The 72,089-nt window shown below is 40.2% G+C and overlaps 2 protein-coding genes across 2 annotated transcripts; both read right to left on the minus strand.

Moving 5' to 3' along the window:
- Positions 1–21,590: 21,590 nt before the first annotated feature.
- LOC141343119 (glutamine amidotransferase-like class 1 domain-containing protein 3, mitochondrial) lies at positions 21,591–24,643 on the minus strand. Its single transcript, XM_073847725.1, has 4 exons — positions 24,533–24,643; positions 23,154–23,325; positions 22,872–23,070; positions 21,591–21,786 (listed from the first exon to the last, which is right to left on the minus strand). The coding sequence occupies exons 1-4, from the start codon at positions 24,638–24,640 to the stop codon at positions 21,591–21,593; spliced, it is 675 nt and encodes a 224-aa protein (XP_073703826.1). The 5' UTR covers positions 24,641–24,643.
- Positions 24,644–50,861: 26,218 nt separating this feature from the next.
- LOC141343129 (glutamine amidotransferase-like class 1 domain-containing protein 3, mitochondrial) lies at positions 50,862–57,819 on the minus strand. The gene is made up of 4 exons (XM_073847736.1): positions 57,811–57,819; positions 52,385–52,550; positions 52,103–52,301; positions 50,862–51,057 (listed from the first exon to the last, which is right to left on the minus strand). The coding sequence occupies exons 2-4, from the start codon at positions 52,524–52,526 to the stop codon at positions 50,862–50,864; spliced, it is 537 nt and encodes a 178-aa protein (XP_073703837.1). The 5' UTR covers positions 52,527–52,550; positions 57,811–57,819.
- Positions 57,820–72,089: the final 14,270 nt, after the last annotated feature.

Genomic DNA, 72,089 nt, shown 5'->3' on the forward strand with positions numbered 1-72,089 from the left:
ACGTCGCTGGTACGTTATTTGAAACGTCGCTGCGACCAATGTGGTTCTTTATAGTCACGTCCTCACGACGTGCCAGTTTGGTCATGGAGACGTACTCACCACGTTCCAGGGACGTACAAAATAATGTCGCTACGACGAATATGGGATTCACAAAGTTACGTCGCTGGAACGTTATTTGGTACGTCGCTGCGACGAATATGTTCCGGTCCAGTAACGTCGTCACGACGTAATTGTGTTAGCTGGGTTGTAGTTCTAGTGGAACGGTGGTTCTATTTGTTTGGTGTCCCATGACAGTTACATTCTGACCAGGGCAGGTGCTTCGAGAGTCGCTTAATTCAAGAACTCTGTGAAATTTATGGCATTGCAAAGACTCGCACTACACTATATCGGCCACAGGGGAATGGTCAGTGTGAACGGTTCAATAGAACAATGCACGATCTATTGCGTACACTCCCGGTTGAGAAAAAAAGAGATTGGCCATCTTATTTGTCACAGGTGGTTTTTGCATATAATACCACCAGTCTACAGGTTATTGTCCATATGTTCTGATGTTTGGACAGGACCCACACTTACCAATAGATTTAATGTTAGGATTGGATGATTGTGGTTCAACGAATGTGGACTGGATGGTTGATCATCAAGATAATTTGGAAATAATTTTTAATAATGCCCGTACTCGTCTTCAAAAGGCAGCAGCTCAGCGTGCCCGTATAAATGATGATAAGGTGTCTCAGATGTCCTTAAGGGAAGGTCAGCTTGTATGTCAGAGAGCACATGATCACAAAGGCAGAAAGAAAATCCAGGATGCCTGGAGTCCAATCGTTTACCGAATTGTCCGATGTCCTGATGGTCAAGGGTCTGTATATTCTATTGCTCCTGCTGACGGTGGAAAAGTGCGACAAGTACACCGTTGTGAGTTACGTCCAGTCTATGTTTCAGCAGGTGGTCAAATAGAAAGCCCTGGACTATTTTCTTTGAGTGATGATTCGGAGGAGCTTAAGGTCAAGGTCAAGTTTATTTATATAGCACCTTAAAAGCAATGAGTGCTGACCAAGGTGCTGCACAACCAAAAATCAACTAACAAAGCATTAAGACAAATAGAATATAAAATCATTGAAAAATAAATAAGAAATGCAAACATCACAAGACAATAGAGATACAACATAATATGTTCAAATTAAACAAAAGCCTGAGAAAAAAGATAGGTTTTAAGAGACGATTTAAAATAAGATAATGTAGGGGATGATCTGATAGATAAGGGCAAAGAATTCCAGAGCATAGGACCATGAACCGAAAAAGCCCTGTTCCCTTTAGATTTTAACCGAGATTTTGGGACAGTCAATAACAACTGGGAGGAAGATCTAAGTGTTCTAACAGGGGAATAGCAATGGAGGAGATCTGAAATGTAAGTGGGGGCAAGACCATGAAGTGCTTTAAAAACAAAAACTAAAACTTTAAAATCAATTCAGCTTAGGGACGAGAGAATAGTTATGGTTTCTGGTGAATCTAGTGGACCTGCAGAGGATGATTTTTGTATGCATTTTCCTGTCAGAGAAAGTAATCCTCATAATAAGTTAACCTTATCACATCAACAACAGGAAGAGCCTTTGCAGCGACCGGTGGAGTTAGTGAGACGAACAACACGTTCCACAGCAGGAAAGCATACAAATCCATATCATCTTCCTCAGTCAGTAATGTGTAAAGAAGTCCAGGTAGATGTTCAAATCTCTCTCCCGATGACCAGGCTCTCCAATAATACAACTACCTTGTTCTTTCGACCATGGTTGTAGAAATGGGATCGACGGGACGTCGATTTAAATTTAGGGGGGTATATTGTAATATGGTAGAGGTAGTGATAGTAGGTTTGAGGACTACAAATAAGTTGGACTACAAATCCCAGGAGTCTGTGTAATATAAAAAGGAAATCAAATATTTGGCCTTCCTCTTTGTGGTAACATGCTAACACCATGTGCCAAACATAAGAAGTCTCTGTGATATGTTTGTATGCATTGCTTTGTGAGGAGATGTATAGTAAATTGGGGAGGTAAGGTTTGTGACTACTTTGATTTTAGTTGGTGTGCTTAGTGGTAATGTGTTTTATGTTTTTTTTTTTATTGTTTTTAGTGTGCTTAATGGAGACATACTGATGGGTGCCTCAGAGAATTGAATAGATTTATTCAATAACACAGGTATTTTATTTAACTGAATTACTGAAATTTTACATTTATATTTGTAAAGTTTTATGATCATTTGTGTGTTGTCTTATGGAATTAAGTGTTTTTATTTTGATGTTTTAAAAGGGAAATTGTGAAATATTTCTTTTGTTTTTACAGATGATGCATGGTTGCCGTTTACTTTTATTGAACACATTGGTGGCTTAACAATGGGTTTTAATAGATGACTTTACATGTTATATTGTGACAAAGTGGCTTGAAGTCAGTGTGAGGTTTTCGGCTATTTGTTTGATTTCTTTCTTTTTTTGCTTTGTTTTGTGTTGTTTGTTTTCTTTGTTTGCACCAAGGAACAGTGTTGTTTCCATTGTTGTATGTACGGTTAACTCTGTTTAGGTGAAGGGAAGCAATTTGTATTAGTTTGTGTGTAGTGAGTATTGAGTTTCTTTTTCTTTACACTGGTAGTGATATTTGCTTTTTTGCTGTGATGGAGTGTATACTTTGTACAGAGTGATTACCATTGTATCCAATTGGGAAACCCTGTGTTCTTTGGTGCTTTTGATTGTGTTTGTGGTTTCTTTGTCACTTATATAGTGTGCCTAATAAATGTTATATCTGCAATGAAACAAACTGTAGTTGTGGCCCATACTACAGCTCATCCATTATTGGTTGGGTTACAGATAGATGTAGCGTTATAGTTTTTAAAATATCAATAAACAGCAAAGCAATCCAGCTTTGCAAAATTACCGAAAAAGACCAAAATAATAATAAATAATAATTCATATACAACGCCACCACTCCCATCACGGGCAGTGCTGAAGGGGCACCAAAATTAGCCTAATGAAAAATCAATAATCATAGTCAATAATTATAATGCCGATATTATTTCAATATATAGTATTAGGCACCTTTCAGGCAAAGAGTATTTAATTGCTCTAGAGACGGTGCCCCCAGTGGTCCGTTGGATTGCGCAATTTGCGCAGCACCTGACGAAATGTGACTTTGACAGTAGGAGGTATATAAAAGACTGGCAAACTGCCTTTTGTTTAAAATCATAAAGGAATTATGGTTAGGGCACCAAACTGGCAGCATTCAATAACGTGACTACCCAGCAAACACAACAACGTTGTAAAAACGTTTTTTTTTTCACGTTGTGAAAAGGTTGTGATAAAGTTTTTTTCCGACGTATTTAATACGACAAATGTCGGGTTTTTTAAACATTATAAATACGTTTTTTCACAACGTTGTAAAAACGTTTTTATAACGTTTTTATCACGTCTGTATGTCTCCTTCGAACGTTTTAAAAACGTACTTACCACGTCCAAACTGGTACTTAAAATGTCAAATTAAATCTGAATATTGATCTTAATACCAGCACTTTTTTACATTTCATCTTACTTGTACCGTTGCTGACATCGTCGATTTTATAAGATATGTAGGCCTAATAACTGATACTACACACAAATGTCACTCATCATATTTATTCACAAAATATAAAGATATGACACCTAAACAAGACAAATGCATAAACATATAATAAAATGGTTTCAAATAAAGTACAACATATGAAAATTATGTAATGCCTGGCAAATTTGAATATGAGCACATTAACAAAGTTCAAGAAATTTCAGGGCATATTTTCAACAGAAAAAAAGCAGAATTGTTTTTGCAAAATGTAAAGCATTTCAACTAGTTACAAATTATTTTATAGCAGTTATAATAATCAGTCATATTGCAATCTTATTACTCGTTTGCACTAAAACTATTGCTTATTTTTAGGGTATGTTTTAATAATAATAATAATAATAATACATTTTATTTATAAAGCACTTTACATTTTCGAAAAAATCTCAAAGTGCTACAGAAGAGTCATAATAGATGATACAATATAAAAGTAAGAATAAAACAGCTCCAGTAAAACACAATAAAACTTAACCTAAAAACTTTTTAAAAAGGTGTGTTTTTAGTCCCTTTTTAAAGACATCAATTGCTTGTGGAGCTCTCAAGTGATCAGGCAGTGCATTCCATAAGCTAGGTGCAGCTGTACAAAATGCTCTATCCCCCATTGTGCGCATCTTAGTCCTAGGTAGTAGGAGCCGGTGAGTATTTGTGGAACGGAGAGAGCGTACTGAAGTATGAGAAATAAGGAGTTCTTTAAGGTACATAGGGGCCTCGCCATGGATGCACTGATGTGTAAGAAGGGAAACTTTGTACTCTATCCGAGCCGAAATGGGAAGCCAGTGAAGAGACTGGAGAATTGGAGTAATATGCTCATATTTACGTACTCTCATTAGGATCCTGGCTGCACAGTTCTGTATATGTTGAAGTTTCTGAATGCTCTTATTAGGAATCCCAATGAGAAGCGCATTACAGTAATCAAGTCTAGATGAAACAAAGGCATGAACAAGTTTCTCAGCATCACGTAGGGTGAGTGTAGGGCGAAGTCTAGCTATGTTCCTGAGATGATGAAAGGATGTTTTGCAAAGATGCTTAATATGAGCCTCAAAGGTTAAATGCGGATCGAATCTAACACCAAGATTGGTGACCACTGATGATAAAGGAATATCCCGACCAGAAAATGTAATACAATTTATGGTAGATGTTCTAATTTGATGGGGAGAGCCAATGAGAATGGCCTCTGTTTTTGAACTGTTCAAGTGGAGAAAGTTATTATTCATCCACGCCCGTATCTCCTCCATGCACACAGTAAGTGCAGATAATGAGTACCAGTTTTCATATATAACTGTATATCATCAGCATAACGGTGAAAAGACATTCCCAAGCGTCTGATGATTTTGCCAAGGGGTAACATGTAAATAATAAACAGAATAGGTCCCAGAACTGATCCTTGTGGAACACCACATCCAACAGCGTGCGAGCGTGACCTTGAACTTCCCATGGCCACAAATTCTAACCTTCCTGTTAGGTATGACTCAAACCAACACAGGACATCATTGTTAAGTCCAATAGAGTGATAAAGCCGGTTCAAAAGTATACCATGATCAACAGTATCGAATGCAGCAGAGAGGTCCAAAAAGACAAGGAGTGATGATGATCCAGTCATCAGTAGGTCATTTGTAACTCTCACTAATGCTGTTTCCGTGCTATGTCCAGGGCGGAAGCCAGACTGGAACTTTTCAAAAATGTTGTTATGTTGAAGATGATCATAGAGATGTCTAGCAACCACTTTCTCCAAGACTTTAGAAAGAAAAGGCACATTAGATATGGGCCGATAGTTAGCAAAAGTCTTAGGATCAAGGGAAGGTTTCTTAAGGTGTGGCCTGATTATAGCGATTTTTAAAGCAGCTGGAACATGACCAGACTGTAGTGATTGGTTTACTATCCTCGAAATGATAGGACTGATAGCAGAAACATTTGCTTTCAGAAGTGCTGTAGGGAAAGGGTCTAGGGCACAGGAAGTTGATTTCATCCGCTTAATAATATCCTCAACCTCAGGAAGAGTAACTTCAGGAAAGGTGCAGAACAGTCCAGAAATACCAACCTGCAGGTCAGCAGGAGGAACAGCTGAGGTGGAAGGCCTGGGGAGGGAGGAGCGAATTTGAGCAATTTTGGTTCTAAAGAAAGCCATGAAGTCATTGCATTGTTCTTCTGTGGCTCCTATGAATGGTGCACTTTGAGGCTTAAGCAGAGGATTTATAGTGGAAAACAGCTGTTTAGAGTTCCCAGGAGTATTTTGAATAATATTTGAGTAGAACTGTGTCTGTGCCTCTTTGATGGACCTCAGATTGGCTTTTTGATGGTCCCGATATGCCAATTTGTGAACAGTAAGTCCAGTCATTGTATACCTACGCTCAAGGGCACGTCCAGCTGCTTTCATTTTCCGCAGGTCTCTTGTGAACCAGGGAGCTGAGCGGGAGAATGTAACTGTTCTGGTTTTGATAGGTGCATGTAGATCCAAGATGTCTGTCAATGTCTTATTATAAAACTCCACAGATTCAGTAGCTGATAGCACATTTTCAGATTGGATGTTTTGTAGGCTTACAGTCAAGGCATCTGTGTTTATATTCTTTAAGTTTCTAAAGCTTATTTCACGTTTAGGTTTAGCATAAGGGGACTGGCAGAACAGCTCAAGAGAGATGACTTTATGAGCAGATACAGCCAAATCATAAACAGAGGGAGTACTTAAAGAAGCAAAGTCAGTAATGACCAAATCAAGCGTATTTCCCTTACAGTGTGTAGGGACATCAACATGTTGCTTCAGGTTTAAGCAGTCCAATAACTGCAGAAATTCTGTAGCAAAAGGACAGGAAATGTTGTTCACATGAATATTAAAATCACCAAGGATTATTATATTCGAAGAAGCTGCACATAAAGTTAAAATAAGATCATATAGTTCAGAGATAAAGCCTGAGTTTGTTCTGGGAGGCCGGTAAATTAGCAATACTGTGACTGCGAGTGGAGATTTACAATTAAATGCCAGACATTCAAAAGAAGACAGTTCAGGGAGGGCTAGGAGAGACAAATCCAAATGGCTGCGGTAGATAACAGCCAAGCCACCACCACGGCCAGTTTTACGGGCTTTTTGAAGGTAGGAATAGCCAGATGGGCAAGTCTCATTTAAAACAGAGAAAACATCTGGTTGAAGCCAGGTTTCTGTGAGGCACATTATGTCCAATCCTTTGTCCTGAATATGGTCAAGTATAAAACCAGATTTATTTGTTAGAGATTGTGTATTGAACAATTCAACTTTAAAGTTATATGAATCAACACATCTATGTACTGGCCGGAGAAGGCTGAAATCCACTCCACGTTTTCCAGCGAACTCCATGTGGGGCGCTGTAGCAGTGTCTCCAGTAGTAGTAGTCCACAGAGCATCAGTGCTCTGATGACGCGGAAGAGATGCGACCGAGCGCCCAGCTGTCCAGACGGAAGAAACAGTATCACCAGGTCGAGAGTAGACAAGCTTTCGTCGAGAGCCTCTATGGATGTAGCGACGCCGACGTAAGAGTCCAAGTTCTTTAATAACAGTTTTACAGTTTGGAGTATTGTAATTATTATATTCCATTAGTTGGGCAGCTGAGTACTTCATTATGTTAGCCACACGGGCACCGCATTTGTTTTTAGCCGCTAGCCACCAAGGCAGTATACAGAGGAGAAGCAGAACTTGGTAAAGAACTTGAGAAAGCATCCGTATCGTGTGCAGAGAACCAAAGCCAGGAAGGCAGAAAGTGATATCGCGCTGAGTACAGCGTGCTGAGGGTGCTGGAAGACCGTGGTTGTTTAACTACACGGCAACTGCGAGCACTCGCTACTAGGGGTGGGAAAAAAAAATCGATATTGCAATATATTGTTGTGCTCTCTGTCGCAATAAATAATCGATACACTAACGGCCAATATCGATATTTTATTACAACACAAAATTATTAATTTACCCGTTGTCAGTGTCACTGTCACTACCCAATATCTACCATTCTGTTTGCGGGGGCGCTGTTCGAGTAAATAGGGGTAAAGTGGCGGAAGCAGCGGCCAGTGAAGAACTAACAACAACAGAGAAGAAGCGCAGAAAAAAGAGAAGCGAGAAGAATGGCAGAAAATAATGAAAAACAAATCAAAGACCCACCCGCTAGTTGAGCATGCTGATCAGTTAGTGTTCCTCAAGAAGAATATGCCTTGTTGTGACCACTGTCCAGGTTAACATAAAGCACTTTACAGTAACTTACTACTGACGTTTCAGTATCATGGTTTACACGTTAATTAATGTTCATGTTGTTTTTTAATGTTCATGCACTTTTATCTGTCTAGCTATACAGTGTTTACATTTAAGACCAGGAGGCAGTAAGTTATGCAAATGCATAATATTTCCTTATTATGTTTTTTTTTTTATTTTTCAGTCACATATATCGTGATATCGTTTATGGAATTTCTTCCAATATATTGAATATCGTAGATATCGCGAATCGTGATATTATGATTATCGTGGGCCACATATCGCCACAGAATTGAATCGTGAGTTACCTCTATCGTCCCACCCCTACTCGCTACCATCCACTATCAGCCAGACTGTCAATAAAAAACAATAAATCTTAAAAATCCAACGCCTTTTTGTTCCGTATCCATAAGCGTATGTCCAAGGCATCTAGTATTTAGAGTGGAGAAGCGGCGAACATTCAACGCCAGCGTCCTCTCCCTCACAGCCCTCAGTTTTAACACAAATTACAGGTATATGACATCCAATTTAGAACGTGTTTAATGTTTTACAATGGTTATTATTTTTCAATAAATAATATTCAATTATACTGACATACCTGATTTAGAAAAATGTATGTTAGCGATTTTTCAGTGCTTACATTGCAGGTTACGTTGTTGTGCCAGTAGGTGGTAGCAAGAGACTGTCTTAATGAGTTAGTTAGAAAAACATTCAGTGCTGATTCATTCAGTTGCTGAATTCTGTGACCCACCAAATTATATGACTCTGGTACAAAGGGGAAGGTTACGAACATGAAAAAAATATATGGTTATTATAGCAATTCTATGATAACCACAAATTAACAATGGTTTTGCTACAAAAACATAGTTTTAACTATGGTTACACAAATGGTAATCAAAACGGCAAAAAAAAAAAAAGGTTTTAGGGTTCGGGTTTAGTAGTAGGTAAATAAAAAAAAAAAAAAAAAAAAATTAACATTCATATCCTAAATAAGGCACATTCCGTATTCTTGCAATATTTGTGTTCATGTTCCTGAGTAATATCTGCATGCACCAAATACTGAGAAGAAATAGTAGAGAGCAATCCATATGAAAAGTCTGGAGTGGAAGGTGGATCTGGAATTTATGTCCAGATTGACACAGCATCTCTTGTTAATCTGTCTTCACAAACTGCCCCGAAACACAATTTAAACATCAACAATGATTGTTATGAATATAACACAAGTCTCTTATATTCACAGTGCTCAGTACTTTTTTTATATATCAACTTGTTTTCTCATTACATACACATACCAGGTAAAAAAAATATTTGATATTTAGATGATATATTTTTTTTTAACCTCTTAAACTCTGCTGATCCGGCGGGTCCAAAAAGTGTTTCAAAATGTTGCTGCTTCATTTACATGACCTTCCTCATATAGTATCAGCCCATATATGGTCTCATTTGAAATCTTAGAGTCTCCTCTTTACTAGGAATACCATAACTTTTAGTTTTATGATTCATAAAGTAGTAAAATTGTGCTTAGAATTTATGTTGTTCCACACACAAATTTCCGCCTAACAATTGTGAAGAATTATTACAAAGAATGTGTATTTCTTATATTTTTCTCAAAACAGACAAATCATATATCACAAGAAAGTGCTCATTCTCAAGAATCTGACCATATAAATCATTTTATTGTGTGACAAACACAGATCAAATAATCTTCAATTGAATCGCGATGTCAGAATATACTTGAAGAATATGATGATATATTATATTACTTTCCTCCACATACTACTGCTTCAGTTAGCCGCAAATAGCCACAAACTCCATTTTATCTTTTAGATTAGGATCTCTTCTTTCAAACAAGACCATTTTCACGTTTCTGCGTTGCACCATTGCTGAGAAACCGTTGTTTTGCCAGATGCGCTCGGGCGCGGCTTTCCAAACGCGCTCTGAACCGCTCAAGCAGGTGTGTGTGTGTCTGCGGCTGCACTTAGAGCGTGTCAGTAGATCAGATTACACCCTCCGACCGCATGCCGTGCTGCTCCGAGGTGTGAACGATGACAGCTCTGTCTCTCCAGACGCGAAGAAGAAGCAGAGCCATGGAGAGGTTCCGGGTCACAAAAGATGCTTCGACGGTGCCGGGCATTGTGGGATATGTAGTTTTTGGACTCTTACACCGGAGATATGCGTCTGTTGGCGTCTCAGAGGAATATAGCGGTCTCAATTATCCAAAATAGACGCTAAATGAATAAATAACGGGCCGTTTCCATGGAGAGCAGAGGATCCGCGGCTCATAAGCGCGTCTATAAGTATAACATTAGGTTACTTGCGTAACCCCGGTTCTCTGAGAACAGAGCGAGGTATCTCACTATGGGAAACGCCCCCAGGCGTGATAGACTATGGAAGCACCAATTACACCACGTCTGTCCAGAGGATAGACCAATCACAGCTCATACAAGGAGCCCACCCCTCTCCCTATATATACAGCTGTGATCCCCAAAAACGGCATTCTAAGCACGCTCTTCCCCCGTGTTATGCGAGAAGGGAAGCCTGGTGAGATACCTCGCTCTGTTCTCAGAGAACCGGGGTTACGCAAGTAACCTAATGTTCTCTTTCAAACAATCGCTCGGTATCTCACTATGGGAATGATATAGCCAACTCCCGTAACGCATGCTTTCCGAAGCCGCCTGAACAGACTCGAAAAGGGAAGACAAGACTTTAGTCCTCCAAAGAGCCAACTCTAAGAACTGCATGAGCCAATGAAGGCGCAGTGACATCAAGACGGTAAAATCTGATAAATGTATGGGGTGAAGCCCAACTAGCCGCCGCACAAATATCTCCCACTGAAATCCCCTTGAACAGGGCCCATGAGGTAGAAATACCTCGTGTGGAATGTGCATGAAGGCCCTCTGGGGCCTGAAGACCCATAGATGTATAGGCTAGTTCGATCGCCTCGACCATCCAATGGGAGAGGCGCTGCGAGGAGATCGGCTTACCCTTACAATGAGTGGCCCATGAAACCAATAATTGATCATTTTTCCTGAACGACTGTGTCCTGTTTACATAAAAGCGTAACGCTCGTACAGGACACAAAGTGTGCAATTTCCTCTCCTCCTCTGAAGAAAATGGAGGAGGGTAGAAAGCACGTAACTCCAAAGCAGAGCAGTTATAAGCTGAATCACTGACTTTGGGAACAAAAGCTGGGTTTGGCAGCAGTGTAACTTTGCTGTCATCCGGACTAAATTTTAGACATGTTTGATGAACCGACAAGGCATGTAACTCCCCCACTCGCTTAGCTGAGGCTAAAGCAAGTAGTAAGACCGTTTTCAATGATAGGAACTTAATATGAACACTCTCCAGAGGCTCAAACGGGGTCTGAGTCAAAGCATTCAAGACCATAGACAAATCCCATGATGGGACCAGTCGCTTCGACACTGGTCTCAAACGCCTCACCCCCTTCATAAAACGGCCTATAAGAGGGTGCCGGCCCACTGAAACTCCTTCGAAGCCCACATGACAGGCTGAAATTGCAGCCAGGTAAACCTTAATGGTAGAGAATGCTCTCCCATTGTTCAGTAAGCTTTGCAAAAAACAGAGAACCTCACTCACCGCACACTGAAAAGGAATAACTCCTTTACGAGTGCACCAGTCATCAAAGACCCGCCATTTCAAATCATACAGCGAGCGCGTTGATGGAGCTCTAGCACTCTGTATAGTATTTATGACCTCCTGGGGAAGTCCGAGTGCGTTTAGATTCAACCCTTCACGGGCCAGACCCAAAGATTCATCCGTTCCGGATGGGGGTGAAAAATTTGCCCCTCCGCTTGGGACAGCAGGTCCCGACGCAACGGGAGTTGCCAGGGCTCTCCCCAAAGGAGTTGGACAATCTCTGCCAGCCACAGCCTCCCTGGCCAATGAGGGGCTATCAGAAGGAGAGATAATCCGTTTTCTCTTATTCTGTCTAGGGTGGGAGAAATTAGACTCAGTGGTGGGAACGCGTATAGCAACACGTTCGGCCACGGGTGTGCCAGCGCATCCACACCCAAGGGTGCACTTTCGTCTCTGAGAGAGAAATACAGCGGACATTTTGCGTTTGCTCGCGAGGCGAATAGATCTACGGCAGCCCTGCCGTATATTTCCCAGATCTGATTCACCACCTGCGAGTGGAGTACCCATTCTCCATATAACAGGTTGCCCCTCGACAGGAGGTCCGCTCCCACATTCAGGACTCCCGGGACGTGCGTTGCGCGCAGCGAACTGAAATGCGCTGCGCTCCAGACAATCAGCTTGCGCGCTAGATTGTGCAGTTGCAACGAACGCGTTCCCCCTTGGCGATTGATATATGCCACCACTGTTGTGTTGTCTGTCCTGACTAGAACATGAAAACCCTCCAAGAATGGACGAAAATGTTTTAGTGCTAGAAAGACTGCCATTAACTCCAGCATGTTTATGTGAAGTCTGCGAAATTGAGGCGTCCAACGACCGTTTACCGATCTGCCCTGAAAAACAGCTCCCCATCCCATTAGGGATGCGTCCGTAGTCACTACTTTTCTCAGAGACACGCTCCCCATCAAGATTCCTGTCCGGAATACACAGGGGTTTCTCCACTGATGAAGTGCCATCACGCACTCCGTGGTAATTTTCACTCTGCGTGCGAGGTGCCGGCGTGGGCACAGACGCTTCGCTGCAACCCAATGCTGGAAGCTCCTCATTTTCAGCAAGCCCAGCGGAACCACAGACAGAGACGAAGCCATCATGCCCATAAGGCGGAGACAGGTCCTGTACGAGACCAGGTTTCCCACGCGAAACTGGGCTAGGCACTGATAAAACGCCATTATCCTCCTTTTCGAGAGCATAGCGCGATATTCCACCGAGTCTATTCGCAAGCCTAGATACTCTATCTCCTGGGACGGGATCAGCTGGCTTTTGGCAAAGTTGATCCTGAACCCCAGATTCGTGAGATGAGACGTGAGCATCTCTATGTCTCGCTCCGCGCGCTCCCTCGAATGAGCGCAGATCAGATAATCGTCCAAATAAGCAGATATTCTGAGACCCCTGTGTCTCAGAGGAGATAATGCTGCTTCTATGCATCTGCTGAACACCCGTGGAGCGAGGCTGAGCCCGAACGGGAGAGTAACAAATTCGTACACTTCGTTCTGAAAGGAAAACCTGAGATATTTCCTGTGCGCCGGATAGATGCTTATATGAAAGTACGCATCCTTGAGATCGACCGTGGCAAACCAATCTCCCCGGCGGATTGAACGAGTGAGAGCCACGACTGTGAGCATCCTGAATTTGTACTCCCTTAAGTGCTTGTTTAGAGCACGTAGATCCAGTATCGGGCGCAGTCCCCCGTCTTTCTTTGGAATTAGAAAATAACGGGAGTAATAACCCCTCTGAGTTTCCCCCACTGGAACTCGTCTTATAGCTCTTTTCTCTAGAAGGGAGGATATTTCCGCTTCTAACACCCGAGCTGAATCCCCGTTTGCTGCAGACGCTATAACCCCGTTGAAAGGAGGGGGTTTTACAGCGAACTGAAGCCTGTAACCCCTGGTTACAGTCGTAAGGTCCCACGGGTGCGGAGAACACTCTCTCCATGCCTCCTGATGAAGAGCCAGAGGGTTCGGATGAACCGATTCCATAGATGGAGCGCTGGCGCCATCTAGTGGACAGAGAGAAAAACGGCCAGGATCTGTGTGGCTCAGAGACCGAATTATCTCTTGGTTCTTTGATATTATCATGTTTTTGTCTCCCTGCGCCCTCGGCATTGAGCCTGGATGCGACAGGGGTGTTTTTATTGACTGTGAACCCAGGGGCTGAAGTGCTTTGTGACAATACACTTGTGAACTTGTGCTTGAACTCCGCACACCACATTTGTTTGATGGTTGCGTTCTCAGCCCTTGAACATGTGGAATTGCTGTCAGCAATCCACGGAACTTTGTGTGTTGAGGGGAAACTGAACTGGCCTGAACACAACTTAGAACCGTTTCTCCGTCCAAAATCCACATCCTCCGCTTCTTCGCGGGTGGGAGAACAGACGTGGTGGACTCGGGAGAGGACATCGCAGAAAACCCTAGGTGCTGCCCGTCCCTCCCCTGCGGAGCCTGTGTCCTAGGTGTCCCTCTTCTTTTTGCTGGAAGGGTTAACGGACCTGGACTTTGCGGCCGCTGCCGCGAATGACTGCTTTCCCCACGGTTTAGCATTTGGAACAGCAGGGGGGCGGGCTGGCTGCTCTGTGCTCTGGGGTTTTGCAGTTCTGGACGCATTCAAAAACCTCCTGTTCTGTGTCGGAGGAACAGGCCGAGGGGGAACGGGAGGACGGAAAGCTCTTTTACGAGGCAGACAGATGTCGAACGGCTCACCCTCCTTCTTCTGGAGGTCGCACCTCTGTCTCATCGCCGCGACGGCCGGGCCGAACAGCCCAGTCGAGTCTACAGGAGCGTCAAGAAAATCCAGTTTCTCCCTGTCACCAATACTCGACAGATTTAACCACAGCGACCTCTCGCCCGCGACAGCGAGAGCCATGGAACGGCCGCTGCTTTGCACCGCACCACGTGAGGTGCGCAGATTGAGATCTGTAATGTTGCAGATCTCCTCCCAGACCGCCGGGTTTGGATTGCCGGCATCGAGCTGCGTGCCCAGCTCCTCCAATAATTCAGCTTGGTAAGCCATCAACAAGGACGTGACATTCAATGCCCTCACCGCTAACGCAGATGACTTATAAATCTTCTGGTACATGGAAGCGGTAAAGCGTTCCATTTTCCCAGGGAGGGAGGGGCTGGCCGATGAGAGAGTGGTCCGCCTGTTCGGATGCAGGTGGTGGGCCACTGACTGCTCGACCGTGGGAGGGTTAGAGAGCCCAAGCCCCTCCATTTCACTCACATTAAGAGACGAATAGCCCTTGACGGGCACGCGATGAGAAAAAGGTTTATCCCATGAGCGCTTCATCTCTGCTATGCACGCCGGCAAAGCGGGGAGCAGTTGTTTTGCTGTGGGAAGGCGGGACGGGAGCCTTTTCCCGTCATAGATATCACGTTTAACTCCCGGATCCCCAGGAGTTACGGGCCAAGGGATGTCAAGCTTAGCTGCTGCACGCTTACAGACCTCAACTAAGTCGCAATCCCCCACCGTCGATGCCATATCGCCACTTTGCACACTCACTGGCCTGGATGTTTGGGCTGCCGACAGGATAGCATCATCTTCCTCATCATCCGGCTCGTCTCGGAGGAGGCGAGCTAGCATCTCCTCATCCTCCTCTTCATCTCCCTCAACCTCATCGCCGCCCGCCAGCAGCTGCTGGTCGAAAAGCGGTGCAAACTCCGGAGACTCCGAATCCATTATATCTCCCCACGAAGAAAGATCACGCGGGGGAGAAGGTTGGGTCCCCTTAACGGAATGAGGGACAGCGGAGAGAACCGGATCGTCTTTGGAAGATGCCGCCACTCGAAGCCTTCTCTCTAGAATCCTGGCCGGCATTACCCGACAGTGCGGGCAACTTTCCGCATCCGCCAGCGCAGCCTGAGCATGCATTACGCCCATGCATGCGATACACATCGGATGCAGATCCCTGCCCGAGATCATAAATCCACATGCTGCCGGACATGAGCGCGAAGGGGCCTCCTTTCCCTTCTCCGCAGCGACTTTGGACACCGACATGGTGAGTCAAAATCTCCTAAACTCAGCTCGCCTTAACGCGTTAGCTAGGATAGGAAACACCACTAATAACAGTAATGCAAAGAGCTCAGTGACGAGCCGAAAATCCGCAACAGATTTTCTAACCAGGCAAATAAAAACTCAGTAACGAGCAGAGAATCCGTAACAGAATTATTTGACTACACTGCGTTCGGCAACGTCGACCTTGACGGCACGTTTAGGAACTGAAGCAGCGCAGCCTAGGTGCTGATGGAAAGTCCTCACGGGGAAGAGAACAAGAATGCCGTTTTTGGGGATCACAGCTGTATATATAGGGAGAGGGGTGGGCTCCTTGTATGAGCTGTGATTGGTCTATCCTCCGGACAGACGTGGTGTAATTGGTGCTTCCATAGTCTATCCCATAGTGAGATACCGAGCGATTGTTTGAAAGAGAACAGTGCTTCTATTCAGGTTTGTTTTATTCTTATAATTACTTTGAAACGTAAAGGACACCCAAAACAATCTGCTAAGCTATGTATTGAGTGTATATTGAATGTTGACAGTAAAGTACAGTATGTGTTTCAGTAAATACACAGGCAAACATAAAAATGAAACATAATTCAGTCAATTATCATGAAAAGTGCTATGGTACATAGTAAAATAGTATTCTATTCTATTCTATTCTCAATAATGTGCTTTATAAAGCCTGTTTTTGCAAAGAAACAGAAGGACACTTTTAGGGGGAAAAAGGGGGAAAAGGGGCAATGCGACTCCCTTCGGTTATAATTCAATAACTTTCAATTAGAAACTGTTATATGAAAAAATCTTTTTTCTGGTATATCCTGAGACCTAGTGGAATCAAACAAAACAATTTGCAAAGAACTGAGACACCTAAATCCTGAGTTATAGACTTTCAAAAAAAAACTTTTGAAAAAAAAAATCAAAAAGCGCCTATGTTTTTTTTGTTTTTATTGTAATATTTGAAATCTATATAATGTTATTTATAAAGAATTACACTGATATTATGTAGTTTAAAAGGTTTTCTATACAATGAAACCATTTTTTAAAATTTCCTCCATTGTATGTGTATAGGGGAACCATTTGAATTTAGGTAGGCCAAATGCAGGCGAAAATCCCCCAAATAGCCGCAGAGCTTAATAAACGGTAGTGTATGTTTTAGGTTTTACTTTCTAGTCAGATGGTTCAAAGCACTTTGGAGATGCTCTTCAACAGGAGGTCCGCTCCAACTTTCAATGTATCATCACGAGCCGCAGGGTGTAATTTGGATTTGTCTGGGCATGTTTTTGTTTACTTTTAAAGGTTTTGTGCCCATCCACGTCTATGATAAGGCTGGCAGACTGCACCGGTTTTCGTTAAAAATCTTCGTTTGTGTTTTTCTGAGGAAACAAAGTCACCTACATCTTGGATGCCCTGGGGGTAAGCAGATAAACATCACATTTTCATTTTTGGGTGAACTATCCCTTTAAGTGGCCTCACCTATAAAACAAAATAACGTTCGTTTTCTTCCATTCATCCATTGACAAATTGCCAGCAATATTTACAAAACTATAAAAACCTGTCATCTAAACTTAAAATGTGATTAAAAGCGAAAACTTTATTAAATAAGAGCTAAAGTCTATAGCTAAGTTACCCTACGTTAGCCTAACGTTGAGATGCTAAAGGACTTTTTCAGAAGACACTAAACCATTTCTTTAAAGTATGTATTCAACAGAAACGTGTCTATTACATGTAAGAAAGTGTTAGAAACAGTTGTATGTATTATTTGTGTAATTTTAGGGACAAAACTTACCTTAAAACAGTGTGACAGGCGGAGATATGATCCGCTTGTTGGCTGAGTTGCTGCTTGTTTCCATGGTAACTAACCGCTCCAGTTTAAATGCAACTGAAAAGTTCGACGCGCATGCCCATTCAAAAATGCAGCGTTTACATAAATACATACATGAAGTACAACGTTACATACAGATGGATTGAATTATCAGAATGATAGATAAAATGTCCTGAAACATGATGACTTTTTGTGTAAGTGGATAGGCCAAATGTAGGTAATCAAACTGTAAATGAAATAGCTTTAGAATTTGAATTTCTTTTTCTTTCTGTCTTTATTTAACAAATTAAAAACAAACTTACAGTTGTGGAACGGTAGTAATTTACTGTCATAATTATATATATATAATATCGTCTCAGTCTACTTAATCTTGGTGATGTCAGTAAACAATGCTATAGGCCTAGTGGACTGTTTCACATCCAGGGATGAAGGATCGGATGATAAATTTACTAAAGAGGAGGAGTCGAATGACAGTCTGTTTTATGAACAGTGCGCAGACAGTTGCGCTGCGCTGGCTTCTCTTAATGTAAACTACAAGTTAGGCTGCATTTTCCCTGCTATCTGAACATACAAGCAGTGATTAAAAGTTCGGAGACTATGGCCATGATAAACAACAGAAAACAGACGTCAATACTGTAACGAATTGCTGTAAAAATTACAGCAATATTTTACAGCAGCGTGTTGTATTTCTTATAATATAGCCAATACAGCATATTGCTGTAAACCGCAATGCATTCTGGTAAATTTCAAATCTAAAGAGGCGGGATTATCTTCAACGGTCGACATTTGGGAGCAGCAAGAAGAACGATTCACAACTGTGGAAAGTGTCTTATTTTTATTTTTCATATTTCGTAACTGTATTAGAATATTAAGGTGTCATAAACATTCGCGGTAACCGCAGATTAACGAATCCTCCGTCCGCGGAGCACGAGAGAGACTCGTGCGGGGATTCGGCAGCACATTCCCCGGCCTTATATCGGCTATAGGCTTAACATCTCTGGGTTCCTACGTTAAGAATTACAAGATTCATTGGCAAAAGATGTGATTCACGGCGACGTCGTGAATCTCAGCACACTTTCTCATGATTATTTTATGATGTACAACAAATTTGCACAGGCAGGCATCTGTTAACACGGGCACCGAAATAAAACGCGTATTTAGGGCTCGCGATTCGCGGTCAGCCGCTCACGGAGGATGTGTGTGTCACGTAAACTCTGAACGGTGCTGTTAAAGTGGTTAACGTAAGCAGTGAGATGTAGGCTACTAGGCCCTTTGATAACTTGCTTATTCGCTTATTGTTTGAATGTAACGTTAATGCTTTTTGCTAACTTTGATTTGAAGAATGAGTTAATCCAGCCTATCTTCCTGTCTGGCCTGTTTGCAGCATATTACATATTCTTGACTAACGTTATCAAGAGGAGACGGACGGAGCTTGGAGCTTTGGAGTTCACTCAGAGGTAATGGTTGCATTCTAACAATCTGAGTACCTGCATTTTACATGTAACGTTATAGAATATGTTTCTCAACTCAAGTAGAGAGATTTTTTTTTAGGGAGAATAATTCAGATGTACAAAAGCTAAAATTAATGTGAATAACATATTGTCTGCTTCCTGACTGTTTTGTAGATATTTATCCTGAGAGAGAAACAAAGTTAAAAGGCAAAGACCCATCTAAACGACAGGGCACAGAAGAAACCAGTTCAAGTGAACCCAAGTTAATTTACCAGTCTTCTTTGCAATGCGAAGGATTTTCACCGGAATTACTGACATGTAAGTACAAATACACCAAGATCTTTTTCCTTTTAGTATGTTCTTTTATCCTTTATCTACACTAGCGTTCAAAAGTTTGTGATCAGTAGGTTTTATGTTTTGAAATAAGTATTTTCTGCTCATAAAGGCTGCATTTAATTGATAAAAACTACAGAAAAAACTATAATGTTGTGAAATATTATTAAAATGTTTATCCTTTTTAATATACTTAAAAATGTAATTTATTTCAGAATTTTCAGCATCAATACTCTAGTATTCGAAATTCTACAGTGTTACATGATCCTTTAGAAATTATTGTATATGCTGATTTATTATCAATGTTAGAAGCAATTGTGCTGTTTAATATTTTTAATAACCTGTGATACTTTTTCAGGATTCTTTCATGGATTTTCTTTACTTATATCTTATATATTATACTTATATATAGTTTGTTACATTGAAATTGATTGTAAAGATTTATATTTTTAGATAAAATGTATCTTTTAAATAACTGCTGTTCTTTTAAACTTACTCATCAAAGAATCCTGAAAAAGTATCACAGGCTCCAAAACATACACTGACAACATTGACAATAACATTGACGATAAATCAGCATATTGATAATAAATGAGAATGATCTCTGAAAGATCATGTAACACTGGTGTAATGATACTGAACATTCAGCTTTGCATCTCAGAAATAAATTATATTTGAAAGTATAGTAAAATATAAAACTTGTAAAAATTGTAATAATTTTTCACTATTTTAATGTTTTACTGTTTAATATCACACTGATCTAACTGTAACAATCATCTCTCTCTGCCTTTGACTGTATCTGTCATCCCTCTGTCTTTGTCTGTATCAATGTTTTGTAAAATATCTAATGTATTGCCCTTTTTGTTCTTTTCTATATTTTTAGCCACTCTTTGCATCCTGGGATGGAAAAGCATCAGGAGCTGAACTGTTCTGCTTTTTCGATCAGAAGTTTTGTTGGACTCACTTGAGGCCTTGTTGTTTGGCCATGTTGGACTGTTCATGAAGTTGTGAAAATTCATCACTGTCTTTGTGGTATTTCGAACCATTTAATTATGACCATGTTGGTTAACTTGATGTTGGTTTCAACTTTGGCTAAATATTGGTTAACCTTAAAATTTAGCAGGTTAATATGTTTCAAGTAAATATTTTCATGCCCAATTTATTTTGGAATTCAGAATCATACTGAATACACTGTTCTATGACATTTCTTTCATGCACATTTGAGAGTTATTAAATAAGAGATTTTTTAAATAAAATTGGACCTGTTTATCAAGATTAAGATGTGTCAAATTATTATTATTTTTGTTTTTGTTAAATAATAGGTGCACTGAGTTTCATACTATACAACACTTTATGCAGTTAAATATTTTTTTAAGCTTATGCAGTTAATAAATTGTTTAAATTGCTAGTCATTATTCAGCTATCTGGAAAATAAATACTGCAAATAAAGAATATACAAATTAAAGTAGTACAATATTTTTAACAGTGAAACGTTATTTAATGATTTCCAGTACACTTGTAAAATTGCAAACTATTGCTGCAATTCCACAGTAGCAGCTTTAAATAATGTATATATCGTTGCTTGTATATATACAGAAAATTGCTGTATTTTAACAGTAAAACTGTAGTTAATCATTTACAGTGCACTTGTAAAAATCTACAGTATTGCTGGCAACCAAAGTTGCCAGTAACTTGCTGTAAATTTTACAGTAAATTTTTTACAGCACTCCTCACTCCTTAAACCCGTAAAAGTGAAAGTAAAAGCCGTCTCACTCTAACCCATCTTAAATCGGCCATAACTTTGGCTACGAATAAAAACAGTTTTGGAAAGAGCTTGAACTCGGCTTTCATATGGTATCAAAGCCTAAAACATGGTGTTGGGTTTTCCTAGATAACATTACGAATAAATTGACGATTTAATAATAATTTAAATGGATGGAGGCTATTTATTTACGAAACTGCTTTCGGTAAGTTTAGCCCATAAAATCGCACATATATCAAACGCATTCATATCACATCATATTTATTTGTGTATAATTAAAATGAGTTTGATGACCTCAATCATTCAAGAGTGACAAATAGGCAGAACATTTACACGAAGGGGGTAAAAACATGTTCACACCACTGTATGCTGATTTGTTGATCCAGATAAATGTAATGCACCCTTGCTGAATAAAAGTGCTTCTAAATAAAAACTTTTAAATGGTAGTTTACAGGACATTTATGGTGCATTTCTAGAAAATGGGAACAAATTAAGGTAAATGTAACGTGTGCTCCTGACTGACCTTCAGACTAAATAGGCATTACTATAGATGTTCAGATGTCATCGCAAAGGATTTCTCCAGTCAATTCATATTTAAATAAGGATAGACTCATTATTCCATCTGTAGCAAAGTCTAAACATTCTTAGTGAGACAAATGTGTTACTTGTTTATTCAGATGCTGGAATTGTTATACACAAACATGAGAAAGACAAGGCCAATTCATAATTTTGTAGGAATTCAGGCAAGTTTCAGCACCTCCTGTACCATCTCTCCAATCCCATCAAATATTTCATGTAGTGGTGCTTTACACATGAAAGCAGAGGTGGTGACAATCTTATTTTTCTCATCGACATGAGCCTCATTCACATGCTTACAGATGTGCTTGCAGCCAAGCTGAGAAATAGCTTTTGCAGTATCTGGAACATCTGGATACCTGAAAGCCAAAGATTCAGACGTTATGACACTATCATCCAAATGTTTGAAGTTGATCAGATTGTCTTAATGTTTCTGAAAAAAAAAAAGTCTTGTATGCTCACCAAAGATGCATGTATTTGATCAAATATCTATAGCCTATAATAATTTCATTAGAACAATAGTTTACGTAATAGTTCATAATTATTATGCATTTTGAAAACAGCTGTGCTACTACATATTTTTTGTAAAAACGAGAACACTATTTAAATATATATATATATATATATATATATATATATATATATATATATATATATATATATTGGAAACAGGGTTATAGTTAAATAAAAACAATAAAAAAAAAACTTGAAATAAAATAAACATCAACTTATTTAATATTTTCTTTAAATGAAAGTTATTTTATATTCATTCAATTTAACTTGACTTACTAAAATATTTGAAACCAAAATGAACACAACAAGGGTTGCCACCTGTCCCTTAAAATACGGAATCGTCCCGTATTTGAGAATGAAATTGCGCGTCCCGTTTTGAATCAATAAGGGACGGGTTTTGTCCCGTATTTTTAATATTTTTTTTTAAAGCAGCGTCATGCAAATACTCACTGGGGTAAAGCCAGCCGCGGTTCAGAAAAACACGGTCAAGCCAGCCGCGAATGATTTTAAGTATGCGCGCATATTACAGTGATTACGGTAGTTTCAGAAACTTCACAGAGAGAACGCGCTTGCAGAGCGCTTTTCATTCAGACGCCCACGAGATAATACTACAAAATGCGCGTGAATTTTTACTTACTTATTTATTTGCATTTCTGCTTTAATATCCGTTTTATTTATTGGTGTACTTGACGGTTCTTTTCTGAGAAATGGGACATTATTAGACTTAGAGTCTAATAAGTAGAAAAAAAAACAATGATCAGTTCTTATTCAGGACGGCCCATATTATATGAAAAAATCATATGAAACCTTTTTACTGCAAACCCCCGAATGCGTCCCTTATTTTTGGGTATTAAAAGTGGTAACCCTACAACTATCTAGACATATCTTACTTTTTTTTTTTTTTTTTTTTGCTAAAAGTCACATAATCTACCTGTCATCCTTGTCATGGCCAACAGTCACTTCACAGCCAGGGAAAACCTTAGCAGCCAGCACAGGTGAGATGCAGCACAAGCCAATGGGCTTCTTTTCAGCATGAAAGGCCTCCAGCGATGTTTTTACCTGCTCATTGACCGAGCAGTCTTTACCCTGGACAGCCCAGCTACACAGGTTCTTGGCTGCTCCAAAGCCACCTGCAAAATAATGTTAAAATAATACTAAGCAAAATGCTGAGCTTAACAGTACATGGACATTCTTCCAGAAGCAGTGTTTTAACCAGGGAAGATGATGGCATCCAGATCCTTTACGTTGAGCTCCGAGAGGTCTTGGATTTCACCCCGGGCAAGTCTGGCACTCTCCACAAGCACATTTCTCTTTTCCTCTGTTGGAGAGCCTTTCAAGTGATCTACAACATGCATCTGATCAGTGTTGGGTGCAAATATCTTCACCTGTGGGAAGGTTAGAAAAGAACCATGTTAATCACGTGTTACTTTCCAAGGTAGGCTGAAAAGGTAAAAACCAGCTAAACAAAAGTTACAAATACAATATTTAATAGTTTAGATACAATGCTTCTTTCTAGGAGTGAAGATGAGATAAGAGAAACGAACATCTTTGAAGCTTTGAATCAACTGAACCAATTGCTTTGCAAAATGATTCACTGTTTCGAAGCATTTACTGAAATCACGTGACTTTCTGGAGTTTGACGCGCACTCTGAACCACTGTTTCCGGTCGAGTGGGTGTGTGCATAGATACTTTCGGTTGTGCTAAATGTCATACATACCTTCTATATAGGTTTAAAGAATTTGTAATATCACTTAAAAAAAATGCAAAGATGATCTTCGATCATTACATGCTACTATAAATGTTAAATGAGCCAGGGCATTTACGTTTGGGTCCGGGGAATGAATGAAACGCACTGTTCACGAAATTAAAGTTGAACTCAATGTGTGTACACACAGATACACAAGGTATTTCCCCTTAACAATTATGCAAATGTACAAATTACTAATATCTCGAATATATATAAATAAATATAACTTTTTCAACATGAAAAAGGTACCTTGTGAGACATGGGCTGCGAATGATCTTCATAAATACCCATTTCTCAATTGTGCACATACATCAGTTTGTTCTATCATTTTTACAACCAAGTTTAAAATTTTACATAACTTTGCATCAACATATCACCGCGGTTTATCTTGATGAATTTTCACACAGAATTAAGCAATAATAATGTTTTCTCTTGTCTTTGATATACCACTATCCGCTATTTAATTGAGAAAACACAAATTATATCTAGACAAGTTTCGTATGCAAGACCGAAAGTAAGAAGCACACACACTCGTCGCCGAAGCTCACCAACGCCATCTTATGCACCGAGAAGCTTCACGAAGCAGCGAATCGAAAGCGGTCATCATCACTAGTGCAATGTGTTACAACACTATTGCAATACATTCATATGGTTGTGCGATGTCCATGTTTAAATGAGTGATATAAACAGAATCAACTTGACAAGACACGTGCCCTAGATGGATCCACTATTTGTTGCATTGGTATTATACTATGCTCTGTTATAACCTCTGCTATTACATTTTATGCAGTGGAGATTAGTTATTCATTAGAGCTGATAATAGGAGGTTCATAGGTAAACTTACAGTAGCTTGCTGACGGCTCAAATGAACCAGAACCGCAGACGCCTCGTGGATTTCACTCCCATCAAAGACACCGCAGCCTGCCAACACTACAGCTACACGCTTTCCCATTCTAGATGTCCTTAGCATATTCTGTCAAATTTAACTCTGCAAAACGTCCCGTAGGAGGAACGTTGGAACTCTAGACGCTAAGCGAAACGAAATCACAAACTCAAGGAAGATCGCAGTGAACTTGAAAGGCTATACGAACGTTTGCGTTCCGTAAATGAGTGGCGCCACTGCGGAAGAGAGTGATGTACGGGACTCACTAAATTCCAGGGGTTTCATTACCACGACGTAAAATGGGCGTCCCTGGGGGCGTTGGGAAATAGCCCCTTTCTAAAAAAAAAAAAAAAAAAATATTAAGAGAGGTCACCGATCATGCGCAGTAAGTCAGTTTTTTTGCGCGGGCATTTCAAAACCTAGGATCAGCACTGGTGGATAATGAAGGACAACACAATACAGGTTATTTTAATGTTTTAAAATCTTACATTTAAACGATTTTCGAAAACAAATAAACAGCCGTTATATGTAAAACGTGTAGCGTCTATTTACGAAAATAAATTATGGTTTACAACGGTATTGTGGCCAGGTATTTCAAAATACTGAATATAAATATGAAGGGCACGAAACCCCTGCGATCTTGGACAGGTGTTTCATGATACTGTATATGAATATAAATATGAAGGGCACGAAACCCCTGCGATTGTGGCCAGGTATTTCAAAATACTGTATATGAATATAAATATATTAAGGGCACGAAACCCCTGCGATCTTGGACAGGTGTTTCATGATACTGTATATGAATATAAATATGAAGGGCACGAAACCCCGGCGATTGTGGCCAGGTATTTCAAAATACTGTATATGAATATAAATATATTAAGGGCACGAAACCCCTGCGATCGTGGCCAGGTATTTAAAGATATTGTATATGAATATAAATATAAAGTGCACGAAACCCCTGCGAACGTGGACAGGTATTTCATGATACTGTATATGAATATGAAATGCACGAAACCCCTGAGATCGTGGAGGTACCTGAAGCAAATTGCTTTTCCCAAACTGCGCATGATCGGTGACCTATGCAAATTCTCAAATAGGCCACGCCTGCCTGGTGACGCAGTATCGATTACGCTGTAATGAAACCCCTGGAAAAAAGTGCATCCCAGTGAGGTACATTTTATAAATGAATCGTTCACTCGAGTAGAATCTTTTAGTGAATCGGTTGAACAGTCTGAACGATTCGTACTGAGTAAACAACTGGTAAAGAATACCCAGCAAACATTGGTCCGACGGCGAAGTCCTGTCCCTGGCCAAAAATAGTCGCGGTAGGACGACAAAATATGCAAAAAAATTTAACACAAAATATTTCTTAAAAATGCATTCAGATGCATTTGTACATGTCTACAATTATATGTGGTTGCATGTAAAGTTGTTACTTTGACTTTTAGCTGAGTGTAGTTCAAAATAATCCCGCGGTTGTGAAAGGACGTCCAGCAGGTGACGTCTTTTACACGTGCATTTATAGTCCATCGTCAACCTCTATAAAATCTTTATGAAATATGCAAAAGCAATTGTGCTTACATTCACATTCACATTGGCATACTACAGTAATTAATTTAAGTGCCCAAAGTAGTTTCTTAAGAGGTTGTTAATAGACGTCCACTGACGTCCTTTAAACGTTTAGTAAGACCCATGCAAACCAGCACGGAAATCTTTATTTAAAAAACTTCCATTTGTTTTACATCTTGTTTTATGTCACCTCCATAAAACGTCACCTCCACGTTTAAGCCGATCCCTACTAGTCTCAAAAACTACAAATGGCGACACGTCGATGTCACTTCCCTGGTTTGAAAAAAGCACGTAAAAGTCCTCCTACAAGTTGACATGCACACAGATGTAGTAGGAGGACTTTTACGTGCTTTTTTCAAACCAGGGAAGTGACGTCGACTTGTAGTTTCTGAGACTAGTAGTTCTCGGGTAAAACGTGTTTTTAAAACACTCATGGTGGACTTACAAATGTTCTGATGCAGCGTTTTGTGAGTACTTAACCTATTTACACTACTGTACAAGTTTGGTAAGATTACTTGCACGTTTAGAGGTGCAATTTACGAGATAAATCACATGTACCATTCACTCTTGTACAAGCAATTCGAAAAACTATAATATCTCCATAAATGTTCGACTAAGGTAAAAATAACTTCGGATGGGGTATTTAGATGGGCTTCGGAGAGCATAGCAATGAAGTCAATTCTACTCCGAACCATCCCTTTAATTAGACCGAGGCTGCCGAAATCACATTCAGTGTATGTGGGATTAATAATGTCCTGCTTTCCGGTCGGTAAACAGGCCTGTAAATGGTGTAATTTGCTCGTTACATGTTATTGGTTTTTACATACAACATTTTTACATACATAACTTGCATCAATTTTATGCTAGTGACTTTTCATTGACAAACAGATCCTATACTTTAGTTTTAACAAATATGTATCCAACAAATGGTTCACTATTTTATTTCCTTACTGCCAGTGAACCAGTAGAGTCATTCAGTGAGTTGCTAATTAGAAATAATGTTCATTGTTACCATGTAGTAGTTTTAGGATTTTGGCTAAGGTCCCAGAAACGTCGTGGGCACGTCCTCAAAAGACGTCGCTTGTTGGTCGCATGGGGAACGTTATAGCGACGTGGTCAGCCGGTCTCTGGATAATTTTTCATATTATTGCACTAAATGTATTGAGCCTATTTTTTAAGTAGTAGTTTGAATGTTTTATTCATTGTTCATTGTTTTATCAATGTTTTATTCAAAACTGACATACTTTTTTTAATAACAGGTGGAGAGAGAGTCTGGGCAGCAGCAACAAGACAACATTGATTATAATTAGGGATGGGTATCAAGTACAGGTAACTTACTGATTTGGTTCCTGACTTGTTCAGTACTAATATATATATTTATATATATATATATATATATACATATATAAAGCAACAGGAATAATGGTGCTGCTATTTGTATTTTAGACACAACCACATATCATCCAAACCATCTCTAAGTGTAAGGCAGCAAGTATCCAGGATCAAGAGATCATCCATCACGAAGACTGTGTTTAAAAGGAACCAGCAAATCCTCAGTAAATAAACTAAACCTCATTGTTTCAGTGTCACTCAGGCACAACTATAGATTTAAATTGATTTCAGTGGCTTAAATATTTATATCTGTTGTCCTGGATGTGAAGACATGCTGGAACTGCATTTTCTCATGGTTGAAGGAATTGTGCAGCGGTATCCAGACATACAAGCAGCCTTCCTGGACCCACACAACCAAATGCTTAGGAGGAGAGACAGGTAATCCACAGGGTTGGATATCAGCTGCCAGAGAAGGATATTGACAGTACAGCCTCAGGATAGTGAAGAGGAAGAAAAACACCTTTGACATAATTTTCTCATACATTTGCCATGTGTTATAATAAAAACAATAAACAAAAGTTTCAAGTTTGCAAAGAGTCTGGAGAATGTGGCACTGCATTAGAGGTACTCTTTGCTGAATAAGTGCTGAGCAGGAACCTTATTCTTTAGCAAAACTCCTCATCAGCTCTCCAAGAGTATATCAAGAGTGAAGTGTCACCCTCCTATCCTTTCCTCAGAAAAGAGTACCTTCTGCTGCTGTGGTAAGAATGACATTCTTCTTTTTCTCTCACAACTGTCCAGAACCTAAATTCTCAGCAAAGAGTCTTCTCCATAGCTGGGGACAGAGATCTCAGATTTTTCTGAAAAGTGAACAGGCTCATTTTCTGTATGTTTTTTGGGTGGGCCTAATACAGGGGAGATGTGATCTCTACATTGTTATATTAACATGTTGTTACTGTTTATTAATGTTGCTATTTTCTTTATTTCTGTTATCTTCTGAGAAGAACTATGGTCCTTTGGTAATTGTTTAGGTTTTGCTTCTGATAGTGAAGCAGAATTAAAGCACATCACCACCAGATATTTGTAGCAGATGTTTCATATACAGGACACTCAGAAAACAAATTAACTTAAAGTAATACAGAAATCACTACTGAATTGTTATTATCTTTGTATCAGTATTTTTGTACCAAATTAGGGAAGTTGTGTTAATAAGAGTACAGATCATTTTACTATACTATACCCATCATTAATTAAATATTTAATCTTTTTCAGTAAAAGTAAAACATTTTAATCTGTGGTTGTCTAATTCTTTGATTACTATGTACTTTATGTGATGTGTTCAATTACATGTGCTAATGACTTGGCAGCACTTTACATGGTTAAATAATAGGTGTCAAGTTTTTAAAATGCAATGGTTTAGTATATGTAGAAAGTAACACTGAATAAATGGTGATTTAATAAATGAATGTACTGTGTTTTTGCTAATTTTCTGTCGGAATTTAATGATTTTGTATTGGTTTGCATGTATGCAGTGAATATATTTACTAAAAAACTACAACAATTTGAAAACATAAGGATTGAGTGTTTTTTTACAGCAGAAAATGTTTGAGTTTGTCATTATATACTGATTTCAAGGTGGTAGTAGCACATTCTCGGACAGGACTAAAGGTGAGAAGCAAATATTAAAAATACTGGGAAGGTGCTAGTTTGGTCGTTAGGACGTACTTGCCACGTCCTAGCAACGTAACACGATAACGTCGCTACGACGAATATGGGAATCACAAAGTTACGTCGCTGGTACGTTATTTGAAACGTCGCTGCGACCAATGTGGTTCTTTATAGTCACGTCCTCACGACGTGCCAGTTTGGTCATGGAGACGTACTCACCACGTTCCAGGGACGTACAAAATAATGTCGCTACGACGAATATGGGATTCACAAAGTTACGTCGCTGGAACGTTATTTGGTACGTCGCTGCGACGAATATGTTCCGGTCCAGTAACGTCGTAATTGTGTTAGCTGGGTTGTAGTTCTAGTGGAACGGTGGTTCTATTTGTTTGGTGTCCCATGACAGTTACATTCTGACCAGGGCAGGTGCTTCGAGAGTCGCTTAATTCAAGAACTCTGTGAAATTTATGGCATTGCAAAGACTCGCACTACACTATATCGGCCACAGGGGAATGGTCAGTGTGAACGGTTCAATAGAACAATGCACGATCTATTGCGTACACTCCCGGTTGAGAAAAAAAGAGATTGGCCATCTTATTTGTCACAGGTGGTTTTTGCATATAATACCACCAGTCTACAGGTTATTGTCCATATGTTCTGATGTTTGGACAGGACCCACACTTACCAATAGATTTAATGTTAGGATTGGATGATTGTGGTTCAACGAATGTGGACTGGATGGTTGATCATCAAGATAATTTGGAAATAATTTTTAATAATGCCCGTACTCGTCTTCAAAAGGCAGCAGCTCAGCGTGCCCGTATAAATGATGATAAGGTGTCTCAGATGTCCTTAAGGGAAGGTCAGCTTGTATGTCAGAGAGCACATGATCACAAAGGCAGAAAGAAAATCCAGGATGCCTGGAGTCCAATCGTTTACCGAATTGTCCGATGTCCTGATGGTCAAGGGTCTGTATATTCTATTGCTCCTGCTGACGGTGGAAAAGTGCGACAAGTACACCGTTGTGAGTTACGTCCAGTCTATGTTTCAGCAGGTGGTCAAATAGAAAGCCCTGGACTATTTTCTTTGAGTGATGATTCGGAGGAGCTTAAGGTCAAGGTCAAGGTCAAGTTTATTTATATAGCACCTTAAAAGCAATGAGTGCTGACCAAGGTGCTGCACAACCAAAAATCAACTAACAAAGCATTAAGACAAATAGAATATAAAATCATTGAAAAATAAATAAGAAATGCAAACATCACAAGACAATAGAGATACAACATAATATGTTCAAATTAAACAAAAGCCTGAGAAAAAAGATAGGTTTTAAGAGACGATTTAAAATAAGATAATGTAGGGGATGATCTGATAGATAAGGGCAAAGAATTCCAGAGCATAGGACCATGAACCGAAAAAGCCCTGTTCCCTTTAGATTTTAACCGAGATTTTGGGACAGTCAATAACAACTGGGAGGAAGATCTAAGTGTTCTAACAGGGGAATAGCAATGGAGGAGATCTGAAATGTAAGTGGGGGCAAGACCATGAAGTGCTTTAAAAACAAAAACTAAAACTTTAAAATCAATTCAGCTTAGGGACGAGAGAATAGTTATGGTTTCTGGTGAATCTAGTGGACCTGCAGAGGATGATTTTTGTATGCATTTTCCTGTCAGAGAAAGTAATCCTCATAATAAGTTAACCTTATCACATCAACAACAGGAAGAGCCTTTGCAGCGACCGGTGGAGTTAGTGAGACGAACAACACGTTCCACAGCAGGAAAGCATACAAATCCATATCATCTTCCTCAGTCAGTAATGTGTAAAGAAGTCCAGGTAGATGTTCAAATCTCTCTCCCGATGACCAGGCTCTCCAATAATACAACTACCTTGTTCTTTCGACCATGGTTGTAGAAATGGGATCGACGGGACGTCGATTTAAATTTAGGGGGGTATATTGTAATATGGTAGAGGTAGTGATAGTAGGTTTGAGGACTACAAATAAGTTGGACTACAAATCCCAGGAGTCTGTGTAATATAAAAAGGAAATCAAATCTTTGGCCTTCCTCTTTGTGGTAACATGCTAACACCATGTGCCAAACATAAGAAGTCTCTGTGATATGTTTGTATGCATTGCTTTGTGAGGAGATGTATAGTAAATTGGGGAGGTAAGGTTTGTGACTACTTTGATTTTAGTTGGTGTGCTTAGTGGTAATGTGTTTTATGTTTTTTTTTTTATTGTTTTTAGTGTGCTTAATGGAGACATACTGATGGGTGCCTCAGAGAATTGAATAGATTTATTCAATAACACAGGTATTTTATTTAACTGAATTACTGAAATTTTACATTTATATTTGTAAAGTTTTATGATCATTTGTGTGTTGTCTTATGGAATTAAGTGTTTTTATTTTGATGTTTTAAAAGGGAAATTGTGAAATATTTCTTTTGTTTTTACAGATGATGCATGGTTGCCGTTTACTTTTATTGAACACATTGGTGGCTTAACAATGGGTTTTAATAGATGACTTTACATGTTATATTGTGACAAAGTGGCTTGAAGTCAGTGTGAGGTTTTCGGCTATTTGTTTGATTTCTTTCTTTTTTTGCTTTGTTTTGTGTTGTTTGTTTTCTTTGTTTGCACCAAGGAACAGTGTTGTTTCCATTGTTGTATGTACGGTTAACTCTGTTTAGGTGAAGGGAAGCAATTTGTATTAGTTTGTGTGTAGTGAGTATTGAGTTTCTTTTTCTTTACACTGGTAGTGATATTTGCTTTTTTGCTGTGATGGAGTGTATACTTTGTACAGAGTGATTACCATTGTATCCAATTGGGAAACCCTGTGTTCTTTGGTGCTTTTGATTGTGTTTGTGGTTTCTTTGTCACTTATATAGTGTGCCTAATAAATGTTATATCTGCAATGAAACAAACTGTAGTTGTGGCCCATACTACAGCTCATCCATTATTGGTTGGGTTACAGATAGATGTAGCGTTATAGTTTTTAAAATATCAATAAACAGCAAAGCAATCCAGCTTTGCAAAATTACCGAAAAAGACCAAAATAATAATAAATAATAATTCATATACAACGCCACCACTCCCATCACGGGCAGTGCTGAGGGGGCACCAAAATTAGCCTAATGAAAAATCAATAATCATAGTCAATAATTATAATGCCGATATTATTTCAATATATAGTATTAGGCACCTTTCAGGCAAAGAGTATTTAATTGCTCTAGAGACGGTGCCCCCAGTGGTCCGTTGGATTGCGCAATTTGCGCAGCACCTGACGAAATGTGACTTTGACAGTAGGAGGTATATAAAAGACTGGCAAACTGCCTTTTGTTTAAAATCATAAAGGAATTATGGTTAGGGCACCAAACTGGCAGCATTCAATAACGTGACTACCCAGCAAACACAACAACGTTGTAAAAACGTTTTTTTTTTCACGTTGTGAAAAGGTTGTGATAAAGTTTTTTTCCGACGTATTTAATACGACAAATGTCGGGTTTTTTAAACATTATAAATACGTTTTTTCACAACGTTGTAAAAACGTTTTTATAACGTTTTTATCACGTCTGTATGTCTCCTTCGAACGTTTTAAAAACGTACTTACCACGTCCAAACTGGTACTTAAAATGTCAAATTAAATCTGAATATTGATCTTAATACCAGCACTTTTTTACATTTCATCTTACTTGTACCGTTGCTGACATCGTCGATTTTATAAGATATGTAGGCCTAATAACTGATACTACACACAAATGTCACTCATCATATTTATTCACAAAATATAAAGATATGACACCTAAACAAGACAAATGCATAAACATATAATAAAATGGTTTCAAATAAAGTACAACATATGAAAATTATGTAATGCCTGGCAAATTTGAATATGAGCACATTAACAAAGTTCAAGAAATTTCAGGGCATATTTTCAACAGAAAAAAAGCAGAATTGTTTTTGCAAAATGTAAAGCATTTCAACTAGTTACAAATTATTTTATAGCAGTTATAATAATCAGTCATATTGCAATCTTATTACTCGTTTGCACTAAAACTATTGCTTATTTTTAGGGTATGTTTTAATAATAATAATAATAATAATACATTTTATTTATAAAGCACTTTACATTTTCGAAAAAATCTCAAAGTGCTACAGAAGAGTCATAATAGATGATACAATATAAAAGTAAGAATAAAACAGCTCCAGTAAAACACAATAAAACTTAACCTAAAAACTTTTTAAAAAGGTGTGTTTTTAGTCCCTTTTTAAAGACATCAATTGCTTGTGGAGCTCTCAAGTGATCAGGCAGTGCATTCCATAAGCTAGGTGCAGCTGTACAAAATGCTCTATCCCCCATTGTGCGCATCTTAGTCCTAGGTAGTAGGAGCCGGTGAGTATTTGTGGAACGGAGAGAGCGTACTGAAGTATGAGAAATAAGGAGTTCTTTAAGGTACATAGGGGCCTCGCCATGGATGCACTGATGTGTAAGAAGGGAAACTTTGTACTCTATCCGAGCCGAAATGGGAAGCCAGTGAAGAGACTGGAGAATTGGAGTAATATGCTCATATTTACGTACTCTCATTAGGATCCTGGCTGCACAGTTCTGTATATGTTGAAGTTTCTGAATGCTCTTATTAGGAATCCCAATGAGAAGCGCATTACAGTAATCAAGTCTAGATGAAACAAAGGCATGAACAAGTTTCTCAGCATCACGTAGGGTGAGTGTAGGGCGAAGTCTAGCTATGTTCCTGAGATGATGAAAGGATGTTTTGCAAAGATGCTTAATATGAGCCTCAAAGGTTAAATGCGGATCGAATCTAACACCAAGATTGGTGACCACTGATGATAAAGGAATATCCCGACCAGAAAATGTAATACAATTTATGGTAGATGTTCTAATTTGATGGGGAGAGCCAATGAGAATGGCCTCTGTTTTTGAACTGTTCAAGTGGAGAAAGTTATTATTCATCCACGCCCGTATCTCCTCCATGCACACAGTAAGTGCAGATAATGAGTACCAGTTTTCATATATAACTGTATATCATCAGCATAACGGTGAAAAGACATTCCCAAGCGTCTGATGATTTTGCCAAGGGGTAACATGTAAATAATAAACAGAATAGGTCCCAGAACTGATCCTTGTGGAACACCACATCCAACAGCGTGCGAGCGTGACCTTGAACTTCCCATGGCCACAAATTCTAACCTTCCTGTTAGGTATGACTCAAACCAACACAGGACATCATTGTTAAGTCCAATAGAGTGATAAAGCCGGTTCAAAAGTATACCATGATCAACAGTATCGAATGCAGCAGAGAGGTCCAAAAAGACAAGGAGTGATGATGATCCAGTCATCAGTAGGTCATTTGTAACTCTCACTAATGCTGTTTCCGTGCTATGTCCAGGGCGGAAGCCAGACTGGAACTTTTCAAAAATGTTGTTATGTTGAAGATGATCATAGAGATGTCTAGCAACCACTTTCTCCAAGACTTTAGAAAGAAAAGGCACATTAGATATGGGCCGATAGTTAGCAAAAGTCTTAGGATCAAGGGAAGGTTTCTTAAGGTGTGGCCTGATTATAGCGATTTTTAAAGCAGCTGGAACATGACCAGACTGTAGTGATTGGTTTACTATCCTCGAAATGATAGGACTGATAGCAGAAACATTTGCTTTCAGAAGTGCTGTAGGGAAAGGGTCTAGGGCACAGGAAGTTGATTTCATCCGCTTAATAATATCCTCAACCTCAGGAAGAGTAACTTCAGGAAAGGTGCAGAACAGTCCAGAAATACCAACCTGCAGGTCAGCAGGAGGAACAGCTGAGGTGGAAGGCCTGGGGAGGGAGGAGCGAATTTGAGCAATTTTGGTTCTAAAGAAAGCCATGAAGTCATTGCATTGTTCTTCTGTGGCTCCTATGAATGGTGCACTTTGAGGCTTAAGCAGAGGATTTATAGTGGAAAACAGCTGTTTAGAGTTCCCAGGAGTATTTTGAATAATATTTGAGTAGAACTGTGTCTGTGCCTCTTTGATGGACCTCAGATTGGCTTTTTGATGGTCCCGATATGCCAATTTGTGAACAGTAAGTCCAGTCATTGTATACCTACGCTCAAGGGCACGTCCAGCTGCTTTCATTTTCCGCAGGTCTCTTGTGAACCAGGGAGCTGAGCGGGAGAATGTAACTGTTCTGGTTTTGATAGGTGCATGTAGATCCAAGATGTCTGTCAATGTCTTATTATAAAACTCCACAGATTCAGTAGCTGATAGCACATTTTCAGATTGGATGTTTTGTAGGCTTACAGTCAAGGCATCTGTGTTTATATTCTTTAAGTTTCTAAAGCTTATTTCACGTTTAGGTTTAGCATAAGGGGACTGGCAGAACAGCTCAAGAGAGATGACTTTATGAGCAGATACAGCCAAATCATAAACAGAGGGAGTACTTAAAGAAGCAAAGTCAGTAATGACCAAATCAAGCGTATTTCCCTTACAGTGTGTAGGGACATCAACATGTTGCTTCAGGTTTAAGCAGTCCAATAACTGCAGAAATTCTGTAGCAAAAGGACAGGAAATGTTGTTCACATGAATATTAAAATCACCAAGGATTATTATATTCGAAGAAGCTGCACATAAAGTTAAAATAAGATCATATAGTTCAGAGATAAAGCCTGAGTTTGTTCTGGGAGGCCGGTAAATTAGCAATACTGTGACTGCGAGTGGAGATTTACAATTAAATGCCAGACATTCAAAAGAAGACAGTTCAGGGAGGGCTAGGAGAGACAAATCCAAATGGCTGCGGTAGATAACAGCCAAGCCACCACCACGGCCAGTTTTACGGGCTTTTTGAAGGTAGGAATAGCCAGATGGGCAAGTCTCATTTAAAACAGAGAAAACATCTGGTTGAAGCCAGGTTTCTGTGAGGCACATTATGTCCAATCCTTTGTCCTGAATATGGTCAAGTATAAAACCAGATTTATTTGTTAGAGATTGTGTATTGAACAATTCAACTTTAAAGTTATATGAATCAACACATCTATGTACTGGCCGGAGAAGGCTGAAATCCACTCCACGTTTTCCAGCGAACTCCATGTGGGGCGCTGTAGCAGTGTCTCCAGTAGTAGTAGTCCACAGAGCATCAGTGCTCTGATGACGCGGAAGAGATGCGACCGAGCGCCCAGCTGTCCAGACGGAAGAAACAGTATCACCAGGTCGAGAGTAGACAAGCTTTCGTCGAGAGCCTCTATGGATGTAGCGACGCCGACGTAAGAGTCCAAGTTCTTTAATAACAGTTTTACAGTTTGGAGTATTGTAATTATTATATTCCATTAGTTGGGCAGCTGAGTACTTCATTATGTTAGCCACACGGGCACCGCATTTGTTTTTAGCCGCTAGCCACCAAGGCAGTATACAGAGGAGAAGCAGAACTTGGTAAAGAACTTGAGAAAGCATCCGTATCGTGTGCAGAGAACCAAAGCCAGGAAGGCAGAAAGTGATATCGCGCTGAGTACAGCGTGCTGAGGGTGCTGGAAGACCGTGGTTGTTTAACTACACGGCAACTGCGAGCACTCGCTACTAGGGGTGGGAAAAAAAAATCGATATTGCAATATATTGTTGTGCTCTCTGTCGCAATAAATAATCGATACACTAACGGCCAATATCGATATTTTATTACAACACAAAATTATTAATTTACCCGTTGTCAGTGTCACTGTCACTACCCAATATCTACCATTCTGTTTGCGGGGGCGCTGTTCGAGTAAATAGGGGTAAAGTGGCGGAAGCAGCGGCCAGTGAAGAACTAACAACAACAGAGAAGAAGCGCAGAAAAAAGAGAAGCGAGAAGAATGGCAGAAAATAATGAAAAACAAATCAAAGACCCACCCGCTAGTTGAGCATGCTGATCAGTTAGTGTTCCTCAAGAAGAATATGCCTTGTTGTGACCACTGTCCAGGTTAACATAAAGCACTTTACAGTAACTTACTACTGACGTTTCAGTATCATGGTTTACACGTTAATTAATGTTCATGTTGTTTTTTAATGTTCATGCACTTTTATCTGTCTAGCTATACAGTGTTTACATTTAAGACCAGGAGGCAGTAAGTTATGCAAATGCATAATATTTCCTTATTATGGTTTTTTTTTTATTTTTCAGTCACATATATCGTGATATATCGTTTATGGAATTTCTTCCAATATATTGAATATCGTAGATATCGCGAATCGTGATATTATGATTATCGTGGGCCACATATCGCCACAGAATTGAATCGTGAGTTACCTCTATCGTCCCACCCCTACTCGCTACCATCCACTATCAGCCAGACTGTCAATAAAAAACAATAAATCTTAAAAATCCAACGCCTTTTTGTTCCGTATCCATAAGCGTATGTCCAAGGCATCTAGTATTTAGAGTGGAGAAGCGGCGAACATTCAACGCCAGCGTCCTCTCCCTCACAGCCCTCAGTTTTAACACAAATTACAGGTATATGACATCCAATTTAGAACGTGTTTAATGTTTTACAATGGTTATTATTTTTCAATAAATAATATTCAATTATACTGACATACCTGATTTAGAAAAATGTATGTTAGCGATTTTTCAGTGCTTACATTGCAGGTTACGTTGTTGTGCCAGTAGGTGGTAGCAAGAGACTGTCTTAATGAGTTAGTTAGAAAAACATTCAGTGCTGATTCATTCAGTTGCTGAATTCTGTGACCCACCAAATTATATGACTCTGGTACAAAGGGGAAAGTTACGAACATGAAAAAAATATATGGTTATTATAGCAATTCTATGATAACCACAAATTAACAATGGTTTTGCTACAAAAACATAGTTTTAACTATGGTTACACAAATGGTAATCAAAACGGCAAAAAAAAAAAAAGGTTTTAGGGTTCGGGTTTAGTAGTAGGTAAATAAAAAAAAAAAAAAAAAAAAAAATTAACATTCATATCCTAAATAAGGCACATTCCGTATTCTTGCAATATTTGTGTTCATGTTCCTGAGTAATATCTGCATGCACCAAATACTGAGAAGAAATAGTAGAGAGCAATCCATATGAAAAGTCTGGAGTGGAAGGTGGATCTGGAATTTATGTCCAGATTGACACAGCATCTCTTGTTAATCTGTCTTCACAAACTGCCCCGAAACACAATTTAAACATCAACAATGATTGTTATGAATATAACACAAGTCTCTTATATTCACAGTGCTCAGTACTTTTTTTATATATCAACTTGTTTTCTCATTACATACACATACCAGGTAAAAAAAATATTTGATATTTAGATGATATATTTTTTTTTAACCTCTTAAACTCTGCTGATCCGGCGGGTCCAAAAAGTGTTTCAAAATGTTGCTGCTTCATTTACATGACCTTCCTCATATAGTATCAGCCCATATATGGTCTCATTTGAAAGCTTAGAGTCTCCTCTTTACTAGGAATACCATAACTTTTAGTTTTATGATTCATAAAGTAGTAAAATTGTGCTTAGAATTTATGTTGTTCCACACACAAATTTCCGCCTAACAATTGTGAAGAATTATTACAAAGAATGTGTATTTCTTATATTTTTCTCAAAACAGACAAATCATATATCACAAGAAAGTGCTCATTCTCAAGAATCTGACCATATAAATCATTTTATTGTGTGACAAACACAGATCAAATAATCTTCAATTGAATCGCGATGTCAGAATATACTTGAAGAATATGATGATATATTATATTACTTTCCTCCACATACTACTGCTTCAGTTAGCCGCAAATAGCCACAAACTCCATTTTATCTTTTAGATTAGGATCTCTTCTTTCAAACAAGACCATTTTCACGTTTCTGCGTTGCACCATTGCTGAGAAACCGTTGTTTTGCCAGATGCGCTCGGGCGCGGCTTTCCAAACGCGCTCTGAACCGCTCAAGCAGGTGTGTGTGTGTCTGCGGCTGCACTTAGAGCGTGTCAGTAGATCAGATTACACCCTCCGACCGCATGCCGTGCTGCTCCGAGGTGTGAACGATGACAGCTCTGTCTCTCCAGACGCGAAGAAGAAGCAGAGCCATGGAGAGGTTCCGGGTCACAAAAGATGCTTCGACGGTGCCGGGCATTGTGGGATATGTAGTTTTTGGACTCTTACACCGGAGATATGCGTCTGTTGGCGTCTCAGAGGAATATAGCGGTCTCAATTATCCAAAATAGACGCTAAATGAATAAATAACGGGCCGTTTCCATGGAGAGCAGAGGATCCGCGGCTCATAAGCGCGTCTATAAGTATAACATTAGGTTACTTGCGTAACCCCGGTTCTCTGAGAACAGAGCGAGGTATCTCACTATGGGAAACGCCCCCAGGCGTGATAGACTATGGAAGCACCAATTACACCACGTCTGTCCGGAGGATAGACCAATCACAGCTCATACAAGGAGCCCACCCCTCTCCCTATATATACAGCTGTGATCCCCAAAAACGGCATTCTAAGCACGCTCTTCCCCCGTGTTATGCGAGAAGGGAAGCCTGGTGAGATACCTCGCTCTGTTCTCAGAGAACCGGGGTTACGCAAGTAACCTAATGTTCTCTTTCAAACAATCGCTCGGTATCTCACTATGGGAATGATATAGCCAACTCCCGTAACGCATGCTTTCCGAAGCCGCCTGAACAGACTCGAAAAGGGAAGACAAGACTTTAGTCCTCCAAAGAGCCAACTCTAAGAACTGCATGAGCCAATGAAGGCGCAGTGACATCAAGACGGTAAAATCTGATAAATGTATGGGGTGAAGCCCAACTAGCCGCCGCACAAATATCTCCCACTGAAATCCCCTTGAACAGGGCCCATGAGGTAGAAATACCTCGTGTGGAATGTGCATGAAGGCCCTCTGGGGCCTGAAGACCCATAGATGTATAGGCTAGTTCGATCGCCTCGACCATCCAATGGGAGAGGCGCTGCGAGGAGATCGGCTTACCCTTACAATGAGTGGCCCATGAAACCAATAATTGATCATTTTTCCTGAACGACTGTGTCCTGTTTACATAAAAGCGTAACGCTCGTACAGGACACAAAGTGTGCAATTTCCTCTCCTCCTCTGAAGAAAATGGAGGAGGGTAGAAAGCACGTAACTCCAAAGCAGAGCAGTTATAAGCTGAATCACTGACTTTGGGAACAAAAGCTGGGTTTGGCAGCAGTGTAACTTTGCTGTCATCCGGACTAAATTTTAGACATGTTTGATGAACCGACAAGGCATGTAACTCCCCCACTCGCTTAGCTGAGGCTAAAGCAAGTAGTAAGACCGTTTTCAATGATAGGAACTTAATATGAACACTCTCCAGAGGCTCAAACGGGGTCTGAGTCAAAGCATTCAAGACCATAGACAAATCCCATGATGGGACCAGTCGCTTCGACACTGGTCTCAAACGCCTCACCCCCTTCATAAAACGGCCTATAAGAGGGTGCCGGCCCACTGAAACTCCTTCGAAGCCCACATGACAGGCTGAAATTGCAGCCAGGTAAACCTTAATGGTAGAGAACGCTCTCCCATTGTTCAGTAAGCTTTGCAAAAAACAGAGAACCTCACTCACCGCACACTGAAAAGGAATAACTCCTTTACGAGTGCACCAGTCATCAAAGACCCGCCATTTCAAATCATACAGCGAGCGCGTTGATGGAGCTCTAGCACTCTGTATAGTATTTATGACCTCCTGGGGAAGTCCGAGTGCGTTTAGATTCAACCCTTCACGGGCCAGACCCAAAGATTCATCCGTTCCGGATGGGGGTGAAAAATTTGCCCCTCCGCTTGGGACAGCAGGTCCCGACGCAACGGGAGTTGCCAGGGCTCTCCCCAAAGGAGTTGGACAATCTCTGCCAGCCACAGCCTCCCTGGCCAATGAGGGGCTATCAGAAGGAGAGATAATCCGTTTTCTCTTATTCTGTCTAGGGTGGGAGAAATTAGACTCAGTGGTGGGAACGCGTATAGCAACACGTTCGGCCACGGGTGTGCCAGCGCATCCACACCCAAGGGTGCACTTTCGTCTCTGAGAGAGAAATACAGCGGACATTTTGCGTTTGCTCGCGAGGCGAATAGATCTACGGCAGCCCTGCCGTATATTTCCCAGATCTGATTCACCACCTGCGAGTGGAGTACCCATTCTCCATATAACAGGTTGCCCCTCGACAGGAGGTCCGCTCCCACATTCAGGACTCCCGGGACGTGCGTTGCGCGCAGCGAACTGAAATGCGCTGCGCTCCAGACAATCAGCTTGCGCGCTAGATTGTGCAGTTGCAACGAACGCGTTCCCCCTTGGCGATTGATATATGCCACCACTGTTGTGTTGTCTGTCCTGACTAGAACATGAAAACCCTCCAAGAATGGACGAAAATGTTTTAGTGCTAGAAAGACTGCCATTAACTCCAGCATGTTTATGTGAAGTCTGCGAAATTGAGGCGTCCAACGACCGTTTACCGATCTGCCCTGAAAAACAGCTCCCCATCCCATTAGGGATGCGTCCGTAGTCACTACTTTTCTCAGAGACACGCTCCCCATCAAGATTCCTGTCCGGAATACACAGGGGTTTCTCCACTGATGAAGTGCCATCACGCACTCCGTGGTAATTTTCACTCTGCGTGCGAGGTGCCGGCGTGGGCACAGACGCTTCGCTGCAACCCAATGCTGGAAGCTCCTCATTTTCAGCAAGCCCAGCGGAACCACAGACAGAGACGAAGCCATCATGCCCATAAGGCGGAGACAGGTCCTGTACGAGACCAGGTTTCCCACGCGAAACTGGGCTAGGCACTGATAAAACGCCATTATCCTCCTTTTCGAGAGCATAGCGCGATATTCCACCGAGTCTATTCGCAAGCCTAGATACTCTATCTCCTGGGACGGGATCAGCTGGCTTTTGGCAAAGTTGATCCTGAACCCCAGATTCGTGAGATGAGACGTGAGCATCTCTATGTCTCGCTCCGCGCGCTCCCTCGAATGAGCGCAGATCAGATAATCGTCCAAATAAGCAGATATTCTGAGACCCCTGTGTCTCAGAGGAGATAATGCTGCTTCTATGCATCTGCTGAACACCCGTGGAGCGAGGCTGAGCCCGAACGGGAGAGTAACAAATTCGTACACTTCGTTCTGAAAGGAAAACCTGAGATATTTCCTGTGCGCCGGATAGATGCTTATATGAAAGTACGCATCCTTGAGATCGACCGTGGCAAACCAATCTCCCCGGCGGATTGAACGAGTGAGAGCCACGACTGTGAGCATCCTGAATTTGTACTCCCTTAAGTGCTTGTTTAGAGCACGTAGATCCAGTATCGGGCGCAGTCCCCCGTCTTTCTTTGGAATTAGAAAATAACGGGAGTAATAACCCCTCTGAGTTTCCCCCACTGGAACTCGTCTTATAGCTCTTTTCTCTAGAAGGGAGGATATTTCCGCTTCTAACACCCGAGCTGAATCCCCGTTTGCTGCAGACGCTATAACCCCGTTGAAAGGAGGGGGTTTTACAGCGAACTGAAGCCTGTAACCCCTGGTTACAGTCGTAAGGTCCCACGGGTGCGGAGAACACTCTCTCCATGCCTCCTGATGAAGAGCCAGAGGGTTCGGATGAACCGATTCCATAGATGGAGCGCTGGCGCCATCTAGTGGACAGAGAGAAAAACGGCCAGGATCTGTGTGGCTCAGAGACCGAATTATCTCTTGGTTCTTTGATATTATCATGTTTTTGTCTCCCTGCGCCCTCGGCATTGAGCCTGGATGCGACAGGGGTGTTTTTATTGACTGTGAACCCAGGGGCTGAAGTGCTTTGTGACAATACACTTGTGAACTTGTGCTTGAACTCCGCACACCACATTTGTTTGATGGTTGCGTTCTCAGCCCTTGAACATGTGGAATTGCTGTCAGCAATCCACGGAACTTTGTGTGTTGAGGGGAAACTGAACTGGCCTGAACACAACTTAGAACCGTTTCTCCGTCCAAAATCCACATCCTCCGCTTCTTCGCGGGTGGGAGAACAGACGTGGTGGACTCGGGAGAGGACATCGCAGAAAACCCTAGGTGCTGCCCGTCCCTCCCCTGCGGAGCCTGTGTCCTAGGTGTCCCTCTTCTTTTTGCTGGAAGGGTTAACGGACCTGGACTTTGCGGCCGCTGCCGCGAATGACTGCTTTCCCCACGGTTTAGCATTTGGAACAGCAGGGGGGCGGGCTGGCTGCTCTGTGCTCTGGGGTTTTGCAGTTCTGGACGCATTCAAAAACCTCCTGTTCTGTGTCGGAGGAACAGGCCGAGGGGGAACGGGAGGACGGAAAGCTCTTTTACGAGGCAGACAGATGTCGAACGCCTCACCCTCCTTCTTCTGGAGGTCGCACCTCTGTCTCATCGCCGCGACGGCCGGGCCGAACAGCCCAGTCGAGTCTACAGGAGCGTCAAGAAAATCCAGTTTCTCCCTGTCACCAATACTCGACAGATTTAACCACAGCGACCTCTCGCCCGCGACAGCGAGAGCCATGGAACGGCCGCTGCTTTGCACCGCACCACGTGAGGTGCGCAGATTGAGATCTGTAATGTTGCAGATCTCCTCCCAGACCGCCGGGTTTGGATTGCCGGCATCGAGCTGCGTGCCCAGCTCCTCCAATAATTCAGCTTGGTAAGCCATCAACAAGGACGTGACATTCAATGCCCTCACCGCTAACGCAGATGACTTATAAATCTTCTGGTACATGGAAGCGGTAAAGCGTTCCATTTTCCCAGGGAGGGAGGGGCTGGCCGATGAGAGAGTGGTCCGCCTGTTCGGATGCAGGTGGTGGGCCACTGACTGCTCGACCGTGGGAGGGTTAGAGAGCCCAAGCCCCTCCATTTCACTCACATCAAGAGACGAATAGCCCTTGACGGGCACGCGATGAGAAAAAGGTTTATCCCATGAGCGCTTCATCTCTGCTATGCACGCCGGCAAAGCGGGGAGCAGTTGTTTTGCCGTGGGAAGGCGGGACGGGAGCCTTTTCCCGTCATAGATATCACGTTTAACTCCCGGATCCCCAGGAGTTACGGGCCAAGGGATGTCAAGCTTAGCTGCTGCACGCTTACAGACCTCAACTAAGTCGCAATCCCCCACCGTCGATGCCATATCGCCACTTTGCACACTCACTGGCCTGGATGTTTGGGCTGCCGACAGGATAGCATCATCTTCCTCATCATCCGGCTCGTCTCGGAGGAGGCGAGCTAGCATCTCCTCATCCTCCTCTTCATCTCCCTCAACCTCTTCGCCGCCCGCCAGCAGCTGCTGGTCGAAAAGCGGTGCAAACTCCGGAGACTCCGAATCCATTATATCTCCCCACGAAGAAAGATCACGCGGGGGAGAAGGTTGGGTCCCCTTAACGGAATGAGGGACAGCGGAGAGAACCGGATCGTCTTTGGAAGATGCCGCCACTCGAAGCCTTCTCTCTAGAATCCTGGCCGGCATTACCCGACAGTGCGGGCAACTTTCCGCATCCGCCAGCGCAGCCTGAGCATGCTTTACGCCCATGCATGCGATACACATCGGATGCAGATCCCTGCCCGAGATCATAAATCCACATGCTGCCGGACATGAGCGCGAAGGGGCCTCCTTTCCCTTCTCCGCAGCGACTTTGGACACCGACATGGTGAGTCAAAATCTCCTAAACTCAGCTCGCCTTAACGCGTTAGCTAGGATAGGAAACACCACTAATAACAGTAATGCAAAGAGCTCAGTGACGAGCCGAAAATCCGCAACAGATTTTCTAACCAGGCAAATAAAAACTCAGTAACGAGCAGAGAATCCGTAACAGATTTATTTGACTACACTGCGTTCGGCAACGTCGACCTTGACGGCACGTTTAGGAACTGAAGCAGCGCAGCCTAGGTGCTGATGGAAAGTCCTCACGGGGAAGAGAACAAGAATGCCGTTTTTGGGGATCACAGCTGTATATATAGGGAGAGGGGTGGGCTCCTTGTATGAGCTGTGATTGGTCTATCCTCCGGACAGACGTGGTGTAATTGGTGCTTCCATAGTCTATCCCATAGTGAGATACCGAGCGATTGTTTGAAAGAGAACAGTGCTTCTATTCAGGTTTGTTTTATTCTTATAATTACTTTGAAACGTAAAGGACACCCAAAACAATCTGCTAAGCTATGTATTGAGTGTATATTGAATGTTGACAGTAAAGTACAGTATGTGTTTCAGTAAATACACAGGCAAACATAAAAATGAAACATAATTCAGTCAATTATCATGAAAAGTGCTATGGTACATAGTAAAATAGTATTCTATTCTATTCTATTCTATTCTCAATAATGTGCTTTATAAAGCCTGTTTTTGCAAAGAAACAGAAGGACACTTTTAGGGGGAAAAAGGGGGAAAAGGGGCAATGCGACTCCCTTCGGTTATAATTCAATAACTTTCAATTAGAAACTGTTATATGAAAAAATCTTTTTTCTGGTATATCCTGAGACCTAGTGGAATCAAACAAAACAATTTGCAAAGAACTGAGACACCTAAATCCTGAGTTATAGACTTTCAAAAAAAAACTTTTGAAAAAAAAATCAAAAAGCGCCTATGTTTTTTTTGTTTTTATTGTAATATTTGAAATCTATATAATGTTATTTATAAAGAATTACACTGATATTATGTAGTTTAAAAGGTTTTCTATACAATGAAACCATTTTTTAAAATTTCCTCCATTGTATGTGTATAGGGGAACCATTTGAATTTAGGTAGGCCAAATGCAGGCGAAAATCCCCCAAATAGCCGCAGAGCTTAATAAACGGTAGTGTATGTTTTAGGTTTTACTTTCTAGTCAGATGGTTCAAAGCACTTTGGAGATGCTCTTCAACAGGAGGTCCGCTCCAACTTTCAATGTATCATCACGAGCCGCAGGGTGTAATTTGGATTTGTCTGGGCATGTTTTTGTTTACTTTTAAAGGTTTTGTGCCCATCCACGTCTATGATAAGGCTGGCAGACTGCACCGGTTTTCGTTAAAAATCTTCGTTTGTGTTTTTCTGAGGAAACAAAGTCACCTACATCTTGGATGCCCTGGGGGTAAGCAGATAAACATCACATTTTCATTTTTGGGTGAACTATCCCTTTAAGTGGCCTCACCTATAAAACAAAATAACGTTCGTTTTCTTCCATTCATCCATTGACAAATTGCCAGCAATATTTACAAAACTATAAAAACCTGTCATCTAAACTTAAAATGTGATTAAAAGCGAAAACTTTATTAAATAAGAGCTAAAGTCTATAGCTAAGTTACCCTACGTTAGCCTAACGTTGAGATGCTAAAGGACTTTTTCAGAAGACACTAAACCATTTCTTTAAAGTATGTATTCAACAGAAACGTGTCTATTACATGTAAGAAAGTGTTAGAAACAGTTGTATGTATTATTTGTGTAATTTTAGGGACAAAACTTACCTTAAAACAGTGTGACAGGCGGAGATATGATCCGCTTGTTGGCTGAGTTGCTGCTTGTTTCCATGGTAACTAACCGCTCCAGTTTAAATGCAACTGAAAAGTTCGACGCGCATGCCCATTCAAAAATGCAGCGTTTACATAAATACATACATGAAGTACAACGTTACATACAGATGGATTGAATTATCAGAATGATAGATAAAATGTCCTGAAACATGATGACTTTTTGTGTAAGTGGATAGGCCAAATGTAGGTAATCAAACTGTAAATGAAATAGCTTTAGAATTTGAATTTCTTTTTCTTTCTGTCTTTATTTAACAAATTAAAAACAAACTTACAGTTGTGGAACGGTAGTAATTTACTGTCATAATTATATATATATATAATATCGTCTCAGTCTACTTAATCTTGGTGATGTCAGTAAACAATGCTATAGGCCTAGTGGACTGTTTCACATCCAGGGATGAAGGATCGGATGATAAATTTACTAAAGAGGAGGAGTCGAATGACAGTCTGTTTTATGAACAGTGCGCAGACAGTTGCGCTGCGCTGGCTTCTCTTAATGTAAACTACAAGTTAGGCTGCATTTTCCCTGCTATCTGAACATACAAGCAGTGATTAAAAGTTCGGAGACTATGGCCATGATAAACAACAGAAAACAGACGTCAATACTGTAACGAATTGCTGTAAAAATTACAGCAATATTTTACAGCAGCGTGTTGTATTTCTTATAATATAGCCAATACAGCATATTGCTGTAAACCGCAATGCATTCTGGTAAATTTCAAATCTAAAGAGGCGGGATTATCTTCAACGGTCGACATTTGGGAGCAGCAAGAAGAACGATTCACAACTGTGGAAAGTGTCTTATTTTTATTTTTCATATTTCGTAACTGTATTAGAATATTAAGGTGTCATAAACATTCGCGGTAACCGCAGATTAACGAATCCTCCGTCCGCGGAGCACGAGAGAGACTCGTGCGGGGATTCGGCAGCACATTCCCCGGCCTTATATCGGCTATAGGCTTAACATCTCTGGGTTCCTACGTTAAGAATTACAAGATTCATTGGCAAAAGATGTGATTCACGGCGACGTCGTGAATCTCAGCACACTTTCTCATGATTATTTTATGATGTACAACAAATTTGCACAGGCAGGCATCTGTTAACACGGGCACCGAAATAAAACGCGTATTTAGGGCTCGCGATTCGCGGTCAGCCGCTCACGGAGGATGTGTGTGTCACGTAAACTCTGAACGGTGCTGTTAAAGTGGTTAACGTAAGCAGTGAGATGTAGGCTACTAGGCCCTTTGATAACTTGCTTATTCGCTTATTGTTTGAATGTAACGTTAATGCTTTTTGCTAACTTTGATTTGAAGAATGAGTTAATCCAGCCTATCTTCCTGTCTGGCCTGTTTGCAGCATATTACATATTCTTGACTAACGTTATCAAGAGGAGACGGACGGAGCTTGGAGCTTTGGAGTTCACTCAGAGGTAATGGTTGCATTCTAACAATCTGAGTACCTGCATTTTACATGTAACGTTATAGAATATGTTTCTCAACTCAAGTAGAGAGATTTTTTTTTAGGGAGAATAATTCAGATGTACAAAAGCTAAAATTAATGTGAATAACATATTGTCTGCTTCCTGACTGTTTTGTAGATATTTATCCTGAGAGAGAAACAAAGTTAAAAGGCAAAGACCCATCTAAACGACAGGGCACAGAAGAAACCAGTTCAAGTGAACCCAAGTTAATTTACCAGTCTTCTTTGCAATGCGAAGGATTTTCACCGGAATTACTGACATGTAAGTACAAATACACCAAGATCTTTTTCCTTTTAGTATGTTCTTTTATCCTTTATCTACACTAGCGTTCAAAAGTTTGTGATCAGTAGGTTTTATGTTTTGAAATAAGTATTTTCTGCTCATAAAGGCTGCATTTAATTGATAAAAACTACAGAAAAAACTATAATGTTGTGAAATATTATTAAAATGTTTATCCTTTTTAATATACTTAAAAATGTAATTTATTTCAGAATTTTCAGCATCAATACTCTAGTATTCGAAATTCTACAGTGTTACATGATCCTTTAGAAATTATTGTATATGCTGATTTATTATCAATGTTAGAAGCAATTGTGCTGTTTAATATTTTTAATAACCTGTGATACTTTTTCAGGATTCTTTCATGGATTTTCTTTACTTATATCTTATATATTATACTTATATATAGTTTGTTACATTGAAATTGATTGTAAAGATTTATATTTTTAGATAAAATGTATCTTTTAAATAACTGCTGTTCTTTTAAACTTACTCATCAAAGAATCCTGAAAAAGTATCACAGGCTCCAAAACATACACTGACAACATTGACAATAACATTGACGATAAATCAGCATATTGATAATAAATGAGAATGATCTCTGAAAGATCATGTAACACTGGTGTAATGATACTGAACATTCAGCTTTGCATCTCAGAAATAAATTATATTTGAAAGTATAGTAAAATATAAAACTTGTAAAAATTGTAATAATTTTTCACTATTTTAATGTTTTACTGTTTAATATCACACTGATCTAACTGTAACAATCATCTCTCTCTGCCTTTGACTGTATCTGTCATCCCTCTGTCTTTGTCTGTATCAATGTTTTGTAAAATATCTAATGTATTGCCCTTTTTGTTCTTTTCTATATTTTTAGCCACTCTTTGCATCCTGGGATGGAAAAGCATCAGGAGCTGAACTGTTCTGCTTTTTCGATCAGAAGTTTTGTTGGACTCACTTGAGGCCTTGTTGTTTGGCCATGTTGGACTGTTCATGAAGTTGTGAAAATTCATCACTGTCTTTGTGGTATTTCGAACCATTTAATTATGACCATGTTGGTTAACTTGATGTTGGTTTCAACTTTGGCTAAATATTGGTTAACCTTAAAATTTAGCAGGTTAATATGTTTCAAGTAAATATTTTCATGCCCAATTTATTTTGGAATTCAGAATCATACTGAATACACTGTTCTATGACATTTCTTTCATGCACATTTGAGAGTTATTAAATAAGAGATTTTTTAAATAAAATTGGACCTGTTTATCAAGATTAAGATGTGTCAAATTATTATTATTTTTGTTTTTGTTAAATAATAGGTGCACTGAGTTTCATACTATACAACACTTTATGCAGTTAAATATTTTTTTAAGCTTATGCAGTTAATAAATTGTTTAAATTGCTAGTCATTATTCAGCTATCTGGAAAATAAATACTGCAAATAAAGAATATACAAATTAAAGTAGTACAATATTTTTAACAGTGAAACGTTATTTAATGATTTCCAGTACACTTGTAAAATTGCAAACTATTGCTGCAATTCCACAGTAGCAGCTTTAAATAATGTATATATCGTTGCTTGTATATATACAGAAAATTGCTGTATTTTAACAGTAAAACTGTAGTTAATCATTTACAGTGCACTTGTAAAAATCTACAGTATTGCTGGCAACCAAAGTTGCCAGTAACTTGCTGTAAATTTTACAGTAAATTTTTTACAGCACTCCTCACTCCTTAAACCCGTAAAAGTGAAAGTAAAAGCCGTCTCACTCTAACCCATCTTAAATCGGCCATAACTTTGGCTACGAATAAAAACAGTTTTGGAAAGAGCTTGAACTCGGCTTTCATATGGTATCAAAGCCTAAAACATGGTGTTGGGTTTTCCTAGATAACATTACGAATAAATTGACGATTTAATAATAATTTAAATGGATGGAGGCTATTTATTTACGAAACTGCTTTCGGTAAGTTTAGCCCATAAAATCGCACATATATCAAACGCATTCATATCACATCATATTTATTTGTGTATAATTAAAATGAGTTTGATGACCTCAATCATTCAAGAGTGACAAATAGGCAGAACATTTACACGAAGGGGGTAAAAACATGTTCACACCACTGTATGCTGATTTGTTGATCCAGATAAATGTAATGCACCCTTGCTGAATAAAAGTGCTTCTAAATAAAAACTTTTAAATGGTAGTTTACAGGACATTTATGGTGCATTTCTAGAAAATGGGAACAAATTAAGGTAAATGTAACGTGTGCTCCTGACTGACCTTCAGACTAAATAGGCATTACTATAGATGTTCAGATGTCATCGCAAAGGATTTCTCCAGTCAATTCATATTTAAATAAGGATAGACTCATTATTCCATCTGTAGCAAAGTCTAAACATTCTTAGTGAGACAAATGTGTTACTTGTTTATTCAGATGCTGGAATTGTTATACACAAACATGAGAAAGACAAGGCCAATTCATAATTTTGTAGGAATTCAGGCAAGTTTCAGCACCTCCTGTACCATCTCTCCAATCCCATCAAATATTTCATGTAGTGGTGCTTTACACATGAAAGCAGAGGTGGTGACAATCTTATTTTTCTCATCGACATGAGCCTCATTCACATGCTTACAGATGTGCTTGCAGCCAAGCTGAGAAATAGCTTTTGCAGTATCTGGAACATCTGGATACCTGAAAGCCAAAGATTCAGACGTTATGACACTATCATCCAAATGTTTGAAGTTGATCAGATTGTCTTAATGTTTCTGAAAAAAAAAAGTCTCGTATGCTCACCAAAGATGCATGTATTTGATCAAATATCTATAGCCTATAATAATTTCATTAGAACAATAGTTTACGTAATAGTTCATAATTATTATGCATTTTGAAAACAGCTGTGCTACTACATATTTTTTGTAAAAACGAGAACACTATTTAAATATATATATATATATATTGGAAACAGGGTTATAGTTAAATAAAAACAATAAAAAAACTTGAAATAAAATAAACATCAACTTATTTAATATTTTCTTTAAAATGAAAGTTATTTTATATTCATTCAATTTAACTTGACTTACTAAAATATTTGAAACCAAAATGAACACAACAAGGGTTGCCACCTGTCGCTTAAAATACGGAATCGTCCCGTATTTGAGAATGAAATTGCGCGTCCCGTTTTGAATCAATAAGGGACGGGTTTTGTCCCGTATTTTTAATTTTTTTTTTTAAAGCAGCGTCATGCAAATACTCACTGCGGTAAAGCCAGCCGCGGTTCAGAAAAACACGGTCAAGCCAGCCGCGAATGATTTTAAGTATGCGCGCATATTACAGTGATTACGGTAGTTTCAGAAACTTCACAGAGAGAACGCGCTTGCAGAGCGCTTTTCATTCAGACGCCCACGAGATAATACTACAAAATGCGCGTGAATTTTTACTTACTTATTTATTTGCATTTCTGCTTTAATATCCGTTTTATTTATTGGTGTACTTGACGGTTCTTTTCTGAGAAATGGGACATTATTAGACTTAGAGTCTAATAAGTAGAAAAAAAAACAATGATCAGTTCTTATTCAGGACGGCCCATATTATATGAAAAAATCATATGAAACCTTTTTACTGCAAACCCCCGAATGCGTCCCTTATTTTTGGGTATTAAAAGTGGTAACCCTAAACACAACTATCTAGACATATCTTACTTTTTTTTTTTTTTTTTGCTAAAAGTCACATAATCTACCTGTCATCCTTGTCATGGCCAACAGTCACTTCACAGCCAGGGAAAACCTTAGCAGCCAGCACAGGTGAGATGCAGCACAAGCCAATGGGCTTCTTTTCAGCATGAAAGGCCTCCAGCGATGTTTTTACCTGCTCATTGACCGAGCAGTCTTTACCCTGGACAGCCCAGCTACACAGGTTCTTGGCTGCTCCAAAGCCACCTGCAAAATAATGTTAAAATAATACTAAGCAAAATGCTGAGCTTAACAGTATATGGACATTCTTCCAGAAGCAGTGTTTTAACCAGGGAAGATGATGGCATCCAGATCCTTTACGTTGAGCTCCGAGAGGTCTTGGATTTCACCCCGGGCAAGTCTGGCACTCTCCACAAGCACATTTCTCTTTTCCTCTGTTGGAGAGCCTTTCAAGTGATCTACAACATGCATCTGATCAGTGTTGGGTGCAAATATCTTCACCTGTGGGAAGGTTAGAAAAGAACCATGTTAATCACGTGTTACTTTCCAAGGTAGGCTGAAAAGGTAAAAACCAGCTAAACAAAAGTTACAAATACAATATTTAATAGTTTAGATACAATGCTTCTTTCTAGGAGTGAAGATGAGATAAGAGAAACGAACATCTTTGAAGCTTTGAATCAACTGAACCAATTGCTTTGCAAAATGATTCACTGTTTCGAAGCATTTACTGAAATCACGTGACTTTCTGGAGTTTGACGCGCACTCTGAACCACTGTTTCCGGTCGAGTGGGTGTGTGCATAGATACTGTAATAAATTCGGCCACCACTAGGGGCCACTGGTGATCTTCGCTATATCAAATTAGCACCTATGCTGCCACCACCTTTGATCAAACCCGGTCTGGTCCGGGAGGAGCACTCCAAACACACTCAAGAGTAGAATTACAAAGAATATACTTTATTAATAACAATAGCAGCCATATGGCATTGTCTCATATCAAGTTCTTGATTACATACACTGGTCATATAAGCTCATTAAACCGTGAACACACACTTAAAAGAGAACCCGAGTACTCGTTCCAAATTCACAGCAAACAATAATAGTGAGAGATTTCATACACTGCACACGTAGAAACTCCAAGCATAAATCACGTGCCCTGTGTGTACTAACCAGCACAAGCGATCAATATACTATATTCAAGAGGCCAATAATCACATATAGCAGAGTACAACAATAACACACATAAATAGTATGAAATGAATAAAACATTCGGACTTCCCTGTCCACGTCCAACGACACCCTGCCGTCACTGTGAGGAGTCAGCCTTCCCCTCCTCTGGAGTAATCATAGGAAGGTCGTTATCATGCAGCCTGCCAGAGTCCACCTACACTCACGTTTCCCTCTCTATCTAATTTTCCCCTCCCGGTAACTACCTCCAGGCCAATAAGTGGGACCCCGGTTTTCTTCAGCGCCGGTGGTGCTAGCCAACCACGAACGCCACAGATCCCTCTTATTCTGTGGACACAGCAGGCTAAACACAACGTTCAGTCTCTTTCACAATTCATTATCAAACAAAAAACCGTCTCACCTTTCCCCTCCCCCATTTTAAAAGCATCCAGAAATTGCTCATTATCCACAGGTGTGTTCGGAGACATCATTCCTCCCGTGTTTATCTATAGCATTGACGTTATGCACCATCAATCAGATTATAATCATTACACTACTTCCCCTCTTGAAAAAATAGGACTCGTCCTCGAGTCCCTAAACCGGTCCCTCATAATCCTTGAACCATACAGGGGGTTTCCGTGTCCGTAGGGGACGGCCCCGCTCCGTAATAACTGATGTATGCAATTGCCCCGAAGCTGCAGACAAATCACTCCTGTTAGCCCCCTCAGCAACTGTAAATCCAACAGGTAAAGGAGGCTCTCTCACTATGGCTGGAAACCCAGGGGAGCCACCGCTGTCCACAGCTGGAACTTCAATTAAAGCAGGAGACACCTCAGCCCCAGTAGAAAGCTGTGATGTTTGAGAGCCCTCGATTGCAGCAGGCAGCACAGGGGGAGCAGCTACTCCAGCAGCGGCGGATGAAACAACCGATCGAGACCCCTCAGTAGCACCGGAACAAGCAGACGTATGGACATCCCCAACTGCAACAGGGAAATTAGGTGGCCGTGATCGTCGAAACACCCAACTAGACCCAAAGCCTGGACCCTTTTCTTTCCTTCTTGTAGTCGGGGCAGAAGTAATCTTCTGATCAGCTTTGGTTCCGGTATGACCACCCACCGACTCTGCAACCATAGAAGGGACACAAGGTTTCAATTGATTAAAATGCACCACATGATCTGTACCTCCTGCCTCTGGCTGTATTTGATACAACACTTCAGAAACCCTTTCCAAAATCCTATATGGACCCTTAAACCGTTTCTGCAACTTTGGACTCACCCCCTTCTTCCTAACCTTATTCTTTAGCCACACCAACTCCCCCTCTGAATAATACTGCAACTTAGCTTTAAAGTCAAAATACAGCTTTTGATGTTCCGAGGCTCTAGTCTGATGATTTTTTACGGCCCCCACTACTGTTGAAAGACTTTCAGCTACTCCACTCACATACTCATTTACCGTTGAAAATCGCTCTTGTCCATCTACATTCATCATGATATCAATAGGCAAAACCATCTCTTGACCAAATAAAACTTTATATGGGGTAAAGCCAGTACTGGAATGAACGCTACTTCTATAAGCCATCATCACGTAAGGCAAAAGGACATCCCAATTCTGCTGATTGTCATCAACATAAAAAGACAACATAGACAGCAACGTACGATTAAACCTCTCAATCATTCCATCTGACTGAGGCTGATAAGGAGATGTCCTTGTCTTATTAATGCCTAGCAACCGACACAATTCCCCAAACAAATTCGATTCAAAATTTCGACCTTGGTCGGAATGCAAGCTCCTAGGGGTTCCATAACGACACACCCACTCTTCTACCAGTACTTTGGCTATGGTCTTTGCCTCCTGATTTGGAAGGGGGTACGCTTCTGTCCATTTTGAAAAATAATCCCCCACCACCAACACATATTTATTTTTAAGGAGGGTCTCAGGAAGGGGTCCTAATATGTCAAGCGCAACCCGTTCATACGGACGAGATGTTACAGAAGGAATAAGGGGAGCCCGGGGGAGCGGACTGATTACCTTATGCACCGCGCATTCAGGACATTCCTGACACCATCGCTTCACATCCTTATACCACCCCGGCCAATAAAAACGACCCCTCACCTTTTCTTGTAGCTTTTGGACTCCCAAATGAGCTCCAGAAGTTGTATTATGCAGCAATCTCAAAATTTCTGGCACCATAGAATGGGGAATGATAACTTGAGTTTTTGCACTCAGACCATTTTTTGGAGGCAACAGCCTCACTAATCTCTGCCCCTGAACTTCTATCTGTTCCCAGACCAAGGCATACTTCTTAAGAGATGGGTAGGTGTTCATAACTTCCTGTCTATTACCTTTCTGAGTCTTTAATTTTAACATCAAACTCAACTCTGGATCACTATGCTGAGCTCTAGTCAAATCATTCTTTTCTTCTTCCACCCCACCTATCTCTTGATTTACTAACTCTCCCTGTTCTACAACACCACCCGCAGGTGCAGGTGCAGGTTCTACTTCTACATAACTAACAGAGCTAATCACAGCCTCCCCAGAATAGGCGGGTAACCTTGATAGCGCATCTGCATTAATGTGATCCTTGCCTGGTCTATGAACAATTTTATATTGAAAAACGGCTAACTGTTCCAACCAACGGGCCAACTGACCTTCCAAACCCTGGAAATTATGCAACCAACGAAGAGAGTTATGGTCCGTTCGTAGCAAAAACTCTTTTCCTAAAAGGAAATGTTTAAAATACTTGGTAAAAGTAACCACACTAAGCAGTTCTTTCTTGGTGGTGGCGTATTTACGTTCTTGTTTACTTAGAGTTCTACTTGCGTACGCCACCACTCTCTCCAAGCCGTCCACTTCCTGTGACAAAACAGCTCCAATCCCTACGTCACTAGCATCTGTATCCAGGATAAACGAGCGTTGGGGATCTGGATAGGATAAAATTGGAGCAGTAATGAGGCAAGATTTCAACTTCTCAAAAGCAACCTGACAGCAGTCGTCCCACTGAAAACGCCTCCCCTTCTCAGTCAGTCGGTGCAAAGGTCTAGCCAACTCAGCAAAGCCCTTTACAAATCGCCTATAATATGAGGCTAAGCCCAAAAAGCTTCGTACTTCAGTCTGATTTTTAGGGACTGGCCATGATTTAACGGCTTCTACTTTGCTGGGGTCGGCCATAACCCCCTCGGCCGAAATAACATGACCCAGGTATTGAACTTTAGTGGCAAACAGATTACATTTCGATGGTTTCACTTTGAGATTGGCAGCCTGCAATTTGGACAACACTTGCCCTAACCGCTGAAGATGTTCCTCAAAATTTTTCCCAAAAACTATAATATCGTCCAAATAAACTAAACACACAGACCACTGCAAATCTGCCAAGATCAGGTCCATAAGCCGTTGAAATGTACTTGGACTGTTGGACAACCCAAAAGGAAGAACATTAAATTCAAAGAGCCCCTGTCTTGTTATAAAGGCTGTTTTGGGACGATCTTTAGGATCTACTTCGACCTGCCAGTAGCCACTAGCTAAGTCTAAAGTAGAAAACCACTGTGCATGAGTTAGACTATCTAGTGCGTCATCGATACGTGGAAGAGGATAGGCATCCTTTCTAGTGACATCGTTTAACTTACGATAGTCGACGCAGAACCTCAGTGACCCATCTTTCTTTCTCACCGGAACAACCGGAGCGGCCCAAGGACTACAGGATGGTCGTATGATACCCCTTTCCTCCATCTGCTTCACATGATCTGCCACCTCCTGCTGCAAATGGAGTGGTACCCGACGAGGAGCTAATTTAATGGGCTTTGCATCCCCGGTGTCAATTTGATGGAGGGTCCTATGGGTCCGTCCTAAATCCGTGTCACTTTTACAAAAAACAGAAAGATAGTTACTTAATAACTCTTGAACAGCTTGTAACTGTGTCGGTTCCAGGCCTCTATTATTCAGCCCCAGATTTTGCAACAGCACTTCGGCTGTCCATGGCTGCTCCATCAGATCTTTATCTAAAGTATTAACTGCACTATCCCCTATCTGAACGTCAGTACACAAAGTGCCAATAGTTGTCCCTTTTCTTAACATAAGTTCCTCGCTTGTCACATTGATAACCCTTAGGGGCAACACTCCCTTTTCTACCCTACATAATACACGAGCCACTAGGACATCAGTAACCAGTTTATCAGAAGGTTCCAACATCCCTTCCATACACTCTAACTCCACTCCTTCCACACTACCAGGAATGATAACCTCAGTTCTAGGGGGCACAATCACATCCTGCCTTACTGATACAGTCCTTGTCTTGTTGTTCACATTACCCAAATGTAGAGGTAGGCTCTTCCCCATTAAGACACAACGTGATGCACTCAAATCAATTACTGCACCAAACTTCCTCAAGAAGTCAGTGCCTAAAATTATCTCCTGTAAAGGTATGTCAGCTACTAGAAAATCTGTGGCCAGAGCCAACGCCTCTATCTGGCACACAGTTGACCACTTCCCTATAATATTCATTTGTCCCCCATCAGCTACAGACACCTTCCCTAAATAGGGCACTAATTCGGAGCCCCCATTTGTTGCTTTTTGCCAAAATTCTTTAGACACTACTGATACCTGAGCACCCGTATCTAACAACAAATCACAAACTGCACCTCCCACTCTAGCTGATAAAAACACCCTGACACCCTGTTCACTACAAGAAACACTAATTTGCAGGCCAGTTGTATAGTCAGGGAGGGGGGCAAGCATTTGGCCTTCTTTACTCGCCCCCTCTATTTTCCCTGCACATAAGGACATTCTTTTCTCAAATGACGATCACAACCACACTCCCAACATACATCGCCACGACCCTTCTGGCCCCGACTAAACCCCTGTGATTCAGAATGGGAAGGAGCCCTAAAAGACGAGACATTATTAGCTTGAGCCCTGGTAAGACTTTGAACAGTCACCTGTAAAGTTCTAACTTCCTGGCGCAAGCTCTCTACCGTTTCAAGCAATATAGCCATCTGGGTATCATTAGGACTATTATTGGACACTCCCCGCACCTTTAATTCAGATGTAGCCTGACTACGCTCCAGCTCTCGAATAAGCTCCAATTCAGAAGCCAAGTTTATAGCTGCCTCTAATGTAGTTGGTCTAGCACTACGGAGCTGTATTCGCAGCTCACCAGTCCCCACATGTGATAAATATGTGATAAATAAAATGCTCACGTGCCAATAAATCTTGCGTATCACAATTAGCAACTGGGTAAGATTTAGCTACTAAACGCCTTAAAGCATTACCAAACTCACGTGCGCTTTCCCCAGGTAATCGTCGCCTAGCTGACAGACTTGCACGGTTCCAATCCTCACTTTCGCAAGGATCAAAACACTTGCACAAAGCTTCTTTTAGTTTGTCATAACTACTGCGATCTTCTATTGTCAGGCCACAGAATACGTCTCTTGCTCTACCAGACAACAAAAGTGACATAAACTTTAATTTTAATTCCCCATTCCAACTATTCACCTCTGCGGCCATTTCAAATTGTTGGGACCAATCAGACCAATCACGGCCGCTACCTGTAAATGTCTCTGGCATGAACACGGGACGATTCACGACACTATTAGCAGTAGCATTTATACTCCCAGCTGATTGAGCCGAAATCTCTTGACTAGAATGTGCATTTTCAGAGTGCTCCATTTTTATATATTATCACAAAAAATGTGAATAACTTCAGTTAACCCCACCGCTGCCACCAGTGTAATAAATTCGGCCACCACTAGGGGCCACTGGTGATCTTCGCTATATCAAATTAGCACCTATGCTGCCACCACCTTTGATCAAACCCGGTCTGGTCCGGGAGGAGCACTCCAAACACACTCAAGAGTAGAATTACAAAGAATATACTTTATTAATAACAATAGCAGCCATATGGCATTGTCTCATATCAAGTTCTTGATTACATACACTGGTCATATAAGCTCATTAAACCGTGAACACACACTTAAAAGAGAACCCGAGTACTCGTTCCAAATTCACAGCAAACAATAATAGTGAGAGATTTCATACACTGCACACGTAGAAACTCCAAGCATAAATCACGTGCCCTGTGTGTACTAACCAGCACAAGCGATCAATATACTATATTCAAGAGGCCAATAATCACATATAGCAGAGTACAACAATAACACACATAAATAGTATGAAATGAATAAAACATTCGGACTTCCCTGTCCACGTCCAACGACACCCTGCCGTCACTGTGAGGAGTCAGCCTTCCCCTCCTCTGGAGTAATCATAGGAAGGTCGTTATCATGCAGCCTGCCAGAGTCCACCTACACTCACGTTTCCCTCTCTATCTAATTTTCCCCTCCCGGTAACTACCTCCAGGCCAAAAAAAATGCAAAGATGATCTTCGATCATTACATGCTACTATAAATGTTAAATGAGCCAGGGCATTTACGTTTGGGTCCGGGGAATGAATGAAACGCACTGTTCACGAAATTAAAGTTGAACTCAATGTGTGTACACACAGATACACAAGGTATTTCCCCTTAACAATTATGCAAATGTACAAATTACTAATATCTCGAATATATATAAATAAATATAACTTTTTCAACATGAAAAAGGTACCTTGTGAGACATGGGCTGCGAATGATCTTCATAAATACCCATTTCTCAATTGTGCACATACATCAGTTTGTTCTATCATTTTTACAACCAAGTTTAAAATTTTACATAACTTTGCATCAACATATCACCGCGGTTTATCTTGATGAATTTTCACACAGAATTAAGCAATAATAATGTTTTCTCTTGTCTTTGATATACCACTATCCGCTATTTAATTGAGAAAACACAAATTATATCTAGACAAGTTTCGTATGCAAGACCGAAAGTAAGAAGCACACACACTCGTCGCCGAAGCTCACCAACGCCATCTTATGCACCGAGAAGCTTCACGAAGCAGCGAATCGAAAGCGGTCATCATCATATATGATACTGTATATGAATATGAAATGCACAAAACCCCTGAGATCGTGGAGGTACCTGAAGCAAATTGCTTTTCCCAAACTGCGCATGATCGGTGACCTATGCAAATTCTCAAATAGGCCACGCCTGCCTGGTGACGCAGTATCGATTACGCTGTAATGAAACCCCTGGAAAAAAGTGCATCCCAGTGAGGTACATTTTATAAATGAATCGTTCACTCGAGTAGAATCTTTTAGTGAATCGGTTGAACAGTCTGAACGATTCGTACTGAGTAAACAACTGGTAAAGAATACCCAGCAAACATTGGTCCGACGGCGAAGTCCTGTCCCTGGCCAAAAATAGTCGCGGTAGGACGACAAAATATGCAAAAAAATTTAACACAAAATATTTCTTAAAAATGCATTCAGATGCATTTGTACATGTCTACAATTATATGTGGTTGCATGTAAAGTTGTTACTTTGACTTTTAGCTGAGTGTAGTTCAAAATAATCCCGCGGTTGTGAAAGGACGTCCAGCAGGTGACGTCTTTTACACGTGCATTTATAGTCCATCGTCAACCTCTATAAAATCCTTATGAAATATGCAAAAGCAATTGTGCTTACATTCACATTCACATTGGCATACTACAGTAATTAATTTAAGTGCCCAAAGTAGTTTCTTAAGAGGTTGTTAATAGACGTCCACTGACGTCCTTTAAACGTTTAGTAAGACCCATGCAAACCAGCACGGAAATCTTTATTTAAAAAACTTCCATTTGTTTTACATCTTGTTTTATGTCACCTCCATAAAACGTCACCTCCACGTTTAAGCCGATCCCTACTAGTCTCAAAAACTACAAATGGCGACACGTCGACGTCACTTCCCTGGTTTGAAAAAAGCACGTAAAAGTCCTCCTACAAGTTGACATGCACACAGATGTAGTAGGAGGACTTTTACGTGCTTTTTTCAAACCAGGGAAGTGACGTCGACTTGTAGTTTCTGAGACTAGTAGTTCTCGGGTAAAACGTGTTTTTAAAACACTCATGGTGGACTTACAAATGTTCTGATGCAGCGTTTTGTGAGTACTTAACCTATTTACACTACTGTACAAGTTTGGTAAGATTACTTGCACGTTTAGAGGTGCAATTTACGAGATAAATCACATGTACCATTCACTCTTGTACAAGCAATTCGAAAAACTATAATATCTCCATAAATGTTCGACTAAGGTAAAAATAACTTCGGATGGGGTATTTAGATGGGCTTCGGAGAGCATAGCAATGAAGTCAATTCTACTCCGAACCATCCCTTTAATTAGACCGAGGCTGCCGAAATCACATTCAGTGTATGTGGGATTAATAATGTCCTGCTTTCCGGTCGGTAAACAGGCCTGTAAATGGTGTAATTTGCTCGTTACATGTTATTGGTTTTTACATACAACATTTTTACATACATAACTTGCATCAATTTTATGCTAGTGACTTTTCATTGACAAACAGATCCTATACTTTAGTTTTAACAAATATGTATCCAACAAATGGTTCACTATTTTATTTCCTTACTGCCAGTGAACCAGTAGAGTCATTCAGTGAGTTGCTAATTAGAAATAATGTTCATTGTTACCATGTAGTAGTTTTAGGATTTTGGCTAAGGTCCCAGAAACGTCGTGGGCACGTCCTCAAAAGACGTCGCTTGTTGGTCGCATGGGGAACGTTATAGCGACGTGGTCAGCCGGTCTCTGGATAATTTTTCATATTATTGCACTAAATGTATTGAGCCTATTTTTTAAGTAGTAGTTTGAATGTTTTATTCATTGTTCATTGTTTTATCAATGTTTTATTCAAAACTGACATACTTTTTTAATAACAGGTGGAGAGAGAGTCTGGGCAGCAGCAACAAGACAACATTGATTATAATTAGGGATGGGTATCAAGTACAGGTAACTTACTGATTTGGTTCCTGACTTGTTCAGTACTAATATATATATTTATATATATATATATACATATATAAAGCAACAGGAATAATGGTGCTGCTATTTGTATTTTAGACACAACCACATATCATCCAAACCATCTCTAAGTGTATGGCAGCAAGTATCCAGGATCAAGAGATCATCCATCATGAAGACTGTGTTTAAAAGGAACCAGCAAATCCTCAGTAAATAAACTAAACCTCATTGTTTCAGTGTCACTCAGGCACAACTATAGATTTAAATTGATTTCAGTGGCTTAAATATTTATATCTGTTGTCCTGGATGTGAAGACATGCTGGAACTGCATTTTCTCATGGTTGAAGGAATTGTGCAGCGGTATCCAGACATACAAGCAGCCTTCCTGGACGCACACAACCAAATGCTTAGGAGGAGAGACAGGTAATCCACAGGGTTGGATATCAGCTGCCAGAGAAGGATATTGACAGTACAGCCTCAGGATAGTGAAGAGGAAGAAAAACACCTTTGACATAATTTTCTCATACATTTGCCATGTGTTATAATAAAAACAATAAACAAAAGTTTCAAGTTTGCAAAGAGTCTGGAGAATGTGGCACTGCATTAGAGGTACTCTTTGCTGAATAAGTGCTGAGCAGGAACCTTATTCTTTAGCAAAACTCCTCATCAGCTCTCCAAGAGTATATCAAGAGTGAAGTGTCACCCTCCTATCCTTTCCTCAGAAAAGAGTACCTTCTGCTGCTGTGGTAAGAATGACATTCTTCTTTTTCTCTCACAACTGTCCAGAACCTAAATTCTCAGCAAAGAGTCTTCTCCATAGCTGGGGACAGAGATCTCAGATTTTTCTGAAAAGTGAACAGGCTCATTTTCTGTATGTTTTTTGGGTGGGCCTAATACAGGGGAGATGTGATCTCTACATTGTTATATTAACATGTTGTTACTGTTTATTAATGTTGCTATTTTCTTTATTTCTGTTATCTTCTGAGAAGAACTATGGTCCTTTGGTAATTGTTTAGGTTTTGCTTCTGATAGTGAAGCAGAATTAAAGCACATCACCACCAGATATTTGTAGCAGATGTTTCATATACAGGACACTCAGAAAACAAATTAACTTAAAGTAATACAGAAATCACTACTGAATTGTTATTATCTTTGTATCAGTATTTTTGTACCAAATTAGGGAAGTTGTGTTAATAAGAGTACAGATCATTTTACTATACTATACCCATCATTAATTAAATATTTAATCTTTTTCAGTAAAAGTAAAACATTTTAATCTGTGGTTGTCTAATTCTTTGATTACTATGTACTTTATGTGATGTGTTCAATTACATGTGCTAATGACTTGGCAGCACTTTACATGGTTAAATAATAGGTGTCAAGTTTTTAAAATGCAATGGTTTAGTATATGTAGAAAGTAACACTGAATAAATGGTGATTTAATAAATGAATGTACTGTGTTTTTGCTAATTTTCTGTCGGAATTTAATGATTTTGTATTGGTTTGCATGTATGCAGTGAATATATTTACTAAAAAACTACAACAATTTGAAAACATAAGGATTGAGTGTTTTTTACAGCAGAAAATGTTTGAGTTTGTCATTATATACTGATTTCAAGGTGGTAGTAGCACATTCTCGGACAGGACTAAAGGTGAGAAGCAAATATTAAAAATACTGGGAAGGTGCTAGTTTGGTCGTTAGGACGTACTTGCCACGTCCTAGCAACGTAACACGATAACGTCGCTACGACGAATATGGGAATCACAAAGTTACGTCGCTGGTACGTTATTTGAAACGTCGCTGCGACCAATGTGGTTCTTTATAGTCACGTCCTCACGACGTGCCAGTTTGGTCATGGAGACGTACTCACCACGTTCCAGGGACGTACAAAATAATGTCGCTACGACGAATATGGGATTCACAAAGTTACGTCGCTGGAACGTTATTTGGTACGTCGCTGCGACGAATATGTTCCGGTCCAGTAACGTCGTCACGACGTAATTGTGTTAGCTGGGTTGTAGTTCTAGTGGAACGGTGGTTCTATTTGTTTGGTGTCCCATGACAGTTACATTCTGACCAGGGCAGGTGCTTCGAGAGTCGCTTAATTCAAGAACTCTGTGAAATTTATGGCATTGCAAAGACTCGCACTACACTATATCGGCCACAGGGGAATGGTCAGTGTGAACGGTTCAATAGAACAATGCACGATCTATTGCGTACACTCCCGGTTGAGAAAAAAAGAGATTGGCCATCTTATTTGTCACAGGTGGTTTTTGCATATACTGTAATACCACCAGTCTACAGGTTATTGTCCATATGTTCTGATGTTTGGACAGGACCCACACTTACCAATAGATTTAATGTTAGGATTGGATGATTGTGGTTCAACGAATGTGGACTGGATGGTTGATCATCAAGATAATTTGGAAATAATTTTTAATAATGCCCGTACTCGTCTTCAAAAGGCAGCAGCTCAGCGTGCCCGTATAAATGATGCTAAGGTGTCTCAGATGTCCTTAAGGGAAGGTCAGCTTGTATGTCAGAGAGCACATGATCACAAAGGCAGAAAGAAAATCCAGGATGCCTGGAGTCCAATCGTTTACCGAATTGTCCGATGTCCTGATGGTCAAGGGTCTGTATATTCTATTGCTCCTGCTGACGGTGGAAAAGTGCGACAAGTACACCGTTGTGAGTTACGTCCAGTCTATGTTTCAGCAGGTGGTCAAATAGAAAGCCCTGGACTATTTTCTTTGAGTGATGATTCGGAGGAGCTTAAGGTCAAGGTCAAGGTCAAGTTTATTTATATAGCACCTTAAAAGCAATGAGTGCTGACCAAGGTGCTGCACAACCAAAAATCAACTAACAAAGCATTAAGACAAATAGAATATAAAATCATTGAAAAATAAATAAGAAATGCAAACATCACAAGACAATAGAGATACAACATAATATGTTCAAATTAAACAAAAGCCTGAGAAAAAAGATAGGTTTTAAGAGACGATTTAAAATAAGATAATGTAGGGGATGATCTGATAGATAAGGGCAAAGAATTCCAGAGCATAGGACCATGAACCGAAAAAGCCCTGTTCCCTTTAGATTTTAACCGAGATTTTGGGACAGTCAATAACAACTGGGAGGAAGATCTAAGTGTTCTAACAGGGGAATAGCAATGGAGGAGATCTGAAATGTAAGTGGGGGCAAGACCATGAAGTGCTTTAAAAACAAAAACTAAAACTTTAAAATCAATTCAGCTTAGGGACGAGAGAATAGTTATGGTTTCTGGTGAATCTAGTGGACCTGCAGAGGATGATTTTTGTATGCATTTTCCTGTCAGAGAAAGTAATCCTCATAATAAGTTAACCTTATCACATCAACAACAGGAAGAGCCTTTGCAGCGACCGGTGGAGTTAGTGAGACGAACAACACGTTCCACAGCAGGAAAGCATACAAATCCATATCATCTTCCTCAGTCAGTAATGTGTAAAGAAGTCCAGGTAGATGTTCAAATCTCTCTCCCGATGACCAGGCTCTCCAATAATACAACTACCTTGTTCTTTCGACCATGGTTGTAGAAATGGGATCGACGGGACGTCGATTTAAATTTAGGGGGGTATATTGTAATATGGTAGAGGTAGTGATAGTAGGTTTGAGGACTACAAATAAGTTGGACTACAAATCCCAGGAGTCTGTGTAATATAAAAAGGAAATCAAATCTTTGGCCTTCCTCTTTGTGGTAACATGCTAACACCATGTGCCAAACATAAGAAGTCTCTGTGATATGTTTGTATGCATTGCTTTGTGAGGAGATGTATAGTAAATTGGGGAGGTAAGGTTTGTGACTACTTTGATTTTAGTTGGTGTGCTTAGTGGTAATGTGTTTTATGTTTTTTTTTTTTATTGTTTTTAGTGTGCTTAATGGAGACATACTGATGGGTGCCTCAGAGAATTGAATAGATTTATTCAATAACACAGGTATTTTATTTAACTGAATTACTGAAATTTTACATTTATATTTGTAAAGTTTTATGATCATTTGTGTGTTGTCTTATGGAATTAAGTGTTTTTATTTTGATGTTTTAAAAGGGAAATTGTGAAATATTTCTTTTGTTTTTACAGATGATGCATGGTTGCCGTTTACTTTTATTGAACACATTGGTGGCTTAACAATGGGTTTTAATAGATGACTTTACATGTTATATTGTGACAAAGTGGCTTGAAGTCAGTGTGAGGTTTTCGGCTATTTGTTTGATTTCTTTCTTTTTTTGCTTTGTTTTGTGTTGTTTGTTTTCTTTGTTTGCACCAAGGAACAGTGTTGTTTCCATTGTTGTATGTACGGTTAACTCTGTTTAGGTGAAGGGAAGCAATTTGTATTAGTTTGTGTGTAGTGAGTATTGAGTTTCTTTTTCTTTACACTGGTAGTGATATTTGCTTTTTTGCTGTGATGGAGTGTATACTTTGTACAGAGTGATTACCATTGTATCCAATTGGGAAACCCTGTGTTCTTTGGTGCTTTTGATTGTGTTTGTGGTTTCTTTGTCACTTATATAGTGTGCCTAATAAATGTTATATCTGCAATGAAACAAACTGTAGTTGTGGCCCATACTACAGCTCATCCATTATTGGTTGGGTTACAGATAGATGTAGCGTTATAGTTTTTAAAATATCAATAAACAGCAAAGCAATCCAGCTTTGCAAAATTACCGAAAAAGACCAAAATAATAATAAATAATAATTCATATACAACGCCACCACTCCCATCACGGGCAGTGCTGAGGGGGCACCAAAATTAGCCTAATGAAAAATCAATAATCATAGTCAATAATTATAATGCCGATATTATTTCAATATATAGTATTAGGCACCTTTCAGGCAAAGAGTATTTAATTGCTCTAGAGACGGTGCCCCCAGTGGTCCGTTGGATTGCGCAATTTGCGCAGCACCTGACGAAATGTGACTTTGACAGTAGGAGGTATATAAAAGACTGGCAAACTGCCTTTTGTTTAAAATCATAAAGGAATTATGGTTAGGGCACCAAACTGGCAGCATTCAATAACGTGACTACCCAGCAAACACAACAACGTTGTAAAAACGTTTTTTTTTTCACGTTGTGAAAAGGTTGTGATAAAGTTTTTTTCCGACGTATTTAATACGACAAATGTCGGGTTTTTTAAACATTATAAATACGTTTTTTCACAACGTTGTAAAAACGTTTTTATAACGTTTTTATCACGTCTGTATGTCTCCTTCGAACGTTTTAAAAACGTACTTACCACGTCCAAACTGGTACTTAAAATGTCAAATTAAATCTGAATATTGATCTTAATACCAGCACTTTTTTACATTTCATCTTACTTGTACCGTTGCTGACATCGTCGATTTTATAAGCCTATTAAGATATGTAGGCCTAATAACTGATACTACACACAAATGTCACTCATCATATTTATTCCAAAAATATAAAGATATGACACCTAAACAAGACAAATGCATAAACATATAATAAAATGGTTTCAAATAAAGTACAACATATGAAAATTATGTAATGCCTGGCAAATTTGAATATGAGCACATTAACAAAGTTCAAGAAATTTCAGGGCATATTTTCAACAGAAAAAAAGCAGAATTGTTTTTGCAAAATGTAAAGCATTTCAACTAGTTACAAATTATTTTATAGCAGTTATAATAATCAGTCATATTGCAATCTTATTACTCGTTTGCACTAAAACTATTGCTTATTTTTATTAATAATAATAATAATAATAATACATTTTATTTATAAAGCACTTTACATTTTCGAAAAAATCTCAAAGTGCTACAGAAGAGTCATAATAGATGATACAATATAAAAGTAAGAATAAAACAGCTCCAGTAAAACACAATAAAACTTAACCTAAAAACTTTTTAAAAAGGTGTGTTTTTAGTCCCTTTTTAAAGACATCAATTGCTTGTGGAGCTCTCAAGTGATCAGGCAGTGCATTCCATAAGCTAGGTGCAGCTGTACAAAATGCTCTATCCCCCATTGTGCGCATCTTAGTCCTAGGTAGTAGGAGCCGGTGAGTATTTGTGGAACGGAGAGAGCGTACTGAAGTATGAGAAATAAGGAGTTCTTTAAGGTACATAGGGGCCTCGCCATGGATGCACTGATGTGTAAGAAGGGAAACTTTGTACTCTATCCGAGCCGAAATGGGAAGCCAGTGAAGAGACTGGAGAATTGGAGTAATATGCTCATATTTACGTACTCTCATTAGGATCCTGGCTGCACAGTTCTGTATATGTTGAAGTTTCTGAATGCTCTTATTAGGAATCCCAATGAGAAGCGCATTACAGTAATCAAGTCTAGATGAAACAAAGGCATGAACAAGTTTCTCAGCATCACGTAGGGTGAGTGTAGGGCGAAGTCTAGCTATGTTCCTGAGATGATGAAAGGATGTTTTGCAAAGATGCTTAATATGAGCCTCAAAGGTTAAATGCGGATCGAATCTAACACCAAGATTGGTGACCACTGATGATAAAGGAATATCCCGACCAGAAAATGTAATACAATTTATGGTAGATGTTCTAATTTGATGGGGAGAGCCAATGAGAATGGCCTCTGTTTTTGAACTGTTCAAGTGGAGAAAGTTATTATTCATCCACGCCCGTATCTCCTCCATGCACACAGTAAGTGCAGATAATGAGTACCAGTTTTCATATATAACTGTATATCATCAGCATAACGGTGAAAAGACATTCCCAAGCGTCTGATGATTTTGCCAAGGGGTAACATGTAAATAATAAACAGAATAGGTCCCAGAACTGATCCTTGTGGAACACCACATCCAACAGCGTGCGAGCGCGACCTTGAACTTCCCATGGCCACAAATTCTAACCTTCCTGTTAGGTATGACTCAAACCAACACAGGACATCATTGTTAAGTCCAATAGAGTGATAAAGCCGGTTCAAAAGTATACCATGATCAACAGTATCGAATGCAGCAGAGAGGTCCAAAAAGACAAGGAGTGATGATGATCCAGTCATCAGTAGGTCATTTGTAACTCTCACTAATGCTGTTTCCGTGCTATGTCCAGGGCGGAAGCCAGACTGAAACTTTTCAAAAATGTTGTTATGTTGAAGATGATCATAGAGATGTCTAGCAACCACTTTCTCCAAGACTTTAGAAAGAAAAGGCACATTAGATATGGGCCGATAGTTAGCAAAAGTCTTAGGATCAAGGGAAGGTTTCTTAAGGTGTGGCCTGATTATAGCGATTTTTAAAGCAGCTGGAACATGACCAGACTGTAGTGATTGGTTTACTATCCTCGAAATGATAGGACTGATAGCAGAAACATTTGCTTTCAGAAGTGCTGTAGGGAAAGGGTCTAGGGCACAGGAAGTTGATTTCATCCGCTTAATAATATCCTCAACCTCAGGAAGAGTAACTTCAGGAAAGGTGCAGAACAGTCCAGAAATACCAACCTGCAGGTCAGCAGGAGGAACAGCTGAGGTGGAAGGCCTGGGGAGGGAGGAGCGAATTTGAGCAATTTTGGTTCTAAAGAAAGCCATGAAGTCATTGCATTGTTCTTCTGTGGCTCCTATGAATGGTGCACTTTGAGGCTTAAGCAGAGGATTTATAGTGGAAAACAGCTGTTTAGAGTTCCCAGGAGTATTTTGAATAATATTTGAGTAGAACTGTGTCTGTGCCTCTTTGATGGACCTCAGATTGGCTTTTTGATGGTCCCGATATGCCAATTTGTGAACAGTAAGTCCAGTCATTGTATACCTACGCTCAAGGGCACGTCCAGCTGCTTTCATTTTCCGCAGGTCTCTTGTGAACCAGGGAGCTGAGCGGGAGAATGTAACTGTTCTGGTTTTGATAGGTGCATGTAGATCCAAGATGTCTGTCAATGTCTTATTATAAAACTCCACAGATTCAGTAGCTGATAGCACATTTTCAGATTGGATGTTTTGTAGGCTTACAGTCAAGGCATCTGTGTTTATATTCTTTAAGTTTCTAAAGCTTATTTCACGTTTAGGTTTAGCATAAGGGGACTGGCAGAACAGCTCAAGAGAGATGACTTTATGAGCAGATACAGCCAAATCATAAACAGAGGGAGTACTTAAAGAAGCAAAGTCAGTAATGACCAAATCAAGCGTATTTCCCTTACAGTGTGTAGGGACATCAACATGTTGCTTCAGGTTTAAGCAGTCCAATAACTGCAGAAATTCTGTAGCAAAAGGACAGGAAATGTTGTTCACATGAATATTAAAATCACCAAGGATTATTATATTTGAAGAAGCTGCACATAAAGTTAAAATAAGATCATATAGTTCAGAGATAAAGCCTGAGTTTGTTCTGGGAGGCCGGTAAATTAGCAATACTGTGACTGCGAGTGGAGATTTACAATTAAATGCCAGACATTCAAAAGAAGACAGTTCAGGGAGGGCTAGGAGAGACAAATCCAAATGGCTGCGGTAGATAACAGCCAAGCCACCACCACGGCCAGTTTTACGGGCTTTTTGAAGGTAGGAATAGCCAGATGGGCAAGTCTCATTTAAAACAGAGAAAACATCTGGTTGAAGCCAGGTTTCTGTGAGGCACATTATGTCCAATCCTTTGTCCTGAATATGGTCAAGTATAAAACCAGATTTATTTGTTAGAGATTGTGTATTGAACAATTCAACTTTAAAGTTATATGAATCAACACATCTATGTACTGGCCGGAGAAGGCTGAAATCCACTCCACGTTTTCCAGCGAACTCCATGTGGGGCGCTGTAGCAGTGTCTCCAGTAGTAGTAGTCCACAGAGCATCAGTGCTCTGATGACGCGGAAGAGATGCGACCGAGCGCCCAGCTGTCCAGACGGAAGAAACAGTATCACCAGGTCGAGAGTAGACAAGCTTTCGTCGAGAGCCTCTATGGATGTAGCGACGCCGACGTAAGAGTCCAAGTTCTTTAATAACAGTTTTACAGTTTGGAGTATTGTAATTATTATATTCCATTAGTTGGGCAGCTGAGTACTTCATTATGTTAGCCACACGGGCACCGCATTTGTTTTTAGCCGCTAGCCACCAAGGCAGTATACAGAGGAGAAGCAGAACTTGGTAAAGAACTTGAGAAAGCATCCGTATCGTGTGCAGAGAACCAAAGCCAGGAAGGCAGAAAGTGGTATCGCGCTGAGTACAGCGTGCTGAGGGTGCTGGAAGACCGTGGTTGTTTAACTACACGGCAACTGCGAGCACTCGCTACTAGGGGTGGGAAAAAAAAATCGATATTGCAATATATTGTTGTGCTCTCTGTCGCAATAAATAATCGATACACTAACGGCCAATATCGATATTTTATTACAACACAAAATTATTAATTTACCCGTTGTCAGTGTCACTGTCACTACCCAATATCTACCATTCTGTTTGCCGGGGGCGCTGTTCGAGTAAATAGGGGTAAAGTGGCGGAAGCAGCGGCCAGTGAAGAACTAACAACAACAGAGAAGAAGCGCAGAAAAAAGAGAAGCGAGAAGAATGGCAGAAAATAATGAAAAACAAATCAAAGACCCACCCGCTAGTTGAGCATGCTGATCAGTTAGTGTTCCTCAAGAAGAATATGCCTTGTTGTGACCACTGTCCAGGTTAACATAAAGCACTTTACAGTAACTTACTACTGACGTTTCAGTATCATGGTTTACACGTTAATTAATGTTCATGTTGTTTTTTAATGTTCATGCACTTTTATCTGTCTAGCTATACAGTGTTTACATTTAAGACCAGGAGGCAGTAAGTTATGCAAATGCATAATATTTCCTTATTATGGGTATTTTTTTATTTTTCAGTCACATATATCGTGATATATCGTTTATGGAATTTCTTCCAATATATTGAATATCGTAGATATCGCGAATCGTGATATTATGATTATCGTGGGCCACATATCGCCACAGAATTGAATCGTGAGTTACCTCTATCGTCCCACCCCTACTCGCTACCATCCACTATCAGCCAGACT

The sequence above is a fragment of the Garra rufa genome, chromosome 1 (genome assembly GCF_049309525.1).
Source record: "Garra rufa chromosome 1, GarRuf1.0, whole genome shotgun sequence".
Taxonomy (NCBI): domain Eukaryota; kingdom Metazoa; phylum Chordata; class Actinopteri; order Cypriniformes; family Cyprinidae; genus Garra; species Garra rufa.

Excerpts from the sequence above, each read along its gene's own strand:
- LOC141343119 (XM_073847725.1), bottom strand. The coding sequence starts at position 24,640 with ATGGGAAAGCGTGTAGCTGTAGTGTTGGCAGGCTGCGGTGTCTTTGAT. Across the intron at positions 23,326-24,532 it reads TGAGCCGTCAGCAAGCTACT|GTGAAGATATTTGCACCCAA; the intron begins GTAAGTTTACCT and ends ACCTTCCCACAG. Across the intron at positions 21,787-22,871 it reads GGCCATGACAAGGATGACAG|GTATCCAGATGTTCCAGATA; the intron begins GTAGATTATGTG and ends TTTGGCTTTCAG.
- LOC141343129 (XM_073847736.1), bottom strand. The coding sequence starts at position 52,526 with ATGCATGTTGTAGATCACTTGAAAGGCTCTCCAACAGAGGAAAAGAGA. Across the intron at positions 52,302-52,384 it reads GGATGCCATCATCTTCCCTG|GTGGCTTTGGAGCAGCCAAG; the intron begins GTTAAAACACTG and ends ATTATTTTGCAG. Across the intron at positions 51,058-52,102 it reads GGCCATGACAAGGATGACAG|GTATCCAGATGTTCCAGATA; the intron begins GTAGATTATGTG and ends TTTGGCTTTCAG.